This window comes from Zea mays, chromosome 4 (assembly GCF_902167145.1).
Source record: "Zea mays cultivar B73 chromosome 4, Zm-B73-REFERENCE-NAM-5.0, whole genome shotgun sequence".
NCBI lineage: Eukaryota > Viridiplantae > Streptophyta > Magnoliopsida > Poales > Poaceae > Zea > Zea mays.
In genome coordinates, this window is record NC_050099.1 from 243,599,849 (window position 1) to 243,671,773 (window position 71,925).

At 46.5% G+C, this 71,925-nt stretch overlaps 3 protein-coding genes across 4 annotated transcripts; all 3 read left to right on the forward strand.

Annotated features, from left to right (window-relative positions):
- The first annotated feature begins 29,039 nt into the window (after positions 1-29,039).
- Positions 29,040-33,284, forward strand: LOC100273072 (uncharacterized). Of its 2 annotated transcripts, NM_001360163.1 has the most exons (7): positions 29,186-29,525; positions 30,084-30,223; positions 31,211-31,311; positions 31,395-31,434; positions 32,065-32,136; positions 32,718-32,774; positions 32,889-33,233. In NM_001360163.1, exons 1-7 carry the CDS (start codon positions 29,450-29,452, stop codon positions 32,961-32,963), a joined length of 561 nt encoding a protein of 186 aa, NP_001347092.1. In that variant the 5' UTR covers positions 29,186-29,449; the 3' UTR covers positions 32,964-33,233. The 2 variants fall into 2 exon arrangements, with proteins under 2 accessions (XP_008676791.1, NP_001347092.1); XM_008678569.3 differs by lacking the exon at positions 31,395-31,434 and having other exon boundaries at positions 29,040-29,525; positions 32,889-33,284.
- A 26,351-nt stretch (positions 33,285-59,635) lies between these two features.
- On the forward strand, positions 59,636-61,725 carry LOC103656012 (probable N-acetyltransferase HLS1). The gene is made up of 3 exons (XM_020552915.1): positions 59,636-60,146; positions 60,255-60,412; positions 60,535-61,725. Exons 1-3 carry the CDS (start codon positions 59,868-59,870, stop codon positions 61,388-61,390), a joined length of 1,293 nt encoding a protein of 430 aa, XP_020408504.1. The 5' UTR covers positions 59,636-59,867; the 3' UTR covers positions 61,391-61,725.
- Positions 61,726-67,024: 5,299 nt separating this feature from the next.
- Positions 67,025-68,570, forward strand: LOC100281342 (uncharacterized). The gene is made up of 2 exons (NM_001154260.2): positions 67,025-67,326; positions 67,425-68,570. Exons 1-2 carry the CDS (start codon positions 67,168-67,170, stop codon positions 68,229-68,231), a joined length of 966 nt encoding a protein of 321 aa, NP_001147732.1. The 5' UTR covers positions 67,025-67,167; the 3' UTR covers positions 68,232-68,570.
- The last annotated feature ends 3,355 nt before the right edge of the window (positions 68,571-71,925 follow it).

Sequence of the window (71,925 nt, forward strand, 5' to 3'; positions counted from 1 at the left end):
CTCTTCGGACCCGTCGCCTATCTGAGCATAGGAGGAAGTAAGTATGGTCTAGTTATCGTTGATGACTTTTCCCGCTTCACTTGGGTGTTCTTTTTGCAGGATAAGTCTGAAACCCAAGGGACCCTCAAGCGCTTCCTAAGGAGAGCTCAAAATGAGTTTGAGCTCAAGGTGAAGAAGATAAGGAGCGACAATGGGTCCGAATTCAAGAACCTTCAAGTGGAGGAGTTTCTTGAGGAGGAGGGGATCAAGCACGAGTTCTCCGCTCCCTACACACCTCAGCAAAATGGTGTGGTAGAGAGGAAGAACAGGACGCTCATAGATATGGCGAGGACTATGCTTGGAGAATTCAAGACCCCCGAGTGCTTTTGGTCGGAAGCCGTGAACACGGCTTGCCACGCCATCAACAGGGTCTACCTTCACCGCCTCCTCAAGAAGACGTCGTATGAGCTGCTAACCGGTAACAAACCTAATGTATCGTATTTTCGTGTTTTTGGGAGTAAATGCTACATTCTAGTGAAGAAGGGTAGGAATTCCAAATTTGCTCCCAAAGCCGTAGAAGGGTTTTTATTAGGTTATGATTCAAATACAAAAGCGTATAGGGTCTTCAACAAATCATCGGGTTTGGTTGAAGTCTCTGGCGACGTTGTATTTGATGAGACTAATGGCTCTCCAAGAGAGCAAGTTGTTGATCTTGATGATGTAGATGAAGAAGACGTTCCAACGGCCGCGATACGCACCATGGCGATTGGAGATGTACGGCCTCAGGAACATTTGGAGCAAGATCAACCGTCTTCCTCAACTATGGTGCATCCCTCAACCCAAGGTGACGAACAGGTATCTCAAGTGGAGGCGCATGATCAAGGGGGAGCACAGGATGTTCAAGTTGAAGAGGAAGAAGCACCTCAGGCACCTCCAACCCAAGTTCGAGCGACGATTCAAAGGGATCATCCCGTCGACCAGATATTGGGTGATATTAGCAAGGGAGTAACTACTCGTTCAAGATTAGTTAATTTTTGTGAGCATTACTCTTTTGTCTCTTCTATTGAGCCTTTCAGGGTAGAAGAGGCCTTGCTAGATCCGGACTGGGTGTTGGCCATGCAGGAGGAACTCAACAACTTCAAGCGCAATGAAGTTTGGACACTGGTGCCTCGTCCCAAGCAAAATGTTGTGGGAACCAAGTGGGTGTTCCGCAACAAACAGGACGAGCACGGGGTGGTGACGAGGAACAAGGCTCGACTTGTGGCAAAAGGTTATGCCCAAGTCGCAGGTTTGGACTTTGAGGAGACTTTTGCTCCTGTGGCTAGGCTAGAGTCAATTCGATCTTGCTAGCATATGCCGCTCACCATTCTTTCAGGTTGTACCAAATGGATGTGAAGAGCGCTTTCCTCAACGGGCCGATCAAGGAGGAGGTGTACGTGGAGCAACCCCCTGGCTTCGAGGATGAACGGTACCCCGACCACGTGTGTAAGCTCTCTAAGGCGCTCTATGGACTTAAGCAAGCCCCAAGAGCATGGTATGAATGCCTTAGAGACTTTTTAATTGCTAATGCTTTCAAGGTTGGGAAAGCCGATCCAACTCTTTTTACTAAGACTTGCGATGGTGATCTTTTTGTGTGCCAAATTTATGTCGACGACATAATATTTGGTTCTACTAACCAAAAGTTTTGTGAAGAGTTTAGCAGGGTGATGACGCAGAAATTCGAGATGTCGATGATGGGCGAGTTGACCTACTTCCTTGGGTTCCAAGTGAAGCAACTCAAGGACGGCACCTTCATCTCCCAAACGAAGTACACACAAGATTTGCTAAACAGGTTTGGGATGAAGGACGCCAAGCCCGCAAAGACGCCGATGGGAACCGACGGACACACCGACCTCAACAAAGGAGGTAAGTCCGTTGATCAAAAAGCATACCGGTCCATGATAGGTTCTTTGCATTATTTATGTGCTAGTAGACCGGATATTATGCTTAGCGCATGCATGTGTGCTAGATTTCAATCCGATCCGAAGGAGTGTCACTTAGTGGCTGTGAAGCGAATTCTTCGATATTTAGTCGCTACGCCTTGCTTCGGGATCTGGTATCCAAAGGGGTCTAACTTTGACTTGATTGGGTACTCAGATTCCGACTATGCTGGATGTAAGGTCGATAGGAAGAGTACATCGGGGACGTGCCAATTCTTAGGAAGGTCCCTGGTGTCATGGAACTCTAAGAAACAAACCTCCGTTGCCCTATCCACCGCTGAGGCTGAGTACGTTGCTGCAGGACAGTGTTGTGCGCAACTACTTTGGATGAGGCAAACCCTCAGGGACTTTGGCTACAATCTGAGCAAAGTCCCACTCCTATGTGACAATGAGAGTGCTATCCGCATGGCGGAAAATCCTGTTGAACACAGCCGCACAAAGCACATAGACATCCGGCATCACTTTTTGAGAGACCACCAGCAAAAGGGAGATATCGAAGTGTTTCATGTTAGCACCGAGAACCAGCTAGCCGATATCTTTACCAAGCCTCTAGATGAGAAGACCTTTTGCAGGTTGCGTAGTGAGCTAAATGTCTTAGATTTGCGGAACTTGGATTGATTTATAGCATACATGTGTTTATGCCCTTGATCATGTTCCTTATGCATTTCGTTGCTTACTTATGGTGCTCAAGTTGTACAAACACTCCCCGGACCTCACAAGTCCTTTGTGCAAGTGATGCACATATTTAGGGGGAGCTGTGCTACAACTTGACCCTTTGAGACTAACCATGTGCTTGAGTTTGCTTGTTTTAGTCTCAAAGGAGGTTTGGAAGGGAAAAGGTGGACTTGGACCATGAAAGACTTCCACTGCACTCCGATGAGAGGGTAACTTATTCCAAGTTCATCTCATGTACTCTCATTGCCTTTGTATTCTTATTGAAGATTTTGGTGAGGCAATGGGGTCAAAAGGGCCAACATTAATCCCGTTTTGGTGCTTGATGCCAAAGGGGGAGAAAATAAAGGCCAAAGTGATAAATGGATCAGCTACCACTTGAGAGATTTTGAAAATAGTAGAATAGAGTTTTTGTTTGTCAAAACTCTTTTATTGTCTCTCGTGTCAAAAGTTGGCTTCTTGTGGGGAGAAATGTTGATTATGGGAAAAAGGGGGAGTTTTTGGAATCCTGAATCAAATACTCCTGAAATGACTCTCTTTATGACTTAACATGTGTGTTTGACTTAGAGATAGAAATTGGAGTTTTGATTTGCAAAAACAAACCAAGTGGTGGCAAAGGATGATCCATATATGCCAAAATTGAATCAAAATAAATTTGAGTTTTATTTGAAGTGATATTGCACTTGTTCTAGTGGCTTTATGTTGTGTTGGCATAAATCACCAAAAAGGGGGAGATTGAAAGGGAAATGTGCCCTTGGGCCATTTCTAAGTATTTTGGTGATTGAGTGCCAACACAAGTGCTTAAATGTGAATCTATACCCATGGATGGACAAAGTGCAAATCAAGAGTAAAGGTATGTTTCTAAGCCTTAGTACATTGTTTTGAAGACTAATGTGTTGTGTCTAAGTGCTTGAAACAGGAGAAATCGAGTCAGAGAAAAGTTGGCTGTGTACAGCCAAAAGGCTGTTCGGTCTGGAGCACCGGACTGTCCGGTGGTGCACCGGACAGTGTCCGGTGCGCCAGACTGACTCGGGCGAACTGGCAGCTCTCGGGAATTTACCGGCGACGTACGACTATAATTCACCGGACTGTCCGGTGTGCACCGGACTGTCCGGTGAGCCAACGGTCGGCCGGGCCAACGGTCGGTCGTGCGATCTGCGCGGGACACGTGGCCGAGCCAACGGCTAGAAGGGGGCACCGGACTGTCCGGTGTGCACCGGACATGTCCAGTGCGCCAACGGCTCTCTGGCGGCCAACGGTCGGCTGCGCCGTTTAAGGAAAGAAATCAGGCACCGGACAGTGTCCGGTGTGCACCGGACTGTCCGGTGCACCAGTCGACAGAAGGCAAGATCAGCCTTCTAGATTTGCTCTCAACGGCTCCTAGCTTCCTTGGGGCTATAAAAGGGACCCCTAGGCGCATGGAGAAACACACCAAGCATTCCTACAACATTCCTAAGCACCAAGACATCGATTCCGCGCATTTGGTTCATTGTGATAGCATCTAGAGCTCTCGTTGAGTTGTAAACTCATTGAATTGTGTTGTGAGCTCTTGTTGCGACTTGTGTGCGTGCTGTTGCTCTGATTTTGAGTCTTGTGTGCGTTGCTAGTTCCTCCCTTACTCCGTATTTCTTTGTGAATCTCAAGTGTAAGGGCGAGAGGCTCCAAGTTGTGGAGATTCCTCGCAAACGGGATATTGAAAGGCAAAGCAAAACACTGTGGTATTCAAGTTGGTCTTTGGACCGCTTGAGAGGGGTTGATTGCAACCCTCGTCCGTTGGGACGCCACAACATGGAGTAGGCAAGCGTTGGTCTTGGCCGAACCACGGGATAAACCACTGTGTCATCTCTGTGTTTGATCTCTTGTGGTATTGTGTTTTGTTGAGACTCCTCTCTAGCCACTTGGCGATTATTGTGCTAACACTTAAGAAGTTTTTGTGGCTATAAGTTTAAGTTTCACAGGATCACCTATTCACCCCCCCTCTAGGTGCTCTCAAACATGCTTAGCCGATCACTGGGGCAAGCATGTGGAGGCCTACGTGGATGACGTGGTAATCAAAACACAGGACTCAAAAAACTTCATCGAAGACTTACAACTGGTTTTCAACAGTCTGAGGCGGTATAGATGGAAGCTTAATCCCGAGAAATGTGTTTTCGGGGTACCAGCGGGAAAGTTGCTCGGGTTTATCGTCAGCCACCGGGGAATTGAGGCTAATCCAGATAAGATTGAAGCTATCATGAAGATGGAAGCACCTCGATCGCAAAAGAAGGTTCAGCAACTTATTGGATGTATGGCAGCTCTGAGCAGATTTATATCCAGGCTAGGAGAAAAAGGTTTGCCATTTTACAAGTTACTCAAGAAGGTGGATAAATTTCAATGGACTTCAGAAGCACAAGAAGCTCTAGATGCTCTGAAAAAATTCTTGACAACACCACCAGTACTGAAACCACCCCGGCGAGCTACGTCAACTCAACCAGCTGAAGATTTGCTACTGTATATCTCTTGCACGACTCACGTGGTAAGCACCGCGTTGGTAGTCGAGCGAGTAGAAGAAGGACATGCCTATCCAGTACAACATCCTGTTTACTTCATTAGTGAAGTCCTAGGCCCCTCAAAGAAAAAGTATCCTCAAGTTCAGAAGCTATTGTGCGCAATACTTCTAACTGCCCGCAAGCTGCGTCACTACTTTGACGACCACAAAGTCATAGTAGTTACAAGTTTTCCAATAGGGGATATTCTTCACAACAAGGAAGCCATCGGTCGAATAGCCAAGTGGGCTTGCGAGCTGGGATCTCATGACATCGAGTTCCGACCACGCACTGCCATCAAAACTCAAGCACTGGTTGATTTCGTATCAGAGTGGACCGAACAACAAGTACCAGACAACCCGGAGACTGCAGAAGTATGGCGAATGTATTTTGATGGCTCACTGAAGCTGCAGGGAGCAGGAGCAGGGATTCTCTTCACTGCGCCTGGGGGCGAACACCTCAAGTACGCCCTCCAGTTGCTATTCCCGGCCTCCAACAATGCAGCCGAGTATGAAGCTTTAATCCATGGATTGAACATTGCCATATCGTTGGGCGTCAAAAGATTAATGGTATACGGAGACTCTCTGGTAGTCATCAGCCAGATAAACAAGGAGTGGGATTGCTCAAGTGATTCAATGGGAAAATACTGCACTGTCATCCGAAAGCTGGAAGATAAATTCGAGGGTCTGGAATTTCATCATGTAGAAAGAGATCGGAACACAGCAGCCGATGTACTGTCCAAGCTAGGGTCCAGTCGAACTCAGGTCCCACCCGGAGTTTTTGTGCAAGAAATTCTGCAGCCGAGTATCTCAACAGATCAAACAGAAGAGTGCAACATCATAAATCAACTCGAGTCAGACCCTGATAACTGGAGAAGGCCGATCATTAAGTATATAAAGAATGAAGAAGAACCAGACGACAAGAATTCGGCAGAGCGCATTGCAAGACAGTCGGCTCACTATACACTTATTGGGGAGACATTATACAGAAGGGGTGCATCAGGCGTCCTCATGAGGTGCATTCTCCCGTCCACTGGGAAGCAACTTCTGGAGGAGGTCCATGCTGGGCAATGTGGAATACATGCAGCCTCCAGAACACTAGTCGGGAAGGTCTTCAGGTCAGGATTCTATTGGCCAACAGCAAAGAACGATGCAGCCGAGTTAGTTCAGAGGTGCGAAGCCTGCCAATACTTGTCAAAGCAACAACACATGCCAGCACAGCAACTGCAGACCATACCAGTAACTTGGCCTTTCGCATGCTGGGGACTGGATATGATTGGACCTTTCAAGAAAGCTCAAGGGGGATACACTCATGTATTGGTAGCAATTGACAAATTCACTAAATGGATAGAGTTCAAGCCCATTGCCTCTTTAACCTCTGCTAAGGCCGTGGAATTCATACAAGACATAATATTCAGATTCGGGATACCAAACAGCATCATAACTGATTTAGGATCCAACTTCACAAGTTCAGAATTCTTTGACTTCTGCGAGCAAAAGAACATTCAGATCAAGTATGCATCTGTAGCCCATCCAAGAGCCAACGGGCAGGTTGAGCGAGCCAACGGGATGATATTGGAGGCACTCAGGAAAAAGGTCTTCGATAAGAATGAAAAATTCGCAGGAAAGTGGATAAGGGAATTGCCCTATGTCGTTTGGAGCCTAAGAACCCAACCTAGCCGAGCCTTGCATGGAAACACTCCTTTCTTCATGGTCTATGGGTCGGAGGCAGTGCTACCTGCTGATCTCAAGTTTGGGGCGCCAAGGTTGATCTTCGAAAGCATAGCAGAAGCTGAGGCCACCAGGCTGGAGGACATAGATGTACTTGAGGAAGAACGGCTAAACGCAGTAATCCAATCAGCAAGGTACCAGCAGACTCTAAGGCGCTATCACGACAAAGTTGTGCGACAACGATTCTTCTCAGTAGGAGATCTCGTCCTCCGCCGAATTCTAACGGGGGAGGGACGACACAAGTTATCACCCTTATGGGAAGGGCCCTTCGTGGTAGCAGAAGTCACTCGGCCCGGATCGTATCGCCTCACTCAGAGGGATGGCACAGAAGTTGGGAACTCCTGGAACATAGAACACCTCAGAAAGTTTTATCCCTAGCTGTATCTCAAAACTGCTAGGATGATGATGTACTCTGTAAAGTGGAAATATGTCATCAATAAAAAAGAGGTTTCAAGGATACTCAGTTCATTTACGATTGGCTTGCATTCTTACTCAACTCGGGGTGACCACTATGCCCAACTAACGGAGCAATCGACTTAAGTCGGCGACGACTTAAGGCGGTGCAACATGCTCACGCTTACTTAACTCAGGGTGACCACTATGCCCTACTAACGGAGCAATCGACTTAAGTCGGCGACGACTTAGGGCGGTGCAACATGCTCACGCTTACTTAACTCAGGGTGACCACTATGCCCTACTAACGGAGCAATCGACTTAAGTCGGTGATGACTTAAGGCGGTGCAACATGCTCACGCTTACTTAACTCGGGGTGACCACTATGCCCTACAAACGGAGCAATCGACTTAAGTCGGCAACGACTTAAGGCGGTGCAACATGCTCACGCTTACTTAACTCAGGGTGACCACTATGCCCTACAAACGGAGCAATTGACTTAAGTTGGCAACGACTTAAGGCGGTGCAACATGCTCACGCTTACTTAACTCAGGGTGACCACTATGCCCTACTAGCGGATCAATCGACTTAAGTTGGCAACGACTTAAGCCGGTGCAACATGCTCGCGCCTATGTAATTCAGGGGATGACTTCTATATCCCGCAAACAAATTTCATAATCATCATGCGTCATTTCATTACCGCAAACTCACGAACTAATAAATTCTGATACAATGAGAGAGTAATTATGTCATTCGAATGATAAACTGATGTCCTCTAACAAATACTCGATCATGCTAACCGCGCGCTCGGAGCACGCAAAATGTTTCTCTATTTCGCAATGTCTTTCTCAGGAGTGACTGACGAAGAAGGGCGACTCGAGGAATCAGGGGTAGCATTCACGTCAGCCCTTATGTCTTCAAGAACAACCACGCCGGGTCTCCTCATCAAGATTCGTCCCGCCCGAATAGCCTTGTCCAGGGCTTTGTCGCGTTGGGCCTTGAGAGTAACAGAAGTTTCTTCAGCGACTTTAGCAGCCAGTCGAGCAGTCTCTAACTCATGGGCAATGGATCTTTTGGAAGCTCGGAGTTCTTTGATAGTAGCATCCTTTGCTGATATCAACTGCTTGAGCCGGGTTACCTCATCCATGGATTCCTGCAGCTTACAACGTTGGAGGTCTAATTCTTCCATGGTGAAGCGATGACTTCTCTCCAAGATAGTCAGCGAATTGCTAGAATCACGGTACAACCTGTCAAGATTGTCACGAGAAGCAGCAAGGATACGCTTTTCTTCCTGCAAGCAAAAGTTAGCTCCTTCAAAAACCAAGCAAGTGATAGGAGCACAGCAAGGCAAGGCACAGTTTTGTATATTACCTTTTCAGAATCAAGCTGAGCATGAAGGGAAGAATTCAGGGCATTGGCGTCATCCAAGGCAGCAGAGACTTGACCCAGTTCAATTTGGCCCTGAGAGTACTTCTCCTCAAAGTCAGTGCACCGCTGAGCCAATTCAGCCAGATCTCGGGAGTGTTTTTCCTCAAGAATTGAAATCTGCCGAGTCACTCCTAACGAGAGATAATCAAACAAAATGGGGTCAGAAGGTAAGGCAGTCCACAGCGAAGGCAGAGAGAAGCAAAAAAAACACTAACCAGCGTTGGTTGCCTCCAATTCAGAGACGCGACGTTGAAGTGACACTGGATTCCAACATGCAAGAGATGAAGCTACCTCTGGGGTGGAAGCACCCTGAAGCCTCAGCTGGCTAGCCATCCCATCCACCAAAGCCTGATGAGGAAAACAGACGAGTGTGACGACAGCAGTTTAAGCAATATAAAAGTCAAGTTAAAATACAGCACAGTACCTGGAGGTTGGAGAAGAACGAAGGGATCCCCAAATCAGGAGAGATCAGTTGATAAGCAGATGTAAGGCCATCACCCGGAGCAGTTTGCAACGAATCAGCAGAGATCAATTCAGTACCTTCAACAGAGCCCAACACTCGGTCAGCAGGGGCGCTGCCCTCTAAAGCGACTCCCTGATCCAAATCCTGGGCTACCGCCATACAGCCAGAGTGTGGAGGAGATCCCGCGTGAACGTCCATGGAGGTACAGGAAGGAGACCCTGCTCGGGCATCCTCGGGGGCTGGGTCATAGTTGGCACTGCCCATTTGAGCCGGATCATCCCCGGCAGCACCCTCGGGGGCTGGGCAGTGGCTTACACTCTCCACCCGAGCTAAGTCTTCCCCGGCGACACCCTCGGGGGCTGGGCATGTGACAGCACCACTCTTGAGGTCCAAGCTCTCTGCAGTAACCACTTCTAAGGTTGATGGGCCCTCATCTACCTCCATAGGACTAGGACGATTCAAGTCAGTCTCCCGGCCCTCAAGATCGCGCTCTAAGGTCGACGAGGCACGGGATGACCTCAACCCAGCATCGGACACGTCAGCACAAGCCTCCATTGCACCATCATCCACTGGCTCCGATAACAAGTCCTCTGGGACCATATCCTCAAGGGTTTGATCAAAGTTGGCCAGAGACAGTTCTTGTAGACCAATGAGGGCAGACAAAGCAGGAGAGGGAACTCCACTACTCTCACCACTAGCGATGAACTGCCGACTGTTCTTTCGAGTCAAAGGAACCTCATTCTCTTCCCCCTCGTCATCCACACCGACAACACAAACAGCACCCCCATTGGGATCAGCAACAGGTGGAGCACCTACATTGGGATCAGTAGCAGTTTGGGTACACCCATTGGGGTCAACATCAGTAAGTCTAGTCGCAGGCACTTGTTCAGCAGCAGGAACTGAGGTACCAGCGTCCTCATTAAAACTGGATACTCGCCGGAGGCGTCTTCTTTTCTTCTTTTGCTCATCAGCAGAAGGCTCAGGCTGATTGGTTCGGCTAGGGCGCCTCGGGCGAGTACTGACAGGTTTCTGAACACCCAAAGTTGTATCAACCTCTGGGAGGGGCACCACTGCCAATGTACCAGCAGGAGCAGCATCGGAAGAATCCTCAGCTAGCAGATCAAGCATGGCATTTATATCTGCATCACTAGGGTTCAGGGGCACCTCAAAATGGATTTGTCGTTCGTCATCAGGAATCTCCCCAAGCGAAGCAACCAAAGCACTGACTTCTTCAGCAGAGGGTCGCACTCTAAGGCCCAAATTGCCATCAGTCACAGGTGGATTTGACACGAAAAGGGTGAAGGCTTTGGGAGGAGGCAAGTTCCAGGCCGAGTACGCCACTGGAGCACCAACATTGGACACTTTGCCCCTGAGAATCATTTCAAGTCGGCTCACCAAGTCTGTAGAAGGGATTCTCCTGTTGGTAACCCGAGTTGAGTCGGCTAGCCCTCGATACAGATAAGCTGGGTAGGCCCTATCTTTCAGTGGCTGAATGTTCTTGAAAACAAAGTCAGTGACCACAGCTTCAGCAGTTAGACCTCTCTCTTTCAGCAGTCCAACTTCAGCTAGCAACACACCCGCCTCAGCTACCTCCTCATCTGTGGGAGACTCGGTCCAGCTTGGGGTGCGAACGTCTGGCTGTCTTCCCGACCGGGAGGGGAGAGAATTTCCATAATTATCAACTATGAACCACTCTAGACGCCACCCCTTAATACTGTCTTTAAGGGGAATCTCAAGATACTCAGTCTTCCGCCCGCGGCGCATTTCCAAACTGGCACCTCCGACCAACTGATGTTGTCCCCCGGCCATCCTAGGGCGACAATGATACAGGTATTTCCATAAGCCGAAATGCGGCAGCACGCCAAGAAAGGCTTCGCATAAGTGAACGAAGATGGAGATTTGCAGAATTGAGTTAGGGTTCAGATGGGTCAGGTTAATGTGGTAGAAATCAAGGAGACCGCGGAAAAAGGGAGAAATGGGAAGGCCAAGGCCGCGGAGAAGAAAAGGGGCGTAAACTACAGACTCGTGGGTATCCTCTGTCGGGACAGTAGTCCCGTGGCAAATCCGCCAAGAACAGAGTTCCCGCGGAGGAAGAACCCCGATGGACACGAGGTGGAGGATTTCAGCTTCGAAAATGATGGACATGTGGTTACCTGCAAAAGGCAACTGGCTGTTGGGATCGATTGGAGGAATCACCACAGCAGACGAGCTCGCGGTCTTCCTCTTGGGCGCCATCTCGATTCTACCAGCGAGCAGAGTAGAGGCGAGCGGCAGAGAGGATTCAGAAGCGGGAATGCAAGAACTAGGGCACGGAAAGCAAAGGCGGCTAAAAGCGCAGCTCTTATGGGATATTCTCGAGCCAGATACCGTTTTAAAAAGTGCCCAGTCATCACCCGGCGGTTATTTCCAAAACCAGCGTGCCACGTGGTCACCCGGCAGTTATCCCCAGGACACCGATGCGCCACCTCATCACTCGGCCATCATCCTCAAAGTGGCTCGGGCAGCCTGCCGTCACACGGCGTTGCTTCTAAAACGCTGATTTCGTATTCAGTTGCTCGGCATTACTTCTAAAATTCCGACGTCGACCTCCAGTCACTCGGCGTTGCTTCTAAAACGCTGATTTCGTATTCAGTTGCTCGGCATTACTTCTAAAATTCCGACGTCGACCTCCAGTCACTCGGCGTTGCCTCTAAAACGCTGATTTCGTATTCAGTTGCTCGGCATTACTTCTAAAATGCCGACGTCGACCTCCAGTCACTCGGCGTTGCCTCTAAAACGCTGATTTCGTATTCAGTTGCTCGGCATTACCTCTAAAATGCCGACGTCGACCTCCAGTCACTCGGCGTTGCCTCTAAAACGCTATTTTTCATGTTCAGTTGCTTGGCATTACTTCTAAAATGCCGATGCCGACCTCCAGTCACTCGATGTTACTTCTAAAACGTTGATATCATATTCAGTCACTCGGCGTTGCCTCTAAAACGCTGATACAATGATCAGTTGCTCGGCGTTGCTTCTAAAAACGCTGACACAATCTTCAGTTACTCGGCAGTTACTTCTACAAGCGCCGACACCACCTACAAAGTTACTCGGTAACAATTTCAGAAAACATCAGTTCAATGCCCGAGTATTTCACTTACTCTTTCAAAGGAATTAGACTCACAAGTAAGCGGGACAGTCATCAAAAGAGACGCCAGACGTCATTCTTTCATTCAAAGGGAAGTTAATGAACTTACAAATCAACTCTTCGCGAGTTGATACTCCCCTACTATTACTACATTACATTATTACTACTACACTACGCTATACTACTCTACATTACTACTACATTATTCTAACTATACTATACTATACTAATATCTAAGAAGACCAGTGGCGTCTAGCCACTGGCCCTGCCCCTGCCACCGCCGCCGCCCTTGGTGCTGCCCTTGCTGCTGCCGCCTTTGGTGCTGCCCCTGCTGCCGCCGCCGTCACCGTTCCTGCTGCCGTCGCCGCTGCCCCTGCCGCTGCCGCTGCCGTCGCCGTCGCCACCGTCGTCGCCGTCGTCGTCGTCGTCGTCCTCGTCCTCGCCGCCGCCGTCCGAGTCCTCCCCATCCGAGGAGTACTCCGACTCATCCGAGCCCTCGAGCCCGGAGCGCTCGACGGCCCGGATGTATGTCCAGACTTCCGCGGCTATCCCCTGGGAGTCGTCCGAGTCATCGGACGACGCCGGGGGAGAGACGGGAGCCGGAGATCCCTCGGACTCAGAGGAGAACTCCTCCACCGAGTATTCCGAGTCACCGAAATCCTCCGATGGAGGAGTCGGTTCGCGCTTGCGCTTGTTACTCTTGCCCATGGCGGAAGCAGACGGGAGAGAAGAGAAGGAAGCAGTAAAGAACAGCGAGGAGATGTGAAAAAACCAGAAAGGCAACGGCGCTATTTATAAAGGGAGAAGGCAACCGCTCACCTCCAACCGCGGTCACTGAACAGTCGCAAAGCATTCAATAAGCACTTCCACCCGTCTGAAGACACGTCAGGCGGCTGACGCCGTTTCATGCAACTCTACACCCATTGGGACTCCAGTCAACAGCGCAAAGGATATGATTACACTCGCCGTCACATCACATTACTACTCAGAAGCAGCCGGCTAAAACACTCAGCGTACCAAGCCGTCCCTTGCCCACACCCATTGGGGGGGACGCCCAGGAATTATCAGTATATTTTTCAAAATGGTCACATCTGTGCAGGGCACGCAGTGAATGCCTCAAGACAAAAATGAGATATCAGTGAGAGTTAGAGGGAAGCCAAATATAGCTAGTGGAGTACAAAATATGGTCGACAGAAACGACTTGAAGACTAGACAGAGAACGTCCATCAAATGTCCAATCAGTCACAGAGCAAATAAATCGCACTGCCTAGCAAGATATGGATGGATTGCGAACTTGGCTGCAAAAGACAAAATACATGCTGACCTCTGAAGCATAATATTGATGACATAGTGCGGATGACATCATGCCAATTTTTTACAAGCAGAAAGGATAATCTTCAGCAAAAGGACACAAAAGGAAGACCTTCGAGTGGATTATCCTCAAAAATCCACTTGAAGGTCGGGGGCTACACCCATTGGGTGCACCTCTGGTGCACCCCATGGATTATCATTCCAAGCCGAGATAGTGCCGATTTCTAAAGCGTGGGACAAGATTAAAAAAGCCAACCCTCAACCAAAATGAATGAACACAAATGGAAATAATCTCTACTGAAGACCTTCGAGTAGATTGTTTTCTAAAATCTACTCGAAGCTCGGGGGCTACACCCATTGGGTGCACCTCCGGTGCACCCAATGAAGTTCAGAATCCTACAAATTGGAATACCGACCTCTAAGGCACAGGCACGAAACTAGGTTTTGGTCAACGAGTGATCGGAGCAGGAGAAGACAACAGGAAGCCATCTTTCTTCAAATTACCTGCAAGCTGGACCTGGGATCTTCGGGTTGATTACCTCTAAATTAACCCAAAGATCGGGGGCTTGTGGGGGATAGATATCCCCCGGGTCCACTAAAAGAGTAAAGGACCTCACGAAAGGCCCAAGGGCCCAATAAATCGTAAGGTCATTCTTTCGTGGGCCTGGGGAGAAACAACCAGCAAAGCAGAACGACATGAGGCCGGATTGGTGCAAACCCGGACGGCCCTCAGCGTCGAGCGAATGACCGCAACAGAGATCCGACTTTCCCGCGCCGGAGCCTCCATGCAACGAAGCCATGCGAGGATAAGTCGGCGAGGGTTACGTAGGGATAATCTCAAGAGGTTCACTATCTTTTAGCTACTTGTTGCTATCTTATCCACGTGTACTGCCCCACGGTCGAGTATATAAGGCCTAGGGGGCACCCCTTCAGAACAATCGACCCTTTACTTAGCCACCCACGTCAACTCTCTGTATTCTCAATCCAGAGAGCTCTCTTGTAATCACATTCACCAAGCATACTCACCAGGACGTAGGGTGTTACGCATCTCTAAGCGGCCCGAACCTGTAAACCTTGCCCACTGTCCCTCGTGCGACCGGCACGAACCATTTTGCTACAGTTGTCGACACCGTCCTACTCCTAAAACACCTTGAGGGGCAACCCCGGGTGTGTGGTCGGACCCTAAACACCGACAGCGCCCACTACTGATCAAGGGTTCGTAGGCTGGCCCTCGAAGGGTTCACAGCCGCCTCAGACACAGAGCGAGGGATGACCCTGGGTACGTTCGATACATAACCGAGGCTCGGGCTACGCTCCCGAGGTACCCTAGGACATTTCCGAGACCAGCGGGAACGATCTTGTAACGGAATCCCATCAGAGGGAGGTGAAAGTCGCCTAGAGGGGGGGTGAATAAGGCAAAACTGAAATTCTCAAAAATAATCACAACTACAAGCCGGGTTAGCGTTAGAAATATAATAGAGTCCACGAGAGAGGGTGCAAAACAAATCGCAAGCGAATAATGAAGTGAGACACATGGATTTGTTTTACTGAGGTTCGGTTCTTTCAAACCTACTCCCCGTTGAGGAGGCCACAAAGGCCGGGTCTCTTTCAACCCTTCCCTCTCTCAAACGGTCCCTCGGACCGAGTGAGCTTCTCTTCTCAAATCACTTGGGAATCAAACTTCCCGCAAGGACCACCACACAATTGGTGTCTCTTGCCTCAATTACAAGTGAGTGTTTGATCACAAGAAAGAATGTCAAGGAAAAAAAAGCGATCCAAGCGCAAGAGCTCAAATGAACACAACAAATCACTCTCTCTAGTCACTAATGCCTTGTGTGGAGTTGGGAGAGGATTTGATCTCTTTTGGTGTGCTTTGTAATGAATGCTAGCTCTTGTATAGTGGTTGAAAGCTGGAAAACTTGGATGCCATGAATGGTGGGGTGGTTGGGGTATTTATAGCCCCAACCACCAAACTTGACCGTTGGTGGAGGCTGTCTGTCGTATGGCGCACCGGACAGTCCGGTGCACACCGGACATGTCCGGTGCGACAGCCACGTCACCAAAGCCGTTGGAATTTGACCGTTGGAGTTCTGACTTCTGGGCCCGCCTGAATGTCCGGTGCACACCGGACATGTACTGTTTAATGTCCGGTGCACCAGAATGGGCGTGCCTGACTTCTGCGCGCTTCTGGCGCGCATTGAATGCGCCTGCAGGTGACCGTTGGCGCGAAGTAGTCGTTGCCCCGCTGTTACACCGGACAGTCCGGTGTACACCGGACATGTTCGGTGAATTATAGCGGAGCGCTCGCTACAGAATCCCGAGGCTGCCAAGTTCCAGAGCCGCGTCCCTTTGGAGCACCGGACACTGTCCGGTGTACACCGGACAGTCCGGTGAATTATAGCGCGCCGGCTTCTGGAAATTCCCGAGGCTGAGGAGTTCAGAGTGCGGTCCCCTGGTGCACCGGACAGTCCGGTGCGCCAGACCAGGGAGTCTTTCGGGATGCCTTTAGCTCTCTAATTTGAACCCAACTTTGGTCCTTTTAATTGGCTTGTTGTGAACCTTTGACACCTGTATAACTTATACACTAGAGCAAACTAGTTAGTCCAATTGTTTGTGTTGGGCAATTCAACCACCAAAAATAATTAGGGACTAGGTGTAAGCCTAATTCCCTTTCAATCTCCCCCTTTTTGGTGATTGATGCCAACACAAACCAAAGCAAATATAGAAGTGCGTATTTGAACTAGTTTGCATAATGTAAGTGCAAAGGTTGCTTGGAATTGAGCCAATATTAATACTTACAAGATATGCAAGGATCGTTTCTTTCATTCTTAATATTTTGGACCACGTTTGCACCACATGTTTTGTTTTTGCAAATTCTTTTGTAAAACCTTTTCAAAGTTCTTTTGCAAATAGTCAAAGGTAAATAAATAAGATTTTGTGAAGCATTTTCAATATTTGAAATTTTCTCCCCCTGTTTCAAATGCTTTTCCTTTGACTAAACAAGACTCCCCCTAAATGAGATTCTCCTCTTAGAGTTCAAGAGGGTTTTGATGTATCCATTTTTTGAAAAACTACTTACTCCCCCTTTGAACATAATAAGATACCAATTGAAATTGATTAATTGAAAATCTCCAAATTTTAAAATTAGGTGGTGGTGCGGTCCTTTTGCTTTGGGCTCATATTTTCTCCCCCTTTGGCATGAATCGCCAAAAACGGAATCATTAGAGCCCTACAAAATACTTTCTCCTCCTTTGGTCATATAATAAATGAGTGAAGATTATACCAAAGTTGGAGAGCGATGCGGAGCGACGGCAAAGGATGAGTAGTAGAGTGGAGTGGAAGCCTTGTCTTCGCCGAAGACTCCAATTCCCTTTCAATATATCTATGACTTGGTTTGAAATAGACTTGAAAACACATTAGTCATAGCATATAGAAAAGAGATATGATCAAAGGTATATCCATGAGCTATGTGTGCAAATTAGCAAAAGAAATTTCTTGAATCAAGAATATTGAGCTCATGCCTAAGTTTGGTAAAAGTTTGTTCATCAAGAGGCTTGGTAAAGATATCGGCTAATTGATCTTTAGTGTTAATGTATGAAATCTCGATATCCCCCTTTTGTTGGTGATCCCTAAGAAAATGATACCGAATGGCTATGTGTTTAGTGCGGCTATGCTCAACGGGATTATCCGCCATGCGGATTGCACTCTCATTATCACATAGAAGAGAAACTTTGGTCAATTTGTAACCATAGTCCCACAGGGTTTGCCTCATCCAAAGTAATTGCGCGCAACAATGGCCTGCGGCAATGTACTCGGCTTCAACGGTGGAAAGAGCGACCGAATTTTGTTTCTTTGAAGCCCAAGACACCAAGGATCTTCCCAAGAACTGGCAAGTCCCCGATGTGCTCTTTCTATTAATCTTACACCCCGCCCAATCGGCATCCGAATAACCAATCAAATCAAATGTGGATCTCCGAGGGTACCAAAGCCCAAACTTAGGTGTATAAGCCAAATATCTCAAGATTCGTTTTACGGCCGTAAGGTGTGATTCCTTAGGGTCGGCTTGGAATCTTGCACACATGCAAACGGAAAGCATAATGTCCGGTCGAGATGCACATAGATAAAGCAATGAACCAATCATCGACCGGTATACCTTTTGATCCATGGACTTACCTCCCGTGTCGAGGTCGAGATGCCCATTGGTTCCCATGGGTGTCTTGATGGGCTTGGCATCCTTCATTCCAAACTTGCTTAGAATGTCTTGAGTATACTTTGTTTGGCTAATGAAGGTGCCCTCTTGGAGTTGCTTGACTTGGAATCCTAAAAAATACTTCAACTCCCCCATCATCGACATCTCGAATTTCTTTGTCATGATCCTACTAAATTCTTCACATGTAGATTCGTTAGTAGACCCAAATATGATATCATCAACATAAATTTGGCATACAAACAAATCATTGTCAAGAGTTTTAGTGAATAAAGTAGGATCGGCCTTGCCGACTTTGAAGCCATTAGCAATAAGGAAATCTCTAAGGCATTCATACCATGCTCTTGGGGCTTGCTTGAGCCCATAGAGCGCCTTAAAGAGCCTATAGACATGGTTAGGATACTCACTATCTTCAAAGCCGGGAGGTTGCTCAACATAGACCTCCTCCTTGATTGGTCCATTGAGGAAGGCACTCTTCACGTCCATTTGGTAAAGCTTGAAGCCATGGTAAGTAGCATAGGCTAATAATATGCGAATGGACTCAAGCCTAGCTACGGGTGCATAGGTTTCACCAAAATCCAACCCTTCGACTTGTGAATATCCCTTGGCCACGAGTCGAGCTTTGTTCCTTGTCACCACACCATGCTCGTCTTGTTTGTTGCGGAAGACCCACTTGGTTCCTACAACATTTTGGTTAGGACGTGGAACTAAATGCCATACCTCGTTCCTCGTGAAGTTGTTGAGCTCCTCTTGCATCGCCATCACCCAATCCGAATCTTGTAGTGCTTCCTCTACCCTGTGTGGCTCAATAGAGGAAACAAAAGAGTAATGCTCACAAAAATGTGCAACCCGAGATCGAGTGGTCACCCCCTTATGAATGTCGCCGAGGATGGTGTCGACGGGGTGATCTCGTTGTATTGCTTGGTGGACTCTTGGGTGTGACGGCATTGGTTGTTCATCCTCCTTGTCTTCATTATTTGCATCTCCCCCTTGATTATTGCCGTCATCTTGAGGGGGTTCATCTATTTGATCTTCTCCTTCATCAACTTGAGCCTCACCCTCATTTTGGGTTGGTGGAGATGTTTGCGTGGAAGAGGATGGTTGATCTTGTGCATGTGGAGGCTCTTCGGATTCCTTAGGACACACATCCCCAATGGACATGTTCCTTAGCGCTATGCATGGAGCCTGTTCTTCACCTATCTCATCAAGATCAACTTGCTCTACTTGAGAGCCGTTAGTCTCATCAAAGACAACGTCACAAGAAACTTCAACAAGTCCTGAGGACTTGTTAAAGACTCTATATGCCCTTGTGTTTGAGTCATATCCTAGTAAAAAGCCTTGTACAGTTTTAGTAGCAAATTTAGATTTTCTACCTCTTTTAACAAGAATAAAGAATTTGCTACCAAAAACTCTAAAATATGAAATATTGGGCTTTTTACCGGTTAGGAGTTCATAAGATGTCTTCTTGAGGATTCAGTGTAGATATAACCGGTTGATGGCGTAGCAAGCGGTGTTGACCGCCTCAGCCCAAAACCGATCCGGTGTCTTGTACTCATCAAGCATGGTTCTTGCCATATCCAATAGAGTTCGATTCTTCCTCTCCACTACACCATTTTGTTGTGGAGTGTAGGGAGAAGAGAACTCATGCTTGATGCCCTCCTCCTCAAGGAAGCCTTCAATTTGAGAGTTCTTGAACTCCGTCCCGTTGTCGCTTCTAATTTTCTTGATCCTTAAGCCGAACTCATTTTGAGCCCGTCTTAAGAATCCCTTAAGGTCTCTTGGGCATGGGATTTTTCCTGCAAAAAGAACACCCAAGTGAAGCGAGAATAATCATCCACTATTACAAGACAATACTTACTCCCGCCGATGCTTATGTAAGCAATCGGGCCGAATAGATCCATGTGGAGTAGCTCAAGCGGCCTGTCGGTCGTCATGGTGTTCTTGTGTGGATGATGGGTACCAACTTGCTTTCCTGCTTGGCATGCGCTACAAACCCTGTCTTTCTCAAAATGAACATTTGTTAATCCTAAAATGTGTTCTCCCTTTAGAAGCTTGTGAAGATTCTTCATCCCAACATGTGCTAGTCGGCGATGCCATAGCCAGCCCATGTTAGTCTTAGCAATTAAGCAAGTGTCGAGTTTAGCTCTATCAAAATCTACCAAGTATAGCTGACCCTCTAACACTCCCTTAAATGCTATTGAATCATCACTTCTTCTAAATACAGTGACACCTACATCAGTGAAAAGACAGTTGTAGCCCATTTGACATAATTGGGATACGGAAAGCAAATTGTAATCTAAAGAATCTACAAGAAAAACATTGGAAATGGAATGGTCAGGAGATATAGCTATTTTACCCAAACCTTTGACCAAACCTTGGTTTCCATCCCCGAATGTGATAGCTCGTTGGGGATCTTGGTTTTTCTCATATGAGGAGAACATCTTCTTCTCCCCTGTCATGTGGTTTGTGCACCCGCTGTCGAGTATCCAACTTGATCCCCCGGATGCATAAACCTACAAAACAATTTTAGTTCTTGACTTTAGGTACCCAAACGGTTTTGGGTCCTTTGGCATTAGAAACAAGAACTTTGGGTACCCAAACACAAGTCTTGGAGCCCTTGTGTTTGCCCCCAACAAACTTGGCAACTACCTTGCCGGATTTGTTAGTAAGCACATATGATGCATCAAAAGTTTTGAATGAAATAGCATGATCATTTGATGCACTAGGAGTTTTCTTTCTAGGCAACTTAGCACGGGTTGGTTGCCTAGAGCTAGATGTCTCACCCTTATACATAAAAGCATGATTAGGGCCAGAGTGAGACTTCCTAGAATGAGTTCTCCTAATTTTGCTCTCGGGATAACCGGCAGGGTACAAAATGTAACCCTCGTTATCCTGAGGCATGGGAGCCTTGCCCTTAACAAAGTTAGACAAGTTTTTAGGCGGGGCATTAAGTTTGACATTGTCTCCCCTTTGGAAGCCAATGCCATCCTTGATGCCAGGGCGTCTCCCATTATAGAGCATACTTCTAGCAAATTTAAATTTTTCATTTTCTAAGTTATGCTCGACAATTTTAGCATCTAATAATGCTATATGATCATTTTGTTGTTTAATTAAGACCATGTGATCATGAATAGCATTAACATCAATATCTCTACATCTAGTACAAATATAAACATGCTCAACATTAGATGTATAGGGTCTGCAAGATTTTAATTCAACAACCTTAGCATGTAATATATCATTTTCACTTCTAAGGTTGGAAATAGTAACATTGCAAACATCAAAATCCTTAGCCTTAGCAATTAAATTTTCATTTTCTATTCTAAGGCTAGCAAGAGAATCATTCAATTCCTTAATCTTAGCAAGCAAATCATCATTATCATTATTAAGATTGGGAATTGAAGCATTACAAACATGGGAATCAACCTTAGCAATTAATCTAGTATTTTCATTGCTAAGGTTGGCAATAGTGTCATGGCATGTGCTTAGCTCACTAGATAATTTGTCACATTTTTCTACCTCTAGAGCATAAGCATTTTTAACCTTAACATGCTTTTTGTTTTCCTTAATAAGGAAGTCCTCTTGAGAGTCTAAGAGATCATCCTTCTCATGAATAGCACTAATCAATTCATTTAATTTTTCCTTTTGTTGCATGTTAAGATCGGCAAAAAGGGTACGCAAATTATTCTCCTCATCACTAGCATTATCATCACTAGAGGATTCATATTTAGTGGAGGATTTAGATTTAACCTTCTTCTTTTTGCCGTCCTTTGCCATGAGGCACTTGTGGCCGACATTGGGGAAGAGGAGTCCCTTGGTGACGGTGATGTTGGCGGCGTCCTCGTCGGAAGAGGACTCGGTGGAGCTCTCGTCGGAGTCCCACTCCTGGCAAACATGGGCATCGCCGCCCTTCTTCTTGTAGTACTTCTTCTTTTTGTGGTGTGAGGAAGAAGATCTTTTCTCCTTCCGTTTGGAGGAGTCCTTCTTCTTCTCCTTCCTCTTGGTGCGGGATTCTTCCGATGAAGTGCTCCCTTGGCTTGTAGTGGGCTTGTCGCCGGTCTCCATCTCCCTCTTGGTGTGATCTCCCGACATCACTTCGAGCGGTTAGGCTCTAATGAAGCACCGGGCTCTGATACCAATTGAAAGTCGCCTAGAGGGGGGGTGAATAAGGCGAAACTGAAATTCTCAAAAATAATCACAACTACAAGCCGGGTTAGCGTTAGAAATATAATAGAGTCCACGAGAGAGGGTGCAAAACAAATCGCAAGCGAATAATGAAGTGAGACACACGGATTTGTTTTACCGAGGTTCGGTTCTTTCAAACCTACTCCCCGTTGAGGAGGCCACAAAGGCCGGGTCTCTTTCAACCCTTCCCTCTCTCAAACGGTCCCTCGGACCGAGTGAGCTTCTCTTCTCAAATCACTTGGGAATCAAACTTCCCGCAAGGACCACCACACAATTGGTGTCTCTTGCCTCAATTACAAGTGAGTGTTTGATCACAAGAAAGAATGTCAAGGAAAAAAAGCGATCCAAGCGCAAGAGCTCAAATGAACACAACAAATCACTCTCTCTAGTCACTAATGCCTTGTGTGGAGTTGGGAGAGGATTTGATCTCTTTTGGTGTGCTTTGTAATGAATGCTAGCTCTTGTATAGTGGTTGAAAGCTGGAAAACTTGGATGCCATGAATAGTGGGGTGGTTGGGGTATTTATAGCCCCAACCACCAAACTTGACCGTTGGTGGAGGCTGTCTATCGTATGGCGCACCGGACAGTCCGGTGCACACCGGACATGTCCGGTGCGATAGCCACGTCACCAAAGCCGTTGGAATTTGACCGTTGGAGTTCTGACTTCTGGGCCCGCCTGAATGTCCGGTGCACACCGGACATGTACTGTTTAATGTCCGGTGCACCAGAATGGGCGTGCCTCACTTCTGCGCGCTTCTGGCGCGCATTGAATGCGCCTGCAGGTGACCGTTGGCGCGAAGTAGTCGTTGCCCCGCTGTTACACCGGACAGTCCGGTGTACACCGGACATGTCCGGTGAATTATAGCGGAGCGCTCGCTACAGAATCCCGAGGCTGCCAAGTTCCAGAGCCGCGTCCCTTTGGAGCACCGGACACTGTCCGGTGTACACCAGACAGTCCGGTGAATTATAGCGCGCCGGCTTCTGGAAATTCCCGAGGCTGAGGAGTTCAGAGTGTGGTCCCCTGGTGCACCGGACACTGTCCGGTGCGCCACCGGACAGTCCGGTGCGCCAGACCAGGGAGTCTTTCGGGATGCCTTTAGCTCTCTAATTTGAACCCAACTTTGGTCCTTTTAATTGGCTTGTTGTGAACCTTTGACACCTGTATAACTTATACACTAGAGCAAACTAGTTAGTCCAATTGTTTGTGTTGGGCAATTCAACCACCAAAAATAATTAGGGACTAGGTGTAAGCCTAATTCCCTTTCAGGAGGCATCGAGCCCTCGGACCCCGTCGACAGGGGACCGGGTCCGGCAGATCACCCGCAGGTACTTTTGGGCGTGCCTCTGGGCCTCTAGCCGACCCCTAACAAATGGGGCACGGACGTCCGCTCGAATTACCCGCCAGCAGCTCACCGGAGACACCATGTTCGGCGCCCTCCGAGGGCAACATGGCGCTTTCCCCCCCTCCTCCTTGCGAAAAGGCGACGCAGGAGCGTATGTAAAAAAGTCGAGTCTGTCCCTGACCGTCCTCTTGCCCTGTGCGGAGGCTCGGGGGCTGCTCTCGCAAACCCGGCTCCGGCCAAACCGTTGACAGCGTCAACATACCAGCCCGAGAACTTGGGACCCGACCGTGCACCCGGGCTACGGCCAGCTCGCATGAGGGAATAACCAGGCCAGCTGGGGCATTGCGCGAGGCATTAAGACCTCGGAGGAGTCAAACCACTCCTCCGAGGCCTCGGGGGCTACACCCGGCGGGTGCGCTCGCGCGCACCCACCGGAACGTAATGCAACCGAGAAAGGCTGGTCCCCTTGCAAAAAAGTGCGACAAAAGCCTCCAAGCGAGTGTTAACACTCCCTTCGAGGCTCGGGGGCTACTGTTGGGGACCATAATTAGGGGTACCCTCAAGGCTCCTAATTCTCAGCTGGTAACCCCCATCAGCACAAAGCCGCAAAGGCCTGATGGGTGCGACTAAGTCAGGGATCGGTCCATTCGAGGGACCCGATCACGCCTCGCTCGAGCCTAGCCTCGGGCAAGGGCAGCCGACCCCGGAGGATCTCCGTCTCGCCCGAGGCCCCCCTCCAGCGACGAGCATACTTCCGGCTCGCCCGAGGCCCAGTCTTCGCCAAGAAGCAACCCTGGCCAAGTCGCCACGCCGACCGACCAAATCGCAGGGGCATTTAATGCAAAGGTGCCCTGACACCTTTATCCTGACGCACGTCCTCCAGTCGACAGAGCCGAGGTGACCGTAGTCACTTCGCCGCTCCACTGACCGGCCTGACAAAAGGACAGCGCCGCCTGCGCCGCTCCGACTGCTGCGCCACTCGACAGAGTGAGGCTGACAGGCAGTCAGGCCCGGCCTCAGGCACCATAGGAAACTCCGCTCCGCCCGACCCAGGGCTCGGACTAGGGCTCAGCCCCGGAAGACGGTGAACTCCGCTCCGCCCGACCCAGGGCTCGGACTCGGGCTCAGCCCCGGAAGACGGCGAACTCCGCTCCGCCCGGCCCAGGGCTCGGACTCGGGCTCAGCCCCTGAAGACGACGAACTCCGATCCGCTCGACCCCAGGGCTCGGACTCGGGCTCAGCCCCGGAAGACGACGAACTCCGCTCCACCCGACCCAGGGCTCGGACTCGGGCTCAGCCCCGGAAGACGACGAACTCCGCTTCGCCCGACCCCAGGGCTCGGACTCAGCCCTGGCCTCAGCCGACGGTCTCCGCCTCGTCCGACCCAGGGGCTCGGACTCGACCTCGGCCACGGAAGACAGACTCGACCTCGACCTCGGAGGAGCCTCCACATCGCCCAACCTAGGGCGCGGACCGACCACGTCAACAGGAGGCGCCATCATTATCCTACCCCAAGCTGACTCAGGCTACGGAGAATAAGACCGGCGTCCCATCTGGCTCGCTCCGCCAGATAGGCAATGATGGCGCCCCGCACGCTCTGTGACGACGGCGGCTCTCAGCCCCCTTACGGAAGCAAGAGGACGTCAGCAAGGACTCGACAGCTCCGACAGCTGTCCTTCCGCCAAGCTCCAGCGCTCCTCCGACGGCCACGACACCACACGAACCGGGTGCCAAAACCTCTTCGGCTGCCACGATGGCATGTACTTAGGGCACTAGCTCTCCCCCGCTAGACACGTTAGCACTTTGCTACACCCCCATTGTACACCTGGATCCTCTCCTTACGCCTATAAAAGGAAGGACCAGGGCCCTCTTACAGAAGGTTGGCCGCGCGGGGAAGGGGACGGGACGACGCGTAGAGTCCCTCGCTCTCTCCTCCGCGGACGCTTGTAACCCCCTACTGCAAGCGCACCCGACCTGGACGCAGGACAACACGAAGGTCGCGGGTTTCCCCTCTTGCCTGTCTCCCTCCGTGGTTTCCCCCCTTCGTGCTCCGTCTCGCGCCGACTCATCTGGGCTGGGGCACGCGGCGACATTTCACTCGTCGGCCCAGGGACCCCCCGGTCTCGGAACGCCGACAATATTCTAATCGAATTAATCTATTTTATTTATCTTTTCTGTCTTACGAGTAGATGTAGCGTAGACCTGGATGTAGTTCACACATCATACCCTTTTCGGCTCGACGTTGTTTAGGGACACACCGGGTGGTCTACCAACCTCGGAGCATCATCTTCACCTCTATTCGACTCTACGTCTCTAGATCTGTATTGAGTGACCTGCCGACCTCAAGACTACTCTAGAATCTTACCCCTCCCGAGGGGCAGGATCTACTTCGTTTCTGGTGAGCCTGGCTCCAGGTGCTTTAAATTTCGTGTTGGCCTGTCTCACCGTATACATCTAACTAAACAATCGCTAGTTTTTGCACGCGTGGATGTAAACGAGCTCTTAGCTGTCTTGAGTAGGCCTGAAAATGAACGAAAATAGACGGGGAAATCCTTTTCTGCTTCGGTTTCTTCTGAGTTCCATCTGAACTTTTCTCATGATATATTTGTAAGTTGTAATAGAATGTGATGTTTTTGGTGTCGCTCTCATGAGTTGTTTTTTATGATCTTTCTCTTCATTTTATACAGGGTGGTACCATCATACTTTCTGGTCCTGGTGGTCCAGCTGTTACACCACAAACCTCAGAGCTGGTAGGGGAACGTGTACATGATCTGTTATTTATTCTAGGATGCCATTTTTTTTATCCTACAGCATTACTTTATTTATTGGTTCTTTGATTCTTTCTAGCGATCATGTTCTGTTTCTTGTTTTGTTTATGTGAGTGCACTAGTACAGTGATCTTGCTATCCAGGTTATCCTTTCAGTGTCACAGTAAAAGAATTACCATTGAAAATTCTGCTGTCTTGCTTTGAGTTAGACTGTGAAGGATGAATATTTCATACTAAATAATGTTAATGTTTCTTAGAAAACACTTGATCTCTTGAATTGTGTAGACTGTAGAGTGAAGGTAAATTCAGTACTTATCTTGTTAGAACAACTTAATATTAACGTTTTCAAAGGTCCTCATTTTTGCACCAGTTCCAATGTTCTTATTTACACCACTGCCTCTGCCTTGATGTAAGGTCTCAATTTATGCCCTGTTCTAGGGCCTGTTTGGATCACTGAGTCACCTATCTGTGTCAATGGAACAGGTGGACTAAAAGACGGACTAATTTTTAGTCCAGCCCAACTAATTGTTAATCTCTCAGCAGTCCATGTATCCAAAAAGCAAAGGACTAAATCGTTAGTTGCCTAAACTTTCCCCTAGAGACCTAGACTTCAATTGGACTAACAACTAGAACTAGACGAAGTGATCCAAACAGCCCCCAGCGCCCCCCCCCCCCCCCCCCCCCCCCCCCCCCCAATCTGACAATGCAGATAAAATTTCTGGGTCGTGGCTATGTGTTTGTTGCTTCTCATGTGATTCAATAAGATTTTTTTCTGGAGCATGATATCCTGTGATACTGCATTACATTAAATGAGTCATTATCTGTTTAAGATCTGGTAGATTTATTTCAAACTATGGATTCATTGATTGATAGGTCCTTACACCAAATGTTCCTGATATTGTGGTTGCTCCACCTGATGATGATGGTGCGTCTTCGGCATGTGATTGACACAATGGCTCTGCACGTACTTGATGGTGGATGTGCCTTTGAACAAGCTGTAATGGAGAGAGGGCGAGGAAATCATTTATTTGATTTTTCTGTTTGACCTTAAATGTAAAGAGCACACATATTATGTTTGGAGGCTATACTCATTTGCTCAGGTACTTGTTGCTGTCTATAGTTTGAAAATTTAAAATGGCACCTCAGTGTTCTAACGGCAGAATATCTCTGTTCTTTTTACTCGTTCATATTTGCTATTCTTTTTTTGAACGAAGTGGCAGGAGCTCTGCCTTTCAATTAAGAGAGAGGAAAAAAGTTAGAGTACATAGGTGCGGCAACCCTCAGGCCATAGAATTAGGCACCTAAGAAGGAACACGACAGACAACCCTAGTACAAGCCAAGGCGGCTGGACGCACTTTTATAGAGCAAGACACACTCTCTTACTCTCCCTGCGATCTGGAGCGGTGACAGCGCATATTTGCTATTCTTAGTTGAAGTTAGACTATCAAAAGTATTGTGCTTCATTTCTGCTACCAAAGATAACAAGCACACAACACTATGATGTCCATTGTGTCCGTTGCACAAGGAGAACTTGTTAAGTTGTCGAATAAGGCGTTACTTAGTTTAGTTTCTTGGAACTTCTGCGTGTATGTATATATGTTTTTCTTGATCAATAGAACTTTATATCTATGACCATATTATGACTGGAATATTTTTTTTTGAGAACCAAGTCACAATTTATTACATCCATAAAATTTCAATTAAGTACGAAAAATGTTTGTGCTCTTGTGATATTGTAATATTAGAACACTATTTTTTTTATCTATACACCCAGTCACCACCCACATTGAGACCAGTTAATAGCTTACTGATTATGTGTCAGCAACAATGAGCCTATGTAATTTGTAGTTAATGGATTCATGTGCCACAGACTCGTAGTTGACTGACTGGGTGTTCGGAAGACAACCCTTGTGTTGACTGATAATATCTGATTTATTTTATAAGAGGTCTCTTGTGAAGACAAATCTACTGCGGCACATAATATCTGATTTGTTTGGAAGACAACCCTTGTGAAGACAAATCTACTGTGTTCTGGTGTTTTAAATTCCACATGATGTCTCTTCTGTAATTCCCATTGCATGAATACTCATTGTTCATTGTCTTGTATATCAGATTGTTGAGGTTCTTACAGAATCCTTGACACTCAAGGAGACCTGGACTCCAACAAAGGTTGCTCGGCTTATGCAACAAAGGTGTCTGACATTCTTCATAACAGTAGCGCTCCTGTGAAGAACGCATCTGCATTCCGAACGAAGTTTGAAGCTTCTTTGGCAGATGTTATGGTATGGAGAGCTTCAATGACTTGTATCACTGGAAGGATTACCGCTGAAGCTCTGAAGACTCTTCTAAACATTCCCTTATTATTGCTAACTCCAACGCATTCTTCTCTGCAGACAGAAGTTGAAGACAGATTGAAATTTCTGTCATGCAGTACCGTGAATCTCTTGAGGAGCAGGGTCTGCGAAACTCGGATGAGATTGAGAGGAAGGTTGCCAGTCATCGAAGGCGTCTTCAGTCAGTCAGAGTATGGTTTATCCACTTCAACTGATGGCGTGCTAACAGCAGGCGGTCTTCTGGTGTGTAAGAAGGCCCAGCAGGAAGGACACCTGCGTATTTGATAGCATCATTTCTTTTGTTTTGGATTTGAACTTGCATCGTCATTGACTGCCACAACTCACTAACAATGAGCCATGCTGTACCCCTCAACTGCATTCAGTCTTTTATTTTGTAAGCTAGGCACACATCACGCACATGATTATCCGAGGAAACGGCGTCGGAGCCAGAGCAGAAGCCGCAGCCCAGTCACAGGAAAGGGATGGAGAGCACAATCGCATGGGAGAGAGTGAGAGACGACCGCGTGGGAGGAAAAGAACGAACGGAGGGAAAAAAAAATATAGCCTTTTTGGCTGACAACAAATGCACCTATCTTTATTAGAGATGAATTATTGGTGATCCGCATATTTTTGTTAGGGTTGATTGATCCGAAGAAACAGTATTGGGGACCACCTGCCATTGTTTTGTGAATGAATTAGTGGTGAGCTGCTATGCTCTCTCTCACTCCTTATCCCTTCTCTATCCGCCAGAGGGAAATACCCATTGATCTCATCTCATGCCCTGTTGCCGCGCCTGCTCCTCCTTCCCCATCCGCGCCCACCGCCGCCCCTCCGGCAGCCCCGCCACGAGCCCACCCGCAAGCTTCCCGCACGGCCACCGCTGCCTGGTATCAATCAAACCAGTCGTCCGTCCTCCTTTCCTTCAAATCAAGTCCATTTCCACTCCCTGTCTACCCTCTCCCTCGTCTCTGGTGGGCGGTGGCCTCGCCTCCCTTTCCCCGTCGCCCTGATGGCTCCCTCCGCAGCTCTCGCTCCGGTGGCCTTCCGCTCCGCCTTCTCGACTCCGCTCGCGTCGAACCCTACCCGTAAGTCCCGAAGCTCCAGCTTTTACGGCCCCATTTTGGTCGGTTCTTCCTCGGTTTACGATTTGGAGGCGGGAGTAAGTGAGAAATCTGGAATCGGTTCCTCCCCAACGGCTGGACAGCGCATTATCCATGTGCTGAGTGTCTGATTTGGGGTAGAGTTCCATTGGAGGTAGGGCGTCGACCGGGGTCCCGTGCGGGAGCATCAGGCGCGGTTTGGTTTCGTTGGGACTTGTGAGCAGCTATCACTGATGGTAGCCGGCTGCCTGGCTTGGAGCCGTTGAGCTCGAGTCAGAACTGTTTATCTTGGAACGATTACTCAGCTGGACCTGCTGATGAACAATTACGAGCATGAGAAAATTACTCTAGGTTTTTAGATTGACTATGGACTCTTGTTGCTTTGTTGAACACTTGAACCAAACTTCTATAAAATGGACTCTTGCGCACTTATTCTAGACTGACATTCTTTTGTACTGAGTCACCAGTGCATACTTGCTGATAGTTTGATGTTGGATTGGGTAACATCTGAACATCTTGTGCCCACTCTTGACTGTTGTTCAGGTAATAGAATAAACATAGAAGGCACTTTCTGTTTGCCGTGTTCCGCAAGGAAGAGAGCTAGTTATAGATCTTTCCGAGTGTACAGTTTATTTGGAGGGAAGAAGGATAAAGATGAGAATGGCGATGAAGCGCCATCGAAAGTAAGTAGTTGACTGACCATCTTGTTTCCGCTGTTATTGTTAAGGTTCTGTTCCTAATATTATCTAGAACTAAAAATAACACTCTAATTTCATTTTTTGGACAATTCATTATGTATATATTTATGGGAGAAGTCCATTTTTTGTCCATTTAACTCTGATACCAGAAATCTTTTGCCATTGAACAATGAAAGCCATTCATGTTTGGTCATTGAGCTGGTTTCAATGGTGGTTTTGCTGACATGGATGACATGTGGCAATAGGCCCACTCATCGGACCTCTTTCTCTCTCGTGGCCGTGGAGTCACCTACTCACCTAGATCCGTCTGCACTGCCTCTTTGCAGCGTGGCTCACATTGGCCAGAGACATTTTTGTGGTTGTGGCAGTAGAGATGGAGGAAGAGATGGCACATGAGAGGTGGCGGCTTGTGGTGGTGGCAGCAAGGGAGTGGAAAGAGAGCAGATAGAGAAAGGCAAAAGAGAAGAGAGGGAGAGGTGGAAGCCAACAAGTTGGTCCCACTGCCACATGTAGTCCATGTCAACGAAAACTGCAAGGAAACCACTCTAGATGGCCAAATGTAAACGGTTTCAATAGTTGGGTGGTTGAAGATTTCTGTTTTTTGTGTTTCATGGTTGAAATCATACTTGGGCGATAGTTTGATGGCAAAAATGACCTATCTGTATACTTATGAGGCAAATAAAGAAAAAAAAACATGCAAAAAATTCCAGGGAAATGATATTTTACTAGCAGCTAACACCTACTCTTTATGCCGCAAGTCATGCAACCTAAAATGTCAAGCTTTTTCATTGTTTGGATGCTTGAGTAGTGATTGTTCATGTGAAAAATAATTCTGCTCGTACATTGTTTGGATGCTACCTTTGAAGATTGCCGAACTGACTCATTTAGTTTTTTGATATATATCTTCTCATTTCGTAATTGGCATTTTGTTTACAATAATCTTGAAGCTATCTGATATTCTAATAACTTTAGGCAGGGATTTTTGGAAACATGCAAAATCTCTATGAAACTGTTAAGAAGGCCCAAATGGTTGTCCAAGTTGAGGCTGTCCGGGTGCAGAAGGAGCTTGCAGCGTATGCATTTATATCATTAATTTATCTATCTCTTGTCGATGCAAAATAGCCAGCCTGTGCGATTTTTTTCTCCTATTTTTTAGGACTGAGATTGATGGTTATTGTGAAGGTGAACTAATCAAGGTACCTTTGGGAAGGCCTTCTATTATATTATCTGTATTTAAACTTTGTTTATCCCTGCCAAACAATTGATTTTTTACATTATTGAGAAATACTAATGGTTGGCCCTGTAAAAATGTTAGCATCATTAATGATCCATCAATATTTTTCTATTCAAAATCTAGTCATATTGTATATATGAGATTATGGTTCGTCTTTCCTATAAATCTAGTTTTCAATTGTTATCTGAAGTTCTTAACTACACAAAGTCACTTCACTTTTGTGTTTTGTTAGCTCTGGGTCTGGATGAAACTGTATAGTAAATATTTTAGGTCACTCTTATGTATTGTTTTGACATATGGACAGTGTCAAAGCTGTTCGTTTCAAGGCAAATAGTTGATGTATCGTGCAGATGTTACATGAACGATACATGTGAACATCTAGAATGTGGAATCTTTGTAAATTTGTAGACAATATATGCGTTCCTGTTTATTTTTTGTGCCCTACATATTTATCCTTCGCCAGATCCCACTCATATGGGAGCCTGTGGCAGTGGGTCTGCCCTAAAAATTAACTTAAGTTCTTTAGCTCGTTTGTCTTTATCTACTTTCAATGCTTACCCAGGCCCATAACCGTTTTTGATCCTCTCAACAGGTTACACTTTCTGGAAACCAGCAACCTATTAGAGTTGAAATCACAGAAGCTGCAATGGAGTTGGGTGCTGAAGTATGTATTATGCCTTTGCTAGTTTGATTATTCTATATGAAATTTTTTGTGCGGAGTTAATTTTGTCATGGCTGATTTAGTGATTGCTTGCATGTCGAGGTAAATAGGTATTGATTTTAGTTATGTTGGTACATGTTATAACAACCCATTTCTCAAAAATCTGAATATAAATTGGCTAAACACCTTATGTTTGTGCACATTTGCACCAGAGAAATTTGCTTGTAGCTACTGACACGTGCTAAAAACGATCTGACCTGTGCACAATGTGCATTTGTGAACGTGCGAATGCAGGATAAGTTTCATATTCATGTGTGAGAAGACATTGATGTTTCATATAAGGAAGGTACTCAATTCATTAGTTCGAAAGGAAAATAGGGAACCCCCACCATTTTGCACCCTTGTATTAGAAAAAAAAGATGCATCTTGTATCAAACTCGGTTACGTATAAAGGTGAGAACTTGTAGATTAGTAATACATTGTAGATAGATGGATGGATGAAAGCCTTTTAGGTCACCTCAACATTTCAATTTGTCGTCAATCAATTGCTTACCTCCACTCCACACTTGTTGTGTACCTTCCAGAAACTTTCGGAGCTGGTCAATGATGCATACAAGGATGCGCATCAACGGAGCGTCCAGGTGTGAATCTTGATGATGATGCTTTATTGCATACACAATAAGATAAGGATCAGTGTATAGATAATGTGAAGTCTACATTTATACTTAAAATTGATCTCGGAGTAATGCCTGCAGGCCATGAAAGAGAGGATGTCTGACTTGGCACAGAGCTTAGGAATGCCTGCGGGCCTTGGTGATGGTCTCAAGTGATGCTGCCTGCCATTCGGGAAGCCTTTCTAATAATTTTTTTCCCTCAATTTTGAATACGAGCCGTGTGGGCACCTCTCGTAGTCACGTAGTAAGAAGTGTACTCGTGACCAGCTGTTTCGTTCAGCGTTAGCTGTGATTTTGTTTTGTACAAGCAGATATATTTGCACTAAATCGTGGTAACGTCGTCCTATGGAACTCGGATATCACATGTGGTATGCTAATCTGCAAGATATAGGGGATATGCACCGAAACCAATTTAAATCGTGTGATAAATGATGTACATTGTGTGTGTAACAAATTAATGAATTATGTTTTTTTATACACCCTTTTTTTTAACGTGAACGTAAGGGACCAGATTGTAAAATATAACATTAATATCTCTACATCTCGTAGCAATCCTCTGCTAGTATACAATTGGTTGTAGTAGTCTGCAATCCTCTGCCAGTAGCCTTTCATTGGTTGGTTCACACCCACAATTCAATTGGGCCGGTCCTTGCTAACATTTAAGTACGACGATACTAGATACTCATCTTTAGTTGCAGTGAAATTTTTCAACCTCTTGTGAATTGCTTGCTTTTTAGAGCTAGGAGGTGGCAACTCATCCTAATGAAAGAAGTTCTTGTGTGCCTTGCGTTCCCAACTCAGGGTGAGCAAAATGTAGGAATGGGCAACCATGTGTATATCCCAATATGGTCCAAAAGATTGGTGTGTCAACCTCATCGGATGAGTTAATCCTTCCCGGTCAATCCAAGCATGATCCGATAGGAGGCCTCCGAACGGATAACACAACCAAGTGTTGAGTCGTGGATCCGCCACTCGGCAAAGTGGTGTGACGCTTCTTGCGGTGACGACGAGTGGACATCGGCCTAGAACGGGAACCTCCGCTCGCCGCCACAGTTGATTCCTTTCCATGTTCGCCTTCTCTAGGGAAACCGGTGGCGAAGGAGGAGACACTAGGTTGGGCGCTCTAGCGGGGAGGGGAGAGGTCGTGCCCTATGCAAGGAATGCATGCGGGAGGAGAGAGGTTATGCAAGAGTACGCTTTATTTTGCGCAACGTCCTATTTTTCACGCCCGCGCCCGCTACCTACTGGAGCGTGCTACAGTACCACACGGACGCGAAAAATGCGCATCTAAGACTCACTCTAACAGAGCAGCTAAATAGACATGCAAAGCTAAAATAGCTGTCCACGAGCTACTGTAGCAGTAGAAAACATCTTCCAACAGGACAGCCAAACGAGTCAGGCAAAAAGGATGAAAAGAGAGAAGTTATAATAGCTTGTATTATGGCTGGCAGCCATTTCTTTTTTCTGTGTATGAGAACATGACTCTACCATCTGCTCTATTTGTTGGACTATACTACCGCTTTCTTTTTGCCTGTGCTGTTGAAAGCATGTGCCATATGGTTGGACAGACAAACCAGAGACGCTAGCCAAAGGCTTGAATGGCGGCTCGATTTGCATGGCCTCTGTTGGAGTCAGTCTATCAGATTTACGCGACCTGCTGGAGTAAGCCTAGGCGGTTTAATGGTGGGTTTCATTTTAAAATAATTAATATTTAAAATTTCATTTAAGATCATAATAATATCCACTCGTGCTCTACTTAGAGTTATATGGATCTCATTATTACCGCTCCTAGCATTTTATTACCCATATCTAATAATTATAAAATTCATTATTAATTTATTTTAAATACCATTTTCTCTCTCTAAAAATGCAATATTTTGGCCTTTTGGGTATCTCCTGTTTTAATATAGCGCATAAAAATAACACATATAAATATTAGACATGGATATGAACATAAAAGATTAGGAGAGGTAATATTTATGAAAAATATTAACATCTATGATGGCACAATTAAAATACAAAAAACATTTAATAATACATGTAAGAAAGCTCAATTTATATGTAAATACAATTACTCGTTTTATAAACTTAGTAAAATTTAGAAGGTTTTGACTTAGAACAATGAAAATTTCTTATATTTCAAGGCAGATGGAATAGAACCAGAATTTTACTTTTATGTAGGAATCTTACAACTATAAGGCTGTCTCTAGTAGAGTATGTAAAATAGAAGACACGAAACTGTAGATGACATTGTTTGACACTGTTTGCAGAGAGAAGTTTGAAATAGGGGATGAGATATAGATGGGTCTGCTAGAGATAGCCTAATCTATCCACACCGGTAAAAAAATGATGAAATCTAGGAATCTATCTTTTCATCAAATCTACTTTGTTAATATGAAGTTCTTAGCTTCCTACATCTCATTGGCTAAATCCCTATCACTTCATATCAAGCCCCAAGATTATTCTAAACCATGCTCCCTTTCATAGCCTTTAAAACCCTCAAGATACCCAAACAGCGAGATCCCCTGCTATCCAATGGTATGGATGATTCCCTTTTTGCTCTTTTTGATATAACCGTACGTTTATATATATTCCTGTATGCTCAACTAGGGGTTTATGCTAGTGATGTGGAAGGAGAATGTTGGGCATGCACAAAGTCGTACGTCTTGAACTGGACACGTTTCAAATACTAAGAGGACAAGGACAAATCAGTGACACAAGAATGAACATGTGTCACAGCTGGCTGTGTTTGGTTGGAAAAAAATTCCGTGCGAACCGGCCGCAACATACAACAGTGCGAACTAGTCTGGATTGCTTACGCGTGGCAATCTTATCGGCCGACTAGACAGACGCATGCAGGCACACGCACAACGCTACCTTGCCCTCAGCACGGCTCGGAATGCGAACACAAACTAGAGGCGCTTCATTGGGCTCGGAATGTGTGGCTTATAGACAATGAAGTGCCTCCAGTTGTTGGCAACATCACGATCTTCAACCGGAGCAGCGTCTTCACCGAGAGATAAATCAACCTTCATGATGACGACTAGGGCTAAGAAGATTAGTAGATGATTAAACAGGAACGTGCATTTTTACCGTGGACTGCGGGCCTCACCACGACGACGAAGACGATCGAATGAGTTGCTTGAATTGGAATCGCACGAGCGGCGGCGCAGGATCGAAGAGTCTCCAATCTGATAGACGATGCCGGCGGAGTCATTTCTAAACGAGAGAAATATGAAGCTGTAAACGGAGCCGAGCCAAGCTGCGCTTACGCCAACCAGCCGAGTGTAAAGCAACGTTGTGCGTGGGCCTGCATGCGCCTACCCAGTCGGCCGATAAGATTGCCACGCGTAAGCAATCCAGACTGGGTCCGCACGTTGCTTGTTGTGGCCGATTCGCAAGGAATTTTTTCCCGTTTGGTTTGGCTTTTGCCCCCGAAAAGCCAAAAGTCAAACCAAAGGACTCGAGAAAGCAACTTTTACTAAAAAAACCTGACTTTCTTACAGTGCAAAACTGAAAACAATTTTGAACCTGTTTTTAGCGGCTTTCAGATGGAATTGTGAATATATATATATAAAAATTAGCGGCTTTTAGTAGTTTTCACCAAACAGTTTATAGCTTTTTAGCGGTTCACAGACCACAATAACTTTTTTCACAGCTCACAGTCTACAACAGTTTTTTTTCATAGTCACAGTCCAATCAAACAGACTCGACCCCTTTTGTTTTTTCATGTGTTTTTTAAGAGCAAAGGAGTAAACCTTTACTTCAACGTTAAGCCTAACAAGTTATATATGCATTAAAACAAATCTTATCAATGTTAAAGTTGTCTCGGAAAAATCAATGTTAAAGTTGGACTGATTGAGACTTATGAATGTATACTAGCTGCATTCGATTAATAAGCTAAGATTTGCTTTATGATAGCCTATATGAGCTATGCTAGGTATATAGTTGGGTAGAATAAATTGAAAGATGTCTCAATCTATCAATGGTTATATATATTCTCCGTGTAATTCAGGCTATTACCGATCTACAATCATCTTGTAGCAGCCCAACAGGTCGATTATGAGTAGTTGGAAGCTATATATGTCTGTTGACGCAAATATTGGTCACACATGACACATTTGTTAGAACTAGATCGTCCATATCACCACAAACTCAAAAACATAGAGGATAATCAACACTTTTTTATGGTGAAGAACGAAGAGTTTTACAAGCAAATCACCAAAGGATAACCAGCATATTTCACGGTGAAAAAAACATGAGATTTACGAACAAACTACCAAAATATAACCAATCGTGCTTACATAACGAAGAACAGCTAGTTTCGAACAAACTATCAAAAAATCATCGAAGCTCTCGCCTAGGAGGAACCCCATTAGGACAATGCAAGGATGTCGTCAGTAGGGATGGCAATTTAATCCGTGGATTTAGATATCCGGCGGATATCCGACCCGACGGATTAGGATATGGATATGTTTTTTGACCCGCGGGTTAGACCCGTATCCGATCCGAGATAAAGTGGGCATGGATTTGGATATTAAATCTCACCCGCGGATAATCCGTTGGATATCCGAAATTAACCATTAGTCCATTATTGAATCCAGGCGCCAGCCCACCAAAGTAACATTCAGCCCACCAAAGCACCAAGCCACCAGCCCACCCTAATCCCTAATTCTCCAATCCCCATCCGACCATCCCTTAGCCTCAATCGTTCAATCCTAGCCTCCCAGTCATCCTGCAGCCTCACGCGCAAGCCACCCGCGTCGCCCAGGCAAGCCGCAACCCGCAAGCCACCCGCGCTGCCCCGGCCCCCCGCGCAGACGCAGTTCCGAGCTCCTCCCTCTGCTCTAAGCACCGCCGGCCCCCGCACAGATGCAGCTCTGAAAATCTGAAATCCGCCCTGCTCTGAGCTCCACCCTGCGCAGCTGCGCTGAGCGCCTGAGCTCCACCCTGCTCTGCACGGGAGCACGGCGCGCCGTCCTTCAGGTTCACCTCTACCAGCCCCTCAGTTCCTCCTCCACCGAAGTCGATCTCTCCCTCTCACTGATTATGTTATTCAATTGATGAAAATAGTTTTATCATATCCGATGGATATCCGATGGATATCCGAAACCCGATGGGCATGGATATGGATATGAATTTCTACCCGTGGATATAGTCGCGGGCGGATATTATCTATGACCGTGGATATGACTGCGGGCGGATATTTTCAATATCCGATCCGAATCCGACCCGTTGCCATCCCTAGTCGTCAGGTTATCTTAGGTCAGCTAGCAATATTAGGACACAACTTTTGTCGTAAGATCAAGCTATAAACAATAACATAGAGTTGAAAAAAAATTAGAAAAAAACTAGTAATAAATATAAAAAGAGTGATTGGATGTTGACTTAGTGAGTTAGCCATGACCTAGTAATATATAGAGAGGGATGATATTGTAATTCTAAATCATGCTAGAGTTCGATCTCTACATGTAAGTGATCCATATCATCTATATCTCTTATAATCCTAAACTCCACTGGAGTTTTATCTCCACATGCAAGCGATCCACATCTCAGCAGCCCACTAACACGGGCAATTATGACACTTATCTATGGCAACGAAAGTTGTTGTTTCTATTTTCATAGAATTTCAAGATTACAATAGACCTATGAAAATATCGTGTATTAGATACAACCTATCTACATCAGCATGCCACGTCATCCACTAAGATACATTTATTTCTCCACGTCAGCAATACCCAGCATCCACCAAAATTCATTCGGTCTCCGTAATGTGAGAGCTAGCGTCGTCCACTAATTAACATTAGTTTGTAATAGTTTATCCTTTCATATAACTAGTTATATTTTCATTTTAAATCATCTGTATTTCCAGCGAGAACATATACGGTGCACATGTGTTTGGTGCATATATTAAATCATCAGTTCCATCCATTTCAGATTTAACGTCTCTGGTTGCTCGTTATACTTTACAAACTATATTTATTCATATGGTGTTTTTTTGCAAAATATGTAGAGTAACTAGAGACATTGGATCTGAGATGAATGTTGATAATTTAATATATGCACAAGCTATGTTCTGGATATACTTCTAATAAGATGACACTGCTATTATTTAGGGATGGCATTGCATGTATGGGTATTGAGTCCATAGAACTAGCTTCGTTCTCTCGATCGCTAGCATCCTTATAATCATGCAACACAACACAATGTAGCATATAAAAAAAATACAAGTGGTGTATTAATCCTCCACATAATCACATTAGCTTTGGCGTCCCGGCCGACAAACGACAAGGCATAAGTACCAGTACTCACTCAAGTACGCCTATATTGCGGGATTTGATGCCGAAATTTCGTGCCTTGTTCAGCTCGACAGTGCCATTTGAAGTTGATGCCTCATTGCCTCGTTTATCCTGATCGATTGGCCCAATGTACGCCCTGTATCCATCTTTAGTTTTAAAAGGAGTATGTTATGAGAGCTTCGCCTGATTAAGCTATTGCTTCAAGTAGATTCCAGTAGTGTCTGATTAGTGGCCATGATTTGGACCTGATGACTCAGCTAATCCATCATTAGTGCATGCGCTGCATATACAGTAAGCATTCTGTAAACATTTGCTCACTTTAGTTAATAGTATAAGAAGAGGACTTGATGGAGTTTGATGCATGACCAAATGGATATTTTGATGACCTGTAATTGACGGCAGAGTATGGCGTGCGTGGGAGGCCATTAGAGGATGTACTGATCCACTCTCCCAACACATTCACAGATGGTACTTGTATTGACATGGGCATACATGTATTGGAAAAGAGGAAATGGATCTCAGAAAGACGGTGAGTCTTGTAGCTGTTCGTTTCGAATTAAAGTTGGTTGTTTGAACTGCTGCAACTATAATCCATAGAAACAAAACACGGTAGAAGTGGTAGAAGTAGTAGAAACTGATACGGATTAAAAACAAACGAACATGCTCGCTATCCTTGTCGGAGTTGGTTTACGTTGGTTAGGAGTGGACCATGTATATCTACCAAAGAGAGGGATTTTGACATCCACCAGCCATATACAATTGGAGTCCCTATGCACAAACTCTGATGGGTTTAGTCCTTGTAACTGTATAGTGAATTATTCTTATCCAAAAAAAGTACTGAAATAATAGGCTAGATAATATTGATTTTTTTGTTAGAACAGTACTGAGCTGTTGATACAGTGCATGCTCTTTTCTCTGTGCATGTTGAGACCCACCCACATCCAACTGCCTGTACCACACTAAACTAGTCAAACTCACTTGACAGTGTTTTTTTCCTAGAGATCCGGTTTCTCCCGGCTTTGATTTAACTATGCTAGTATAATGACAAAGAGATTAAGGCTGTTAACAATCAGCTTGAACTCAAACAATGATCAATTATTGTGACGATTCTTTTGAATTCACGCACAAAACAAAATTTTGGCTTGTCAGCATCATTTTGCAACAGGGAGATCATAGTGAGCGGACCCAATAATGTACCAAGGCCAGCTGCCTGTCTAGGTGAATTACCACAAAGATATACACAACTACATCCTCATTACATGTTTAATTCGTACAGTAATGACAACTTGTTGTTATAGGACATTTTTGTGATGGGAACTTGAATGATGATATTAATCTAAAAAAAGATTTGATTTAATTATACTAGTATACCGCACCTCCATATGTATTGACGTGGATTGAAGAGTAACTTAAACTAAATTACACCACAATCCACTTCAATATATATGGATTCAGGTGTTTTGTGCTGTTGTTGTGCAGTATTATCCAGAATCATGTGAACTTGAGATCTGTCAATCCACTGCACCTGGAAACTCTGGAATGGCGAATGCATGCCAATGGAGGAAGACTCCCCAGTCCACGCCACGATCATAGAACAGACAAACGACCTGCCACCGGTCACCACTCACCACCGATGCATGCAGCTGCTGGCGTTGCGCATCTCGTGGATGGCACAATCACCATAAATGACAGCGCATCATGCATGAAATTAAATACATATAGTTTATAGTATATAGCATGCGTCTCGGAATTTCATTGTGCAGATTTTAATAGCAGGGTCATTTTCCCTAAACCTAACTGCAATGCAACGGTGTGATGATCTTGACATTGAGTGTGGCCTTATCCTATTGGTCCCGTTGTTTGTGGAAGCCTTGCACGTCAGCATCACTATAGTTAACATTGGCGTCCCGGCCCACTGGTCATTTCGTTTCAAATTTTTTTTTTCTGTATTTATATACTTGATGAAGTCATCTTCCAAACTTCCAAACTTGTTGCTATCTGTTGACGACAAGGCTAACATCCGAAAGAAAACACGCAACCTTGCATGCATAGCAAGTGGGTGCAAGGGCACAAATTTAGAGAAGTAAATGCATGGTTTTTATTAATGTGGCAGGTTCTAGAGCAGCACTAGCACCAAGAGTTAACGAACTACTTGTGTCATTGAAATTTTTGATGTTTTAGGATTTAAAAAAATTATCCTTGGAAGCTTGAAGGTTCAGTTTTTGGACACTAAGTTTGGTCCATATCAGCTTGAGACTGCGGCTCTTGCATGTTAGTTTGGTCCATATATGGAGCTCTATTTTGAGCCGGATGTAATACTAAACTAGAAAACTTTTTGTTCTCCTCCGCAACTTAAAAAAACAGAACTAAATATAAAATATAAAACTAACATGAAATTAGACCAGGAGTCGTACTTATCAAAATAAGAACTAGAAAACAATTCTGGATAGAATTGGAAAGAAGTTGCGTACCTCGAGAAGTTGATAAGTTAGCTCCTATAAGTTTGTTGGGTGTGAAATTAATTAATATTTTTGGCCTGATGCTTCTTCTCTGAAGAATGCTGAAGCCACTATGTTCCATTATCTACGAAATCAGCAATATACTCTCTACATTCCAATTTATAATCCGTTTAACTTTTGTAGCCTAGGTTTGACCAGCTCATCTTATTTAAAAATCATAATTATTATTAATTTTTATATGATATGGTTTAGAATATATACTTTAAGTGTAGATTTGAATTTTTTATTTTTTCTAAAAAAATGAATAAGACACGTCAGTCAAACTTTATACAAAAGTCAAACGAAATATAAATTGGGACGGCGGGAGTATAAGCTAGAGAGCTAGTAGATTGAGTGTACGTGCTATCCTGCTACTTCCTCCGATCTGTCCCAAGATATTCATCGCTATGATATTTATGTCAATCAAGCTTTCCTAAGTTTAACAAGATTTATAGAAAATATTAGCAACACTTATATCTCCAAATAATTTTACTACAAAAATAAATTCAAATATCTATCTAATGATACTAATTATATACTATAAATATTAATATTTTTTTATGTATGTATTTAGTCAAAGTTAAAAATGGTTGACTCATCGAAAATGAGAACGACAAATATTTTAGCACAGAGGGGGAGTAGTTTAACTGCGGGAGCACTACACCAAAATACTTAACTTCCTAGGGCCTAAACCGTAGGAAGTTAGAGCTAAACTCTCGGAAGTTACATAAACCGTCGGAAGATAGATAAATCCGTCGGAAGTTTGGCTCTCGTAACATTTTTGTCGGAAGTTACGCTAACTTCCGAGAGACACTCGGAAGTTACGCTAACTTCCGAGAGCCAAAGATCCCTCTCGGAAGTTACGCTAACTTCCGAGAGCCAACGCAGTTTTCTCGGAAGTTAAAGTTTGACGCCGTTTGTTTTGCGCTGACGCCGTGTGAAGGCTAACTTCCGACCGTTTTGGTTGTCCTCTCGGAAGTTAAAATGACCAGCACAAACAATGCAATTTAATTTTCATTATTCACCACATTAACAGCCACATATATCAAAATAACAGCCACATATATCAAAATAACAGCCACATATATCACAATGTACAAAAATGACAGCCACAATATACCACAATATATTTAAAAGCCACAATATACCACATGTCACATATAAAGTCATAAAAGTCTAGCCAGAACAGTCCACAAAGTTTCAAGTCTCACAAGACACAAGTTACATCCACATAATAGTCTCACAAGACATAAGTTTCAAGTCTCACAAAACACAGAATGGAAGTCCACTACTGTCGATCAGCATCAGGAATCAGCGAAAAGTGATGCTCGCTACCTCCACTGGCGAACAACGCATCGACAAAGTCTAAGCCATCATGTTGTTGCTGCACCGACAAGGTAGCTGGAGGGGTCTCATATACCTGAACAAATGACATTCATGAAGTTACACCATAATATAACAAGTAAATAATGAAAAATTTGCAAACCTGATGTTCGGTAGGTGGAGGTGGAGGTGATGGCCAAGGAAAATGTATGGGAGGTGGAGGTGGGGGGGCCATCGGAACCTGTATCCCTTGGGCTTGTGCTAGTTGCTATCAAATCGACGAACACATTAATGCCAGTGTTTTAAATCAATACATAACTTAAAATGAAAGATCTTTTTGAACTTACTTGTATCAGTGTTTGCTGTTGTTGAAACTGAGTAGCATAGTATTCTTGTTGCGCAGCATGTTGCCTCAAGTATTCCTCCTGAACCCTTTGCCGCTCCTGATGTTGCCTAAGCTCTTCTCGTAGTCGCTCAACTTCTGCAGTATCCTGAGTAGAGCGACGGGAGCTACGAGCAGCAGACCTCGACGAACCTCCCCTCTGAACCGTCACCTGGCTCGAGTCGATGACGTTATCGAACATCGAGTACCTTCAAACAAGTAACATCACAACAGATTCAAAATAAATGTATTGTACTTAAACCGATGAAACAAGATAAGGTATGTAGAGTCCATACCTTCCATGGGGTTTTCCACCACTCGCATACACAACCTGAGGATCAATAGGTGCGGTCCTCCAGTCATAGTCCGATCCATGCTGACTAGACATCGCCTCACCATATGCAGCCTGCATACAAAAGAACAATGCCATCTTACATACAAAATTTCATATGAACAAAATGTATCAAGCATTTCAAAACACTCACCAGACAATCTGTTGCCTTTTGGCTACACAACACATCTGGGTTTGCAGGATCTGGTCCTCTGTGCCCCCTCAGGTATACTTGAATATCACTGGGCACTACACCACTGCTAGCTTCCTGTATGTACATTTGACAAACATTATAATCAGAAATTACAGCAAGTCAACTACAATCAACAAAAATGAAATAAATTGCACTTACCATTCGTTTTGCCAAACGAAAGTGATCATCACCTCCATACTTGTGATACGACTCGGTTCCACGATTGGAACTTTGTCGCATAGACTTTGCCTTGAAATCATCAGAAGCCCAATAACGGCATAAGGCACGCCAAGCAGCATCATTGGCGGCTATCCATGGAATCGAATGCTACGGAAACACAATTCATTTACAAGTAATTGTATCATATACAAGCAACAAAAAAATTTCTAACACGAGCACAAACATCAATTACCTGAAGAAAATCTTGCTCAGTCATAGAAAGTCCATACTGTGTCGCCTCGCTCTTAGTGGCTGCACGTCGTCCTTCACTACTCAACATAGCTTGATTAATCACCTGGATTCGAACATAGTACATCATATCCGCAACAACATCTGCCGCGTTCCTATGGAACACGGAGTGTGCATGCTCGGTATGAGTATCTCCATCAGGCAACTTATAATGTTTCTGAAAAAAAACATAGTCAAGAATCCATAATATGAATCAATCATTGAGCTGATAACTTGGCAAGAAGATAGATAAACATACCCAGAAGTCGTGCCAAACTGCACCTTGCGCATTCCCATGTTGCGCGTTAACAGCAAGGCCGTATTGATCCCATCTTGTGACAGGGACCTCATTACCATTCTCAATCACCAATCCAGGCCATCTCATACGACAGATATTGCCCAACACTTTATTTACTTGCCTTACACGATCTTTGCCGGTGAAACTACTATCCACCCAACCACTCAGGATGATATTCCGTGGATGCTCCAACAGTCTTGCCCTCAATCTCAAAAATTTGGAGATTGCTGCGAGTCCGTACTTTGGCATCATGATACCTCAATGTAGGGGCATTGATATTGTGCTCGTCTGCAAAGTATACACTCGTGAAGGCTGCTACCTCTTTATATTTGAATTCTTCAGCTATACACCCTTCAACTCTTCCTTTGTTACCAACCATTGAACTAAGCTTCTTTAAAGCCCTTTCAATATGGTACATCCACCTGTATTGCACAGGTCCACCAACCTTAGCTTCATATGGAAGGTGGACAAGTAGATGTTGCATTGGATTGAAGAATCCTGGGGGGAATATTTTTTCCAACTTGCATATAAGGACAGGAATTTCTGTCTCCAACTTCTCCATCACCTCTTTCTTTATTTCTTTAGCACAAAGTTGCCTATAAAAGTAGCTTAACTCAGCTAACGCCTTCCAGATACTGACTTTCAAGTACCCACGGAACATTATAGGGAGGAGCCTTTCCATCATTATATGATAATCATGGCTTTTCAATCCAGTTATTTTCTTTGTCTTCAAGTTCACAGCTCTCCTAAACCCAGCCGCATAACCATCTGGGAATTTCAATTTTTTCAACCATTCCATTACTTCATTTTTCTGTTTAGGTTTTAGACAAAATTGAGCACGTGGCTTTTTTCCATTTTCGTCGAGTTCCTGGGTTGGTCGGTTACAAAGTTTTGCTAAGTCCTTCCTGGCCTTTATATTGTCTTTTGTTTTGTCGCCTAGATTCATGCAAGTACTTAGAATGCTTTCACCAACATTACGTTCCTGATGCATGACGTCAATGTTATGCATCAGAATCAATGCCTTAACATAAGGGAGTTCCCATAAACCACATTTATGTGTCCAGTTATGCTCGGTTCCAAAACCTATGTATCCATCACCACTTTCATTCTCTTTCAAATTATTAAGCATAGCCTCAATCTCTATTCCGCTCAGACGTCTGGGCGGTCCCTTTGTCACGATAGTGCCCTTCTTAAAGGTGTTAACCTCGAACCTATACGGGTGTTTTTGGGGCAAGAAGCATCTGTGGCAGTCAAAGTAACAGATCTTCCCTCCAAACTCTAGGCGGAAACAATCTGTATCCTTGCCACATATTGGGCATGTCAGAGTTCCATGGCAACTCCATCCAGCAAATAAACTGTATGCCATGAAATCATGAATGGACCACAAATACGCAACTCGAAGTGTGAATCTCTCATTTTTGTAGCAATCGTATGCTTCAACTCCTTTCCATAACTTTTTGAGATCATCAATCAAGGGTTGCATCATCACATTCAACCCTTTACCAGGATGGTCTGGACCAGGAATAATTAGGGAAAGAAACATGTAATCATATTTCATGCACAGATGAGGTGGAAGGTTGTATGGAATAACAAATACAGGCCAACAAGAATATGATGCCGCGTTTGTATTGAAAGGTGTGAATCCATCTGTCGCCAACCCAATTCGAATGTTTCTCGCTTCACTAGCAAATTCTGGATCAAAGTCATCTAGAGCCTTCCACGCATCACTGTCAGACGGGTGCGTCATCACATGAGTGTCCTCCCGTTCACGTTCTTTATGCCATCTCATGTGCCTAGCTGTGTTCCTCGAAAGAAACAAACGCTTAACACGAGGTGCAAGAGGCATGTAACGAAGTTGCTTTTGGGCTACCGTTGATGTGACCATTTCACCATCATCATTTTTAACCTCTACATATCTCGACTTGCCACACTTTAGACACTTACTATCATTCTCATGATCCTTCCAGAACAGCATACAATTATCTGGACATACATCAATTTTCTGATAGTCCATACCTAGACCAGAGAGCAGTTTCCTGCACTGATACACGTCTTTCGGCATCTTGTGATTTGGTGGAAACACTTCGCTGATTAAGTTCAAGAGCTCGTTATAACAATTGTTCGAGAACACGAACTTGGACTTGATAGCCATAAGTCGAGTCACGAAAGCGAGGACTGAAACTGTTGTGTGTTCGTGCAAAGGCTCTTCTGCAGCCTTAAGGAGGTCGAAGAACTTTTTAACCTCTGGAGGAGGCGGCTCCTCATGATTTGGTGGAAACACAAAATCAGGATCCTCCCTTAAATCTTCAAGCATCTCGTCCATTCTATCGCACTCCACGTCGTCAGTGTTGTTGGCTTCCGGCGAATTTTCACGGGGAAAGTCCTCGCCGTGATACACCCAGACTTCATAGTCAGGCATGTAGCCATATTTGCAAAGGTGTCCCGACAGAGTTCTCTTGTCTTGACATCTACAAATCCGACACATACTACATGGACAACGCACATCTGTGCCGGTTCTTGATATAGCAAAAGCACGATCAATAAAATCCTCTGTCTTTCTTATCCAATCCACCGAGGGATCATTCATACGCCAACCTTCATACATCCATCGACGGTCCTCACCCACCATATTTGATGCTAAAATAGTAAAACACATCATTCATAAATTTATTCCGTATAGAGCAACAATTTATTACGAGCAACGAGTCAGAACGAATTTTAGCAGCATAACCCCGTTGTTCTCTATTTGCATGCCCATAAATGGTGTAATAGAGAACAACAGGGTTATGTCACCGAAATCTCGTTTGGACCCGTCATCGTCATAAATCCATAGCTCTATCATCCACTAACAGGCTATCCAAAAAAGGGACAATTCCGGACTAATACAAGTCATATGTGTATCATGTGACTCTGCCCGATCCGGAATGGGCGACACATATACGACAATTTTGCAAAAATATTACTAGCACGCAACAAATAAGAGACTAACATAATTAAATTATATGCACCACCTAGCTTATTAAGTTAATTAACCCTATTAACATAACTTTCTACGGTTTAAAAACAGTTAACTCTCGGAAGTTAGTATATTTAATATAAAAAACTATAGTACAAACACTCGGAAGTTACCTGTAGCGATGCGAAGCTCGATGGCGAAGATGGTGCTGCGTGGAGGAGAGGCGGCGCTCGGCGCAGGGAGCGATGAGCCACACGGGACGGGTAGCGGCCGGCGCAGTGAGCAGCGAGCCCCGCGCAGGGCGGTGTTGCCGCGGTGGCCGGCGAGACCGTGCGAGCGGCCGGCACGGCGGGGCGGGGCTGGCGGGGCGACACGGCGGGGCAGCGGCCTGTACGGCCGGCTGGGCGGGGCGGCGAGCGCCCGGCACGGCGGGGCAGGGCGGGGCGGGGCGGTGCAGGGTGGGGCCGGGCACGGCGGTGCAGGGCGGCGGGGCAGGCAGCGGCAGCGCGGGGCGGCCGCCGGGGAACGGCGGGCAGCGCGGGGCGGCCGCCGGGGAACGGCGGGCGGCAGCGCGGGGCGAGAGGAGCAGCGAGCAACGTCAATGGCGAGAGGAGATGCGAGGCGCCTGTTGGGAAAAAACCCGACGGCGCCGTTACTTTACAAAATTAGCTTCCGAGAGCTTTGAGTCAGCCCGTCGGAAGTTAACAGGGCGGGGCCCGGTCCGTAGCCGTAAGGAACCCTACGCCCGGTCCGCAGTCTAACTTCCGAGAGCCCGGTCCGTAGCCGTCGGAAGTTAAGAGCCTTCCGAGAGCCCGTCGGAAGTTAAATAAACTTCCGAGAGGCTACAGTTACAACCGTCGGAAGTTGAATAAACTGCCGAGAGGCAACTAGGGCTTCTAGGAAGTTATTAACTTCCTACGGTTCTCGATAGAAACCGTAGGAAGTTATAAAGCCGTAGGAAGTTCAAAGTTTTGGTGTAGTGGAGGGATACTTGTTGCATGTAAAGGGCTAGCACTTTGGTGTGCCGTGTAAAATACCATATCCAAGACGATCCTTTTGCTGCCTCTTTTCTGAAAGCCTCTCAGTTCTTTCTTCCACGTATAGAGGAGTTCGGCGGAAAGACGCGGGGCTATACGTGAGGCCTTCCATCAAACCTCACACGTCCTTTTTCAAATAGATAACAAAATAATGTAAGCTAAAAGCGATATACATATATATGCAATAATCTAACCTTAAAATAACTATTAATATATAGGTGATACGTATCTGCACAAAGTGTTCCTTGTAATTTCCTCAAAAAAAAAGTGTTCCTTGTAATCCATGAAAAGTAAGCTAAAAGCGATCAGATCAGGATGCGCATGGCTAGACTTCACATTATTACACATGCTACAAAAACTAGCAAGAACTATGAAGGAAACACAGGTAGCTTCTAACTTGTACTTAATTATCTTGAGCAAACACAAGTAGCCGTAGACTTCATCATTTTATATGGATCTCTGCTGACTTTGCTTTTAGGTCAAACTAAAATAGCTTTTAGGTGAACAAAGGAGACACTCGGCAAGACTTAAGATGAACCTGGTAGACACACATCAGGCTTGTACAACACTTATTATATAAAAGATATAAGTCCAATCAGATTTGTCCTAAGTCTAATTTTAGCTTTGATGCTACTATAGATTAATTATTCACCATGCTAAATATAATCTAAGGGGGTGTTTGGTTAGAGGGACTAAAGATTAGTCTCTAGTTTTTAGTCCCATTTAGTTCCTTTTTTTCCAAACACTAGGACTAAAATATGGACTAAAATGATTTAGTCTTTAGTCCTTCACATAGGTACTAAAAGAGACTAAAAGCCCATAATTATCATGTTGCCCTTACCTTTTTTATAGATAACTAATATTATGAGTATATTCTAAGGGTATTTGAGTCTTTGGACAATGTATTTAATGACTTTAGAATCTATTTAGTCCCTAGAACCAAACATGTAGGGACTAAAGTTTAGTCCTAGGACTAAAGTTTAGTCCTAGGACTAATTGAAGCCAAACATGGCCTAAGGGTGTGTTTGGTTAGAGGGACTAAAGATTAGTCTCTAGTTTTTAGTCCCATTTAGTCCCTTTTTTGCCAAACACTAGGACTAAAATATGGACTAAAATGATTTAGTCTTTAGTCCTTCACATAGGTGCTAAAAGAGACTAAAAGCCCACATGAGTGTATTCCAAGGGCATTTAAGTCTTTGGACAATGTATTTAATGACTTTAGAATCTATTTAGTCCCTATAACCAAACAAGTAGGGACTAATGTTTAGTCCTAGGACTAAAGTTTAGTCCTAAGACTAATTGAAACCAAACATGACCTAAATATATCCCCTGCTGGTTCCAGCTGCAATGCGCAGTGGCATTATACAGTGTAACACAATTCTTGTTTCAACTTGTCGCTTAACAAGTATCAAAAGCGAGCGGCCTAACTTTGTACACATGCATAGCTGCTTGCATTACTATTGTGTTACAGAAATTGCCATGGTGATGGAGACGCGTGATGAGAGAATATTCTTGCTAGATGCAACTTATCCTTACTACTCTATAAGAATCCAATGAGGGCGTCCACACTCCACAGTGCCCCCGCCTGCCTCCGCCCCCGCGACATCCCAGCCCCAAATCGCACCCGCCCCCGCGCGATGGCCGCTCATCCCGTCGCCGCGCCCACCGCTCCCCCACCGCCATGCCCCCGCCTGCCTGTGCCCCCGCGACATCCCAGCCCCAAATCGCGTCTGCCCCTCGCATCCTCCACCTCCATCCCCTCCCCGAGCCATTCTCTCGACCGTGATAGCCAACAGCGACGACGCGAGCACGACCCACCTCCACTGCCTCCGCCTCGCCCCAGACGTATGATCCTCTCCCCGCCCTCGCAACCGCCCCCGTGGCCCCACCCCTCACTCCGTGAGACCAACACCCGCAGCGCTTGCCACCGCCCAACCATGGAGATAAGGCAGTACGCCACGACCAGCTGCTCCAAGGAGCATCAGAAGATTTCCGCTCTTGGACGCATGTCTGATTTTGTCCCCCTACTCTGTTTCCTTCGATCCCCAATCCCCTTCCCAGGTAAGAAACACACGTCTCCACAGGCGGCCACCACTGATTCGGTCAAACTGGAGGCAATGGTGGTGATGGAGATGGCGGTCACGGAGCCAGCAACTCATGGTCGGGGGAGCGCGTCAAGGCACCGCCCTAGCCCAAACCCGAGACAGATTACTTCGCCGATAAAAGAAATCTGGTGAGTTAGTTCGTTCGTGTATTACATACGACTCCTACCAGTCAGTACATCTGGGTCCAGGTACGTACGCCCCAACTCGTGCTGCCAATACCTACCAGATCCAGCTGCAACGAGTCTCCCTCTCAATGTCATTTATATACCCCAACAAATTGATTTAATTGCTTCACATCCCCTGCAGCTTCAGAGGAACCACGGGTTAAGAAGTTTTTTGTCCAGCACATCGAGATTGTACACCATTCTAAAGTTATTGTCTTATTGAAGATGCCTTACAATCTCTTTTGGTAATGTGGATTCTCTTTTCATCCATCTGTTTCTTATTTATTTCTTGTTATATAGGCTAGATTAGCATCCAGATTCAACGTTTCGTATGGCATGACTGTTCCTTAGTCCGTGGTTAAATTTCAAGTGATGTTTTAATTCTCCTATCTCTTCAGTGATACTACCATGTCATTAGACTTATTTATTAGTTTTTCCTCCCTATGGATTATATGTAAAACATAAGTGATCTTTATCACAGCATCTCCAATGCATTTTTGGAGCTTAAATATTGCAAATGATTAGCTTCTTCGAATATAGTGTCCGAACTTGGCAAAGAACGACATGCAGTGGCACTGAAGGGCTGAGGCCCAATTCCTGAGAGAACAAGTAAATTTTATTGACAATGAAATATTCCATACCATGTAATAACGAATGTGCCAGGAAATATTGGGAGGTCCACCAAACTGGTATGCTAGAAAGAGAACAGGGAGGAAGATCACGTACAGAAGCTAATTCATCTATTACAATAGCTCAGTTGCCTTCCTTCTCAAAATGTTCATAAGCAGATCTCGCATGTTGCTCCCATCTATCCAATGCTTCAAGCTGATGCACACTAACTGCTGCTGCACAGAACTCTTGGAATTCCATTCTTCTGTACTGAAGGGCGCTCAACTGAAAAGAATATCCAGTTATAGAGTCAGACAGTGCCACATTTTTTGCAAGAACAAAATGGTGTCATATGATCAAAAACAAATGTACCGAAACAAGAATATCTTGAACTCGCGATTCCTTCATTGCATCAGTAGCTTCTCTCGTTAAGGCCTAAACAGCGTGAAGCAACAGGAGCCATTAGAATTACACAAAAAAAGTACGGACTATATTCTAGCATTAACCAGTCTGGAATTAGCTGTAGCTATGAGCTAACCATTCTGATATTGTCAAGAGTGATGCATCCATTCCTGTCTGGTTCCAATAGAGAAAACTGTGATTTCAGGTAGAAAAGCTCGTCTACGGTTAAGGTCTTTGACAGAGCCTGTAGCAGTTCATGAATACATCAATCGCTACAGATTACTGGCATTAAAGAAAGAACAGTAATGATATACTACCTCTGACCCCAAAAATAATGCCATGTTAGCTTTGTTCTAAGTCGAAGCTTTTAAGGTTTCACCCAGTTTATAGAGAAGATTATGAACACATGTGACAGCAGATATATGTAGTAATGTACTATAAAAATCGTCAGACAGCAGATATATGTAGTAATGTACTATAAAAAGAATGGTACCATTTGTACCTACGGTATTCGTCATTGCTTTGACTGAAAACAAAAGCCTATTTGTGTTATGCGCTCAAACATGTGTATACAATAGACGTGCATTACCTGTTCTATATATCAGATGCATATAAACTACTCCATTTGTTTCTGCAGCTTGCCGATTCAAATTCCAAGGAGATGAAGAGGAAGACAAAGGAGTGGAATGACGTAATCAAGCCAGACATAGTAAGTTTTTGTGTTCACTGGTTCCCATGAGGATTATGTAATAATTAAAGCTTTTAGTTTTCTCATATTTATAGCTGTTGAAATGAAATTAGTTGGTTAAAGTGGGCCTTTTTTACCAACAGAAACCAGAGCAGCTATAATAAGCAGCTAGACATAGGCATGAGGTACATATCATATTATTTTGTGTTTCCAACTGCATCCAATTTCTTCTTCTCAGGTTTCTGCAAGTACTAAGGGGACAACTATCTATTAAGATAGCAAGGAAGGCGTCCACACCCCACCTGCCTCCGCCCCGCTCCCTCCCACGCCCGCGCATACCATGCCCCCGCACCCCGACAGCCACCGCGTGATTGCCGTGACATCCGCCACACGATTGTCGCACCACCCATGTCAACCTCCCTTCCACCGCCTCCGCTGGAACCTCTCCACCCATGCCTCGGTCGCCACCGGCGGCGCCGAGCGCAGCCCCGGCCCCATGCACGTCCGCTTCGCGCCGTCGCCCACCAGCAACCACGAAGGTGCCCCTTGCGCTCACGCGTTCCCCTCCCCCGCAGCCATCTACCAGGTTCATGATTTCCATCACCACGCTCCCACAGGTTACAATTATTTTCTTGAATTTTCCATTCGACTATATCACTTTCTAAATCCCACTGGTTATGTACATGAGCAAGATTTTTATACTTAAAGAAATATTGCTTGCTGTTTCCTTGGATTGTAAGAGATGCTAATAACGAAGCTGTCCCAATTAGACGGCACACTGAGCTTGCACAGTCAGGTACATGATCCGTTGTCACTGTACCAGTTTCTGTGCTTCTCTCTCATGAAAACAACTGTTGGGATTATTTGTTTCTGAAGATCAGTGCATTTATTAGTTCTCTCATGAAACACAACACTATGATTTAAATGCTCACATTTTGATTACTGTGTCAACAACGGGACATACAAGATTTTTTTTAGATTTTTGTAGCTCATTATTATAGTATGTGTTATTAATATGATGCAGCAGGCAACATAGTATCCTGCGATTCCTAATTAGTTGATGCCTAAGGGTTTTTGTAGCTTATGCAACTAAGAAAACTTCTTCAGGCTAGAAAAAAACTTTGAAGTGTGGGACATGGTGCTTAGAAAGTGTGGCAAGCCTCGAATTTACATTGATGTAGCCCATGGTGTAGGATTTTTAGATGGCAAACGCATCATAATTTGTGTTTACAATCTCTACTACACCTTAAGATTACAGTGAGGGCGTCCACACCGAGAAATCACCGTGCCCCCGCCTCGTTTCATCCACCTCCCCATCGCACGCGCGGCTTCCTCCCCCGCCGGCTGAGATGCCTCCTTTTCTCCTCCACCAAGGACGCCCTTCCCAAAACCCTCAACGCGCTGCTCTCGCCGAAATCCCTCACTGTGATCGCCCGCAAACGGCCCCAATCTCGGCTCTCCATGGAAGGGCGCCTGTCCACGCCGACCCCAACCTCGGATATCCATGGGAGGGCACAGACGCATAGTCCAGACCGACCCCGACCTCGGCGTTCCATGGAAGGGCGTGGTCCACTCTGTTGAGCTCCTCGTCCTTGCAGAGGCGTACGCGCAGGCCGAGGAGCTCTCCGTCGAGCGCGAGCATCTCATCGCCGAGCTCCAGTTCCTGCAAAGCGCCAGCCGCGAGCGCGGGGAGATCTCCCAGGCCTGCCTCCAGCAGGTACGAACGATTCGGGTCCTGGCTCTTTGTCTTTGTGATTGGATTTGGGGAAGGCCATCTCTCGGTCGCGGTAGCAGGAAGGAGACGCGGTGGTCCAGGGACAAGCTGTCGTCGTCGGCGGCGGGGGCGGGGGGCTGTGAGGACGAGCATTACGGGGCCCGGGCGAGCACCAGTCCAGGCTGCGGAGGCAGCAGTCGTCGCGGTCGCTGTGGATGCGGCACGTGAAGGTCATCGACGTCGTCGTCTGCCTCGTGTTGTTCGCGGCCTGGCTGGCGGGGGTGCAAGGGTTCCAGTGTGTGTCCGGGTGATGGTGGTCAGTCGTGTACAGTGTATTGAGGAGAGCTGAGGATGGATTCAATGCAAATTGCCTATTTCGATTGATCAGATGAAGGTACATGTCTGTCTGTTTCCATGGCAGCTTCTATTTTCCTGCTGCAGCTCTTCTAAATGTGAGAACAAAAAAGCGCAGAACCTTCTCGTCGGCGATGGGGGAACTAGATGGTGAGGAGGAGGAGGAAGTGGAGCGCATCCTGTGATGGCGGTGCGGGTAGCATTAGGGAAATCTAGCCACTGGGTGTGGCAGCAGGAGGTAAGCTCTAGCGAGCGCGCCAGTGCTGAGTGCTGCCTAGAACAAGTGGAGAATTGAGTGATTTTCAGGAACTCCTACGCTATCTGTATGAACTAACGTATGTTCCACCAGTAACAAGTAAATATTAAAAATCACAATGATTATATGGTAAGTAAATATTAAAAATCACAATGATTATATGGTGAACTGATGTTCCTTTTTCTCATGCAAGCAAAATTGTAACTCTTCATTTTCCATTTCGTTCCAGTCTTTCTGATCATAAGTGGGATGGTGCGAACTATCTGGAGCCCAAACAGATCAGCAGGTATTTGACAAGAGTGATTAATATTTGCGGTCATTTTATATTGCACAGGAAGAATTCCAACTATCTCTACTACTCTATAAGGAGCTAAGGAGGACGTCCACGGTTACACCACGCCCCCGCCCAGACGTCGCATGTCAGTGAGTTATTTTTCTTTTGAGCATTGACAGGTGGGTGTACCAATTTACTTAGAAGGAACAGAAGCTATGGAAGAGGCAAAAAGCAAGAATATTGAAAGGTGGGTGTACCAGTTTACTTAAGACAGTCTCCGAGCATTGTTTCTGCGCCGATTTATGAATAACTATAAGTCTATAATATTATATCTATGCAATTGCCAATATTAAGAGTACATCATTTGCATCTATTATGATCCCTTCTATTTTCTTATCTATGGTTTCTTATCTAGGATACATTTTAGTGGTTCTTGCCTTCTTGACACCATGGTGAAGCTAACAATGATAGCTCGTGTCACCGATGGACGTCCACTAGCAGAAGGGGTTGGATGATGGGCAAGATCAGAAGGAGCAGCAAGCTAAACTTCTATTTAAGAACTTGTCAAAATGGCATCATGGAGCTTCACAGATGTCAATTGAGACATGGCCCTACTATTTCCAATATCCTTGTGCCATTTATGATCCTTATATGTATATGTAAGTCTGTGTATGTGCGTATATCATAATTAGGCTTGCTTTTACATGTTGCTCCTCCTATAGTTATTTTGTTTGTCTAATTTCCAGCTAAAGATGATGTGTTCATTTGTAAACAGTTGGGATTCTATTGTGGCTATATAAACTGCTTTATGTAATTGTCTATTTGTGTATCACACCTTTATCTCTTTAATTGCAAGAATACGTTTTGCATGCATTCCTTTTTCCATTTGTGATTCTTCATTTCTTTTCGTTTTTATTACAGGGCTGCCAACATAAGTTGGATCCAAATTATAATGCTATGAAGACTCTACAAACTTTACTTTTTAAGGAATATTGGGCGAAGTCTCTTCAATACACGATCCAAGGGCTCATGGCGCCTTAGGGTGCTGCAATCCTCTTGAAAATTTTGGTCTGGTTTGAGTTCGGCTGGAGGATCCTCTGCTCTCACCATCACGTTTGGCTTATTTTTCTACTTTATTTCATGTTTCATTTCTTTGTACTTGTCCTGCCGTTGTGCTGCTAAAGCAGCCTTGATGATAAATAATAGTAGCAGTAAAATTTTCAGAAGCTACTAGAGTACTATCCTTGCTCTGGGTTGTCTTCTTGTATGTTCTTGATGGGCCAAAGGATATATAGGTCATAAACTGAACAACATTGCAATGGCTCTTATATGTTTATTAGGTATGTGCCTGGGAGTTAAAAGATACGAAACCGCAAACATCAAAATCTCTAGCCTTGTAACTTTGGTATATGTTTGTCGTCCAATGAGAGGTGGTTTGTCACAACACATAAAGCTATTAAGACTTGCATATGTTGATTGCTTCTAGCAGTGAATCTGAAACACAATATCTCCAGTATCTGGTAAGACGCATGGACATGGGCTGACCCAAAGGACATGGGCATCGTCTTTGCCAAGTTCGGACACTATATTTGTGTGCCGTCGCAACGCACGGGCACTATACTAGTTGGATTATTGAATATAATAAACTAAATTAATAATGCACTGCGCTTACGTCGCGTCTGATCTGTACCAACTCATGTGACGTCTATTTCGATGGCTGTTTGCTTCGGGACCGGCTATTTAGACTGTTGTGCAGCTGTAATCAGACAAAAACAACGTATAAATAATATAAGCCGATACGGATTAAAGTAAGGTGATCAGGTTGGAGAGAGAGTTGTTAGTCCAAATGAAAGCAACGTAAACCAGTCACTGATGAACACGTACGTGCATGTGTGCATGTATTGATATGGCCCACGTAGGTACTCACACAAGAGAACTTTCTTGTACTACATCTTGTGCTTTGCAAAAACCCTGCATGCGTACAACACTAGCAAGTAGCTAGCAATCAATGCTGATTCTGTTTCGTGCGTTAAGAGTGCAGGAATCGACAGAACTGAGCACCCACTACCGGAATCAATGGCTTCACCGAGTGCCCGACAAAAGGCACTCGGCAAAGAATCCAATACTCGGCAAAGACTCGGATTCGGCCTACTAAAGATCTGCCACCAGAAAGTTGCGCACGTTTTCGACAGGCTATCATAGGCCGGTCAGCCGGTGATATACATTTGGTACACACATGTAGATTGCATTGAGCGCGCAGCTGCCGAGTTGCGTATCTAGCTAAGCAAATTCGTTAAGTATTTTAATTTTCCCAAGAATTAAGCCTGCACCATTAGCTCACATCTCTCCATAAAATTAACAGTACTGATCGATGGTCCAAGAAATCCAATTAGCGACATCCGTGTAGGGACCAGCATGATGCGCGTTTATAGTTTTGCTCGTCAGTCGTCAATCATCAGCGCATTCAGATCGTTTTTGTGCCTGATCCGGTGTGCTGTTCGATTTGAGATTCTCCCAAAGCGTGCGTCGCTATCGAATTTTCATGCAAATCTCTGGATTGTTCCATCCAAAAGTTCGATCTAGCTTGATATCTTAAACATATATGAGTTGTTGTTGGGTTGAAAACTTAAGCATGTGAGGCCTTGAGATCATGTGTACTTGCTTCGTTCGTCCAATTCTTTTTATGTATGTAGTAGTAGCTAGTCATGGTTATTATTACTGCGATGATCGGGTTTTTTTCCAGAAAGCAAGTGCTGCTTTTACCAGCGGCTTAGCGGTACTTTTACGACTACAAATCCTCGAATAAAACGTTACGGTTATTTTAGCGTCCCTCATAAGTTTTCTCGAGTAATTTAGAACTTATTAGAAACCACATTTCGGATCCCTTTTGATAGAGTATGACATATCTATATGTCAGGATGAAAGACATCGTCTATTTCAACCATTTTTTTTATTCTTGATATCAATTCACAAGAGACTGGTACCATTTTTTTTGGCAATATTACCCTAAGCTAGCATGTGGCTTTAACTATTTCTACACACAAGAGTTAAGTTGCTAGCTTCGAGGTACTTCCACATCAATGGTGGTTTCATACTTGGCATTGCATGACTCCACACCGCTTGATTTTTCACCCTAGCTAACATAGCTTCCTCAATGGAGAACCTTGCCTTTCCTTCTCCTTTTCTTTAGTACATCATAACCAACTCATTGATTGATCTTTCGCCCTTTCTTGGATTTTTTTAAGTGAAGCGTTGGCTCATATCAACAATAGATGTGCGTAATGAAATCTATATATATGTTATAATAATCATGACCATTGCCTGGATTTACAGTCTTATATAAATTGTTGTGATGAAGTAAGCTTCCATGCTGATTTTCCTTGAATTGTTATTAAGGACTTCAACCAGTTTACTGGTTAAAGACACAAGGCACATATATTTGAGCCAAAAGTGACGGCTCAAACATGGAGTATGAGACGGCATCTATACTCACCTCTAATCAGGAGCTAGCTTTTCGTCATTCTCTAGACACATCAGTTATATCTAGGTAGACATGTATATGATTATATTCCGTAAGATTATATCCTGGGTACTGATCCACATAAACGCTTTGCCCGCAATATATATTTGGATGCCCTAGTTGGCAAATTTCTAGGTTTTGGCCTACATCCCAGCTACTTTACTTCATCAATGTTTATGAAGCTAGGTGAGCTAGCTAAGGCATGTTATGAATCAAATACGACACAAAGTAGATCAAACACAGAGAAGAGATAGATTTAACGTGGAAAACCCCTTCAATGCAAAGTAAAAAACCATGGGTGTCGGCCATCAACAATCTCATTATTTTTCGTGTGTTTACAGATCGTATGAGATTTACAATTGATATAATTATCTCTTGTGGCTTACAAATATATATAGAGGTGGAACCCTAAACCGAGTAGGGAACGATCCTCTCGCCAACATGGTCCACCTTATTCGGAATTTGGATCACAAACTCAACAAAGCACACATAGAAAACACAGAGTAGAATCTCGCTCGTTTAAATATAGTAGTGTCCCTACTATCTTTCAACGCAGAGTAGCTAGCTAGGCAGCATAATCCATATATAGCTGTATATGCATGACTTTGGTAACAACAATATTGCATCTATATCTAGCTAATTGGCCACGGTTCCTAATTACTAGGCCCCATTTCTTAGCATTCGTAGTTAATGGGTAGTGGTTAAGGACAAGTACACAGGAGGTAGTACAGGACATGGAACTGCAAAGAGATGTGAGAGATGGCTAGGATAGGAAGTGGTCCTACATTATATTAGATAAGCACAGAGACATATATATTTTATGCCATGTTTATGTTGGGTTTGCTATCATGCTCGCCATCACTTTTTAATCCCTACAAGTGATCAAATCAAGCTCAAAAATCTATTATACAACGGGCCCCCTCCCCCTTGCATACCATCCACTGATCAGTACTATTGTTTTCTCTTTGCCCCCACAGACCCCAGAGCCTGCTAAGCTCTTTCCTCTCTCTGGCTATGCCATGCGTACGTGTATAAATGGCCAGTTCCTTCCCTCCTAAGTGAGAAGATGAAAAGCAGCAGCACTCAACAAGAGCTTTCGAGAAGCTAGCTTGTACTTGTGTTTGCTCTGTTCAATCTACTGAGAAACAGCATAGAGAGCGAGAGAGGCAGAGTGATCACCAAGAGTTTAGCAAGAAAGTGGTAGAGAGGTATGGGAGTGGTGGATGAAGCAAAGCCAGTGAAGAAGACGACGATAAGAGTGAGGGAGTTTGACGTGGAGAGGGACCTCCGGGCTGTGGAGGAGCTGGAGCGACTGTGCCAGGTCGGCCTGTCTGGCGACCAAGGCTCTGACCACCCTGTCGCCGACCATTATGGCGGCGCAGAGAAGACGACGAGGAGCAGCAAGAAGAAGAAAGGCATGTCGCTCTACGTCGAGCAGATCGGTGACCCGTTTGCCCGGGTGCGCCATGCGCCGGACAACGTCATACTGGTGATTTTACTATACCAATTACCACAGGGCATGCACCCGGCCAGCCGCCGTCATTGACGCTTCGGTCTGACCTCGCGTACGTGCCTGCGGCATGCATGGTTTGTGCAGGTTGCTGAGTACGGCGAAGAAGACGAGGTTGTGGGAGTGATCAAGGCGTGCACCAGGATGGTGAGCAGAGGGAAGAAGAAGCAAAGCCTCGGCAGCAGCTCAAAGCAGTTTGTCAAGGTGGCGTGCCTTCTTGGCCTCAGGGTGTCCCCCTCCCACAGGTGCTTAACAAACCACGACTAACACATTGCGCGAGCAAATCAATGCGACTATGCGAGCACCAACCGCCACGTACGTGGGCCAGCGCGCTGACAGGCCCTTCGACGATCGTGTCCGTGTGCAGGCGCCTCGGGGTCGCGACGGAGCTGATCCGGCGTGCCGAGACGTGGTGCGCGGCGCGCGGCGCGGCGTACGCCACCATGGCCACCACCGAGTCCAACGCGGCGTCGCTGGCGCTCTTCACCGGCCGCTTCGCGTACGCGCCGTTCCGGCGGCCGGCGTTCCTCGGCCGCCCCGTGCACCGCCACCGGGTGCGCGTCCCGCGCGCGCACCGCGTGCTGCGCCTGCCCCCGCCGCTCGCCTCGGCCGCCTACGCCGCGCTGCTCCCGCCCTCGGCCGCCGAGTTCCTCCCCGCCGACCTCCCGGCTCTGCTCAACCACAAGCTCACCCTCGGCACGTACCTCGCCATCCAGCGCGGCGGGCCCGAGGAGCCGGCGCGGGCGCCGTCGTTCGCGATGCTCAGCGTCTGGGACGCCACGCGCTCCCTCCGCCTCCGCGTCGGCGGCGCGCCCGCGCTCCTCCGCGCGTCCCTGGCCGCGGCGCGCGCGCTCGACCGCCACGCGCCGTGGCTGCAGGTGCCCTCCGTCCCCGACATCTTCCGCCCGTTCGGGACCTACCTCCTCTACGGCCTCCGCATGTCCGGGCCGGAGGGCCCGGCGCTCCTCCGCTCGCTGTGCCAGCACGCGCACAACGTCGCGCGCAAGAACCCCGCGTGCGCCGTCCTAGCCGCCGACCTCGGGCCTGGCGACCCCGCCAAGGCCGTGGTGCCTCACTGGCCCAAGTTCTCGTGCGACGAGGACGTCTGGTGTATCAAGAAGCTCGGTGCCTCCGCCGCCAGCGACAATGCTGGGAACGACGACGATGACTGGACGACGTCGCCGCCGCCGAGCGTCCTGTTCGTGGACCCCCGGGAGTTCTGACTTCTGACTTTGGCCCAATGCGAACAAGTATTGATTTTTTGAAGACACTGTATAATTGTATATACAGCATGTACATACACTATACATGGACATGATGTTGCAAGTCGATAAAAAAAATCGGATTGCACGTCTTGCAGCTTGCACTTGCACTTGAACCCCAAGTATGGTTGGTTCTGAACTTCCTGAGAGCAGTCGGTGGTCATTTTCTAAGTGAGCTGATCATCTATCTCTCGAAGATGCATTCAATGGACAGAACACGTACTGTATGTGCTGCACTTCTTGGGGTCTCTTGTATATAGAAATGAATCATAGCTCATTCTAGCGCAGCTATTCAGTCCAAATTAAAAAAATGAATGAAGTTTATTTGTTTATACTTTGCATGAACCGAGTAGCAGCATGACTGACAGGAGGAAAGTGCAAGTCTGCAACCACCAACCAGCGTAAATTAAAGTGATAAGGATTACAAAAGTGCATCAGAAGCAACATAACATAGTCTTACAACAGTTACAATCGATAGTTTATTCGCAGAACTGGTACTGCTACGCGAAGACGGTCGTGTGGGAGGCGGTGGTCACCCCGGTCGGTGGTGGTGCTCGGCGAGCTGCTGCAGCCCAGAGTGAACACCAGCACCCTGCACAAACTCGAGTGCCTCGCTGGGCAGGCCAGGGAGTAGTGGAGTACGTCAACGAGTCGCATGCCTACGTGCACGTCAAGAACGCCGCCGAGGCGCACGTCAGTGTGCTCGAGGCGCCCGGCGCCGGTGGGCGGCGGTACGTATGCGCCGCGCACACCCTGCACCGCGGCGAGCTCCGCCGCATCCTCGTCGGACTCTTCCCAGAGTACCCTATTCCGGCGGCAAGGTACGGCGATTGTCAGCTTCCCCGGAGTACCCTATTGGTCTATTCTCAAGTCTGAAACACTGCTGGTGCTGGCTTGCTTCAGCCTTCAATCAAGAATCAAGATCCACAACGTTACAAGCTTACGAACCAACCTCTGAAGGACCTAGGCATCAAGTTCACGCCAGTGCATATTTGAATACATGTATGGAGCAGTGCGCTTGGTTCAAACCTCGAATTTATACCTAATTTCTCGAGCATATATTAGTACCGGTTGACGGCTCTAACCGGTACTAAAATAGAATATTAAAAATGATGGTTATAGCCACTAACTTAGGCCGTGTTTGTAACCACTAAAACTAATATTTAGCTACTAAAAATTAGTTGTTAGGTTCTAAACAATATCAGCTAATACCGCGGCTAATCGTTTGCTAACTCTTGATTAACTATTAGTTCGTTAGCTAGCTCAACCTAACTAAGGCCTTGTTCGTTTGTGTCGGATTGCACCCGGAATCATTCCGGCTAATCAAAATTTATATAAATTAGAGAAGCAATCCGGTTAGGAATCGTTCCGACCCACCAATCCGGCACAAACGAACAAGGCCTAAGGGCCCGTTCGGTTCGCACGGAATGGAAGACCGGAATAGTTCCTACCAAAATTACTTCTCTAATTTGTATAAGTTTTAATCAACAGAAACAAATCTTGGTGCATTCCTGCAGAAACGAACGGGCCCTAATAATTTATTAGTTGTCTAACTGTTACCTCTAGGCTTCCAAACAGAGCCTTATACTAATATCCGTGCTAAAGTTTTGGCGGGACCGGTACAAATAGTAAAACTAGAAAACAGTAGCAGGTCTAGGTATTTTTGCAGCAGCGCGCGATGGATATATACACGCACACACTTACTCGTACGTAATTAAGGAACGGTTGGGGCAGTCTTTGACCTGCACGACTTCTCTATTCCATAGTCATGCGTGCGTGCAATGACTGACTGACTGCTTTACCATTCATTTCAGAGCCGGGCTGCCGCATTGCGGATTTGCGGTTGAGTGGTAAAGACCAAGACCGGCGACTAACTAATGACTGACCGGCGGACGGGCGTTTTGTTTGTGCTTTTGTGCAGGTGGGTTGGGTAGCTGTATATATAGATAGATAGATATTCCCAGGTGCGGGTGACGGGATTGAGATGCTGGCCTAGTTGGTCGACTCGTCAAATTGTCACTTAATGGTTGTTACCTTCGAGAAAATACCGTACTGTGCTGTAGTATACCATATATCGATAGGCTGGGGATCTTCATCTTCACTTGTTGGCTCTCTACACCTACGTGCCGCCGTGCGCAGGAGAGGATCTATACTACTGTTCAATTCCATGGGTTCGTCTTCAACGTTAGAAGATGCTGCCAAGTAAAAGTTAGTGGGAGTGTGGGACACTTTGGCCCCCTCCTCCTTTCTGGCTTCCCCGTGTGTGAAGCTATATTTGGTTGGACGCACAAGAAAAAACGGTTAAATTTTAGTGTTTAGACGAGAGTCACGCGGGGCGAGGTGAATACTCGAGTAATTTTTTTTGTAACGGCATGATCCCAAAATATCAAGAGTGTTTGGTTGGATGATACAATAAGGGATGGAAGGGGGGCGGTCACAGTTTCAATAGTGTTTAGAAGAGAGTCACGTGGGGACGAGGTAAACACCAGAGTAATTTTTTGTGGCGTCGTGATCCCAAAAAAATCGAGGGGGCGATGTCGCTCCCGCCTCATCCTACTTTGACCTCAAACCAAAAACATCCCAGGAGGATGGTGTCGCCCCCGCCTCATCCTGCTTTGACCTCAAACCAGAGACGACCCGTCATGGTCATGCTTAGTGCTAGGAATTGAGTCGGGCCGGGCCGGGCCAAGCCCATCGTGCTTCGTTCCGAACGGATTCGGGTTAAGAAAGCCCCAAAAAAATTGGTCGTGTCGTGCTGGTCCAAAGTGTAAAAATAGTGGCCCAACCCGGCCCTAAATTACGTTGTGTCTTCGTTGCACCGTGCTGGTTCAAGCCCGGCCCATATATTTGACCATATAAAATCAAATTTTACAACCACGTAAAGTCTGTAGCTTACTAAATTAAAGATATTAAATAATGCTAACATCGTTTGACCATATAAAATCAATATCACAACAATATAAAGTCAATAACTTACTAAAATAAAGAAATTAAATAACATGGGTTTAATTGGGACGTGTCGTCCTAAGCTCGACCTATATGTGCAAGTCTTTGGGTATTAGCCCGACCTATATTATTTCGTGTCAGCAGCTCGTTATTTGAACTCATGTTTTCGGACCATATCCGTACTGACAAAACGCCCAGTCCAGCTACGTGCGCACGTGCACTCATAAACACAAACAATAGTGGGCCGGGCTCAGAACGGATCGGCGCGCCTAGTCAAGCGAAGTAGTATACCGTAGACTTTTGGACTCTTTCCTTCTGGAGGCAAGTAGTACGTTTTATGACTGCGCAGTGCGGCGGCGGCGGCGGCGGAGCCTTTTGGGGGCGACGAATCAAGCGAACCAACAAGCCGCCGGGGCACGACGACGACGACGACGACCAGGACGACGACGCAAGCTATGGTGCGAGTCGACGCAGAAAAGCGGAGAGGAGGCCGGTCGGTCGGTCGGCTGACTCGATCGACGAGGGGAGTGCAGAAAAGCTGGTCAAGGTCCAGCGCCGACGCCGCCCACAACTTTGACGAGGCCGGCGAGCGAGTGCGGCGTCAAAAGGGAGGAGGGGGGCCCCGGCGGCCGGAACCTGACCTGCTGCTGCCGTGGTGTCGCCTTGCGCCGGCCCCCGTCGTCGCTCGACACGTGGGTGCTCATCAGTACCCAGGCAGAGGCGACCCCGGAGCGGAGAGGAAGCCAGCGGGGGACCACACGCGCTTCACGTGTACGTAGTATAATCCACTAGACGCACGCGTCAATGAATATATTCTCTATCTATCTATAGACACGGTTTCCATTAATTTAAATTCCGTGGAGCTAATTAAGTTCTTAACCTTTTTTTTATGGAGTGAAGTTATTTCTAATAAATCTAGAGTTTACGAAGCTCATTCAGATACTGTATAGTACATCATATGTATAGTAAGTCGTGTGAAGATACTCTTTACGAAAAAGTTGTCGCTTGTATTTTTTCTCTCTCTCTCTTTCAAATACTAGTAACTCTCTAGAGATCCGGTATTAAAAATAGGAGGCCCCGTTTGGAAGTAAAGTTTTTTCATGGTTTTTGAGAAATACCATAGTATCGGCTAATACTACGGTATTCTAGACTAGAAGCTGTTTGAGAGATCATTAGAAAACAGAGTTTTTAATACTATGGTTTAACCAAAACCACAGTATTTTTGGAGTATTTGATACAGATGTTCGGACCCAAGTTTTCTATTCGGCGCGTGTTTTCCCCCGTCGCAACCCGATCGACTCGCGCTATTTTCATACCCGCCAATATTTTTCTCCCGCCATCACCCAACTCTTCTAACGCACTCCCGCCGCCCCCAGCTCTTTCTCCTGCCGGCTGCCCAGATTCATCTCCTCCAGGCCACCCCTCCCTAGGTTCTCTTCCCCTGGATCTCTCTGCCACCCTTCTCGCTTGTGCAGTGGTCCATTGAGCCAGCACCACATGCGAGGAGCTGGGAAGGAGGATAGAACTGGTAAGTACCTGTTCATTCTCCTCTCTATTCATGTCTATTCATGGCAGAATCAAGCTGGCAAGGAGTTGGGAAGGAGGACAAAACTGAGAATGATTTCCATCTAACCATTGGTTGATTATCTTGTATTTGCTAGAATGTTTTGTCGGTTGATGGTTGCTGCATCATGTATTCGATGGACTAATTTTATTTTGAACTTCTCTAGCCGATGGTAACTGCTATTTGAATTTAAACTGTGCTACCAATCATGTCGAGCTGATGGTTGAATTTAAACAAGCCAAAAACTGTGCTACCAAACATAGCTATGTATTAAGAAATACTACGTTTTTACTACTGTTTTGCTAAAACTGTGGTTTTCTGTCACGACATCTTGTATACTATGGTTTTGATATACTGTAGTATTTGAAAGCTACAGTGCCAAACAGGGCCGGAGTGTGCATGTCCTAAGCACGTGGTGGTGGATTTTCTATTTTTCTTGACTTGGGGAGCCAGCCAGCCAGCCAGCCTGCAGCCAGGCACCACCATCCAATCCAACCCGGCGACCGAGAATGGGCGACCGCCGTCGTCATCATCCTCGGTCCATCCGCAGGCCGGCATCTCTATTTTGGCCCGCGCTCTCAATGGCCAAAGGTTCCCACAGTCAGTCAGCCACTCGTGGCAAATATAGGCGTACGACTATTAAAAATTTCAGTAGAGAGATGTCGGCGTCGGCGTCAGTCAGTCACGTCTCCTTCTGGTCCAGCGGCCGGCAACCTCCACGGCCCTTCTTTCTCCTCCGACCGGGCGGGCCCAGTCGCCAGGTCTTCGCACATAATCCCAAATCCCACATCACATTCGCGTGCGCGAAATCCACGTCCCCCCCTCGTTTGTTTATGCGGTCTCCCCAGCTCAGCTGCTGAATCGCCAAGGACGATCGAGCGCGTGTGCGAGACTGCGAGTGGAGTGGGTGATGATGGCGACGTGCGCTGGGAGGCGGCGGAAGCTTCTTTTTCTTCTTCCCGCTGCTGAGGGTCTGAGAGTGAGACGAGACCGCCCGGACGGACGGACCACCAGACGATATTACCATGGTCCTTCCTCCAGTCCCCGCTCTCTATATAATCACGCCCCGTACGTCCCGGGACGTCGCCACCCGAGCGCTCAGCTCAAACATCCCTACTCTCCTGCTCCTCTTCTTCCTCCTCCTCTCGCTCTCAAGCGCGTCTTCACTCCGGCCTAGCTCGGACGGATCGACATCGAGGGGAAAGGGAATAAGTGGGGGCGCCAGCAGATGGATCCATGGATCAGCAGCCAGCCTTCTCTGAGCCTTGACCTGCGCGTCGGCCTGCCGCCGCTCAGCCTCCACCAGGCGCCGGTGGCCGTCGCCTTGGCCAGGCCCAAGGTGCTCGTCGAGGAGAACTTCCTGCTGCCTCCCAAGAAAGAACCAGAGGTATACGCATACTCTTATGGGTCTTGCTCAGTTGGTGACGATCGACGACGAGCCAAAGAGTCTAACGGATTGTTTTCCTTCATTCGATGACGATCCAGGTGGCGGCCGCTCTCGAGTCGGAGCTACGGCGGATGAGCGAGGAGAACCGGCGCCTGGCGGAGGCGCTGGCCGCGGTGGTCTCCAAGTACGAGGCGCTGCGCAGCCAGCACACGGAGATGGTGGCCGCGTCGTCCGCGTCGGAGGGCGGGTCCGTGTCGCCGTCGCGGAAGCGCAAGAGCGAGAGCGCGGACACGGCGCCGGTGCAGCGCCTTCACCAGCAGCACGCGGCGGCGGACCTGTCGGAGTGCACCTCCGGCGGCGAGCCGCCGTGCAAGCGCGTCGTGCGTGACCGGGCGGAGGAGGTGGAGGAGGAGGAGGAGTGCAGGCCCAGGGTGTCGAAGCTGTACGTGCGCGCCGACCCGGCCGACCTGAGCCTGGCGGTGAGGGACGGGTACCAGTGGCGCAAGTACGGGCAGAAGGTGACCAAGGACAACCCCTGCCCGCGGGCCTACTTCCGCTGCTCCTTCGCCCCGGCCTGCCCCGTCAAGAAGAAGGTGCAGCGCAGCGCCCACGACGCCTCCGTCCTCGTGGCCACGTACGAGGGCGACCACACCCACGGCCCGCCCCCCTCGGGCTCGGGCTCGGGTTCGGGCGCCAGCAGCAAGAACGCCGCGAAGCCGCCGTCGCCGCCGCGCCGCCAGGAGGCTGCTGTCGCGGTGACTGCGGCCGCGGCGGCGTCGGAGATGGTCCGGCGGAACCTGGCGGAGCAGATGGCGGTGACGCTGGCGCGGGACCCCAGCTTCAAGGCGGCGCTCGTGTCCGCGCTGTCCGGCCGGATCCTCGAGCTGTCGCCGACCAAGGACTGACGGACCGCAGACGGATCGGATCGAGCGGCGTGACACGAGATTCTCGCCTCAGGGCTCAGGGTGTCTTCGCACGCACGCGGCAATGGTCGGCCGAACAGGAGACGAGGATCTGCAGCCCAGCACCAGGGACGAGCAGACCGGGGCTGCTCGCGCGGCCGGACATGGCGTGGACCGGTGTCCAGACTCCGGAGATCGTCATGCCGACGACGTAACATGCGAAACGCTACTAGTACAAGAAACAACATCCAAGTGTACAATCCCCTGTACTTTGTAGTCTTGTTTAGGCAAACTGTTCTCTGTCCATCCAATCGATGAAACGAGAACGTTACAAATTTTTTTTACTCCGTTCGATAAGATGGCAATGGGTACCCGCTACCCAAAACCCGGTGGGTTTTTGCTTTATTAGGGTATGAGTTTGGATCAATTTCTCTATCCATGGGTTTGTTAATGGGTTCAAATAGAAACCCAACGGGTACATGGGCATGGGTTTGTTCTTCCACTACCCATACCCGCAAACCATGGGTTTTTAAAACCCTCCTTAAAATCAGCATTCCTTATAAATATGTCTCATAATATTATTAATTGGATATGTTCTAATTAAAATAAACATCATGTAACAAATTTTAGGATAAAATTAGTTATCACTTGTTCCTTTTATGCTAACTTATTAATGTATCGATTGTCATTTACATGATGAATTATTTTTTATGCCGATGTTAATGGGTATGGGAAACCCGTTGGGTACCCGAAACCCGCATGGGTATGGATTTGGGCAAAATTTTATACCCGTCATGGGTATGAGTTTTTTAGCGGACGTATTTTTTCTTCGCGGGTATGAGTTTGGGCAAGTAATAACCAACGAGTTTTTACCCATTGTCATCTCTAGACCAGACCAGACCACAAGCATTTGCTTTTGCAGGGGGTTGGGCGTGCCGTGCCCCCCACGTGCGACGTTTTGTGCTGTTTCGTTGACTCTGCATCGCATCACCGCCGCGGCCCGCGGGGGTAGGAACGCGAGCCCGCCGCGGCGGCGGGGCTGGCGGTGGGCACGGGCCAGGTCGCCAGGTCTTCTGGGCAGGCAGGCTTCGTGGTGCTAGTGGTAGACTGGTAGTCAAACACGTGCGGTCGGTCCGTGTAGCTCACCTCTTCTATACAGAACCATTCCTTGAGCACGAACACCCCCGTCTGCAAAATCCCGATTCACTCACTCATCAGGCCGGAACTGACGCTGTGCCGTGGCTGCCATGTATGGTGGGGGGTCGGCGGGCTAGTAGAAGATGCGCTTAGCTCAGTCGGTTAAGCCGGGTCCGGCACCCGTCGTTCTTCTTCTTCTTCGCGCATATTGTTCGCTTCTTTGGAAAACAGAAAATGAAAACCAGTCTAGCTGCTTCGTTGTTTTTATTTTTTTTGGGGTTGATGGAACAATCGCGTTGTCGTATGCGGAACTGCGTACGCTTATAAAGTCAAACGCGCGACCGCAACTTCTGGGACCTGGGTGGGTGTAGTACAAGTCGTCCAGCACCAGCCCGCGTTTGACCAGGCGGGGACGGAACGATGAACTGGGCACGTTCTGGTCCTCTGATCCTCGCGCGTCCGCTTGGTGTCCGGTCTCCAGCCGTCGCCGTCGTCAGACGAGGGCGAGTTCATCGAGCTAGAGGGAGGGCGGGTCGGCGCCTGCGGCGGGAGTGCCCAGCGAGGAGGCGCCGTGGCCGACGCGAGCGACGACGAGCCACGAGCGGCGGCACAAGGGAGGGGTCTCCGCGACGGAGCTGGAGCGGCGGCTGCACGAGCTCCGGCACCGGCGGGACACGGAGCGGATCTCGGCGCTGCGGCGACGGCTGACGGAGAAGGAGATGGAGGCGCGGCTGTGGCAGGACACGGCCACACTGGCGCTCGGGCGGCCCATGCCGTGGGAGGACGGACAGAGTGACCCTGCGCTCGCAGCACAGCACAGCACAGGGGGCAGCTATCGTGCCGTACTTGGCTGCACTGTATCTTCAAAGAAATTAGAGCACGTTTGGGTTTTATACTTCGTATGTATACAAGTCAGCAATGTATAAGTTCTTCTTTATTAGTTTAGGATTTCGCCGGTGTACTGGCTGGATCCGTCTATGACGTTAGATCAACTCCAGCTGTTATGTAAAGAGGTTTCTAAATCTTAGTTTAAGAATTTATTAGAAGAACACGTGTCCAATAGTGTCCTAAATTGTTGCTAAATTTAAGAAATTGATATTTTATCCTTTCTTTTCCCCCACATTTGGCAGACTCATCAAAGCACTTTTTTTTGTGCGAAACTAGTGTTCTATGCCTTCAGTTTTTATGCTCTTTTATTTTTTTATCAATAAACTCCGGATTACTATGTTGAAAAGAATTTTTCTGTACGCTAGACGTATTTATTTATGAAGTTTGTAATTTAGGTCATATTTAGAATCGATTAATCGTAGAGATTTTGTGTCTGTTTTGTAGGCAGATTTTTCTGTACGCAGATTTTAGAAACAATGCAAGAACAATATTATGTATCATGGGAAGAACATAAAACTTTTTAGAACATGAGAGAGGAATTTCTAGCATTTTTTTAAATATTTAGCAGTTAAAAATAGAGAACTACTAGAGAACACATATTTTTTACTCCCTACTGTTATTTAGCAACTTCTTATATATGTTTTTAAGGAGCTTTTTTTTATAAAACCACCGGAGATACTATTACACAAGCAGCCACAATGTCAAATGCATCTGAAATGCAATTATCAGCGGCCTGTGAAATCCCTTTAGATACCAGTTCTAAAATGTCCACGACATATTTATCACCATCACCGAAGAAGGAAGAATGAAAGATCCTACGCTTTTATTACTTTGACCTATGTGGCTCGTCATGCTCGTGCGCCACGTTGTTCCGAGCGTGGATGACCACACCTTTATCATTCGACTGTGCTCTCCGTTTGAAGAGACCGCACAAATGCACAATCTAATCTCTAATATTGTTCGGAAGATTATACGATATGAAGGCCAATTTAATCTCTTATATTACAAAATTTTAGGGTTAGAAAAAAAATAATATTGTTTTTTTCTAAGCTATACTCGACATCAACTAAACCAAGTACATATCAATTTGATTCCGAAATAATTTTTTTGTATTTGTTCGGATTGCTATTTTTAATTCGGTAAAAAGTTGGATACCTGGTATCTAAACTGGAGCTTATTTCCAAACCTAGATGCAAGTGCAACCTCTAGCATCAGTCTCAATGAATGGTATGGTAGCATTACGTTTGAGGACGTATAATACAACAGTACAACATAGATGTGGGGACAAAGCGTGTGAAAAAATTAGAAGAAAGCTGAATTAAACTGATACAACGTCATAATAGCACTGTTGACGCTTTTTCGGAGCGCCAAATACTCAAGAAGAACCGGCGGCGGCGCTCTCTGGTCAGGCGCGGACGGTCCGCGACCTGGCGTGAGGCGGCGGTGCTCTCTGGTCAAGCGTGGACGGTCCGCGGCACAGGGCCGGACGGTCCGTGACCTGGTGCAGGAGCTCGGGTTCCCTGCCTGACGACCGGACGGTCCGCGCCCTAGGGCCGGACGGTCCGCGCGTACGCAGGGGCGGCGGAAGATCGCCGACGGCGCCTGGATCTCGCTCCCGGGAGGGACCCCGTCGGGGAGGAGAGATCCTAGGAGTTGTCTAGGCTCGGGCAGG

Coding starts and splice junctions, on each gene's coding strand:
- LOC100281342 (NM_001154260.2), top strand. CDS start 67,168: ATGGATCCATGGATCAGCAGCCAGCCTTCTCTGAGCCTTGACCTGCGC. Junction 67,327..67,424: donor CTCCCAAGAAAGAACCAGAG/GTATACGCATAC, acceptor ATGACGATCCAG/GTGGCGGCCGCTCTCGAGTC.
- LOC100273072 (NM_001360163.1), top strand. CDS start 29,450: ATGGCTCCCTCCGCAGCTCTCGCTCCGGTGGCCTTCCGCTCCGCCTTC. Junction 29,526..30,083: donor GCTCGCGTCGAACCCTACCC/GTAAGTCCCGAA, acceptor ACTGTTGTTCAG/GTAATAGAATAAACATAGAA. Junction 31,435..32,064: donor GTGAAGGTGAACTAATCAAG/GTACCTTTGGGA, acceptor TCCTCTCAACAG/GTTACACTTTCTGGAAACCA.
- LOC103656012 (XM_020552915.1), top strand. CDS start 59,868: ATGGGAGTGGTGGATGAAGCAAAGCCAGTGAAGAAGACGACGATAAGA. Junction 60,147..60,254: donor CGCCGGACAACGTCATACTG/GTGATTTTACTA, acceptor TGGTTTGTGCAG/GTTGCTGAGTACGGCGAAGA. Junction 60,413..60,534: donor AGGGTGTCCCCCTCCCACAG/GTGCTTAACAAA, acceptor GTCCGTGTGCAG/GCGCCTCGGGGTCGCGACGG.